Source organism: Oryza glaberrima, chromosome 12, assembly GCF_000147395.1.
Source record: "Oryza glaberrima chromosome 12, OglaRS2, whole genome shotgun sequence".
NCBI classification, from domain to species: Eukaryota; Viridiplantae; Streptophyta; class Magnoliopsida; order Poales; family Poaceae; genus Oryza; species Oryza glaberrima.
The window spans coordinates 13,517,417-13,589,505 of NC_068337.1; the positions used below are offsets into that span (position 1 = coordinate 13,517,417).

The following is a 72,089-nucleotide window of genomic DNA, read 5'->3' on the forward strand; positions in this document are numbered from 1 at the left end:
AAAAGAGAATATTCTAGGTATACCACTAAAATTTAAGTATAAACAAAATTGTGTCTACTTTTTATCACAAATAGACTCAATTTTTTTTAAAAAAAAACTATTTTGATCACCTCCATCTTCTTTCTTTCCTTCCCTAGAGGACGCCAAGAATGAACAAATAGAGATTGCTATGTTGTCGTAAGTATCACAGGGATATGCATATGGCTGAGTTGAGTTGTCCAAGTGGAAGTCTATCTTAGCAATATGGCTTAGCGGGTCTACTTATCTATGCAATACTCTATGAGTGTGTTAATTCTAAATTATCCTCTACGAGTGTGTTAAACGTCAAGTATTTGTGCTCCACATCAGTCATGAGGGGCACAACGACATTAATGCGGGACATATATTTAAAGACATCAGAGAAGAAAGCTCTGACTGCTATAGTCAGTTTCTCAATTAGAGGGGTATTGATGCATAATTTAACCGGTGTTATTCTATTAACGACTAAAAACAGTATTTTAGAATATTCATACATTATTTTAAACATAAGTGATACATGCACACTTATGTGTGAAGTGTGCATGATTTCTTTTCATTGTATTGATGATGTGTTAGGGGACGCCTAATGGGCGGGTGATCGCTGGGAGCGATCACCCGCCCCTCCCTAATACCTCCGTCTCTCCCTCCTCTCCCCCCTTCCTCCTCCGCTTTTCCTCTTCCTACTACACCATAAATATTTAAATTTAAATTCAGAATTGAAACGGGTATGTAAACTTTTGACTTATAAACTTTGGGTCTATAAACTAATATTTGAATTCAAATTCAAATTTGAATCGGGTATGTAAACTTTTGACTTATAAACTTTGGGTCTATAAACTTTAGGTGTACAAACTTTAGATGTATAGAAATACTATATATAAAAAAAATATTTGAATTCAAATTCAAATTTGAATCGGGTATGTAAACTTTTGACTTATAAACTTTGGATGTATAAACTTTAGGTGTATAAACTTTAGATGTATCTAAATACTATAATAAAAATATTTGAATTCAAATTCAAATTTGAATCGGATATATTTCAAATTCAAATTTGAATCGGGTATATAAACTTTTGATTTATAAACTTTGGGTCTATAAACTTGAGGTGTATAAACTTTAGATGTATAGAAATACTATATATAAAAAATATTTGAATTCAAATTTAAATTTGAATCGGATATATAAACTTTTGATTTATAAATTTTAGGTCTCTAAACTTTTTTAGGTGTATAAACTTTAGGTGTATAAATTTATTAAAATAGGAAAGTAATGCGGTGCTAAAAAAGAAACGTGGAGGGAGGGAGGGGGGAGGGGGGGCGACCGCTACCCGATCACCCATTAGAGTTTCCGGACGTGTTAGGCTTATTTTGACGGTACAAATACAATTCAATCTATTAAAAATTATTTAGCTTTCAGTATGATGATAATCGTATATGAGTTTATATATATTCTTCTTTTTCGAAGCTACAATTAAAAGGTAATCTACAGTCTGTTATAGTGAATATGGTGAGATAGTACTTTTAGCATTCTTTTATAATCAATAAGCAAAATGCACGCGCATCAGCGCGGGCATCTTTCCTAGTTATTTAAATAATAATATACTAGTAAATTTTCTATCCAACTTATAATTTAAAATAAGAAATTTGGAGAAAATTTAAATCCATATTAATGTTTATATGTATATATACACAAGAAAATTTAAATCCATATTAACTTATATAAGAAATTTAGAGAAAATTAAAAGATGCTCGTGCGTTGTAATGGGTAAAACCAATTTAATTTGTACGTATGTGTCGGTGGATAAATAATCACAACCCATTTGTTTCGTTTATTCATGTACTTATCCAAATCACTTATTACCAAATAAAGGACTATTTGTGTGCAAATCTTTCATATACATGTTCTTAACGACTCAAAAACAAATGCCGTAAAATAAAGTAAGATAAAAAAAATCAAAACGTTGAATTCGAAATTAAGTTCTAAAATTTAAAGTTTGGCCTATAGGAAGAAGTATCAGCCAAACACTGAGGCCTTCAAACACGATCTCGATTTGTTTGAAATGAAAACCGAAACACTAAATTAAAACCAAAACATAAAATCAAAATTAATTCAAACACGAGTGATATACCAAAATTCTAACGGAAGCATTTTCATTTTTTATAATTGTAGAGATATATTTGCTCTTGTTGCTATTATATTTATTGTGTTGGTTCTTTAGTCACTATACAGGGCTGTCCCATGCCACGTGCTAGATGAGACTGCCACTTGCTTTGAATTAGGCTACAACGAGATTTTGTTTTTCTTGACTCCCACATTAATTGTTCTATGATTATTGTCGAAACTAGATTTTGGCAATACTTAAAGGGAGCAACGAACAAGCAGGAAAAATAGATGGGTGTGAGACAAAGGGTTTATACAGGTTCAAACCTTCTGGATGAGAAGTAATACACTATTCTTGTTCGGGGAAATATTCCACCGATTGTGCTATTGATATGATGATCTCAGGTGTGGTTATGCCCCTGACGAGGAATCTAGCCCTCCTTATATAGCACGAGGAACTAGGATTATATGGTAGAGACCCTATTCCTTACTGTTCAGATCTCCTCATATATTTACAATTATAATCGACTAAGACCACGGGTTGTTTCCTTAATATACAATTAAACATAATACCCGAGTCCTTATCTAACACATTCTATTTACATAGTCAACCCCCCATATCCAGTTAGGTAGCCATGTCCTGTGGGTATACGGTAACTATAATCTCCGTAACCATAGTTACTTGAAGAACTGTACTTATTGACAGTCATGAATGTGCATCGAAAAATAATGATTTCTTTTTTCATTTAAATTAGTAAGAAAAAATGAGTTGGTGTGCCGATTCTTCTTATATCAAGCCATACCGCCACTACTTAAAGGTGGATGATCTTCGTTTTAGCTCTAGCTGTCATCATCAATATATATATGGACTCATTTTATATATGTTTTTCACAGATCATAATTTCTTAGGGACGGCCCTGTCATTATAGAAGAAATTAATGAAACAAACATACGATCTCGTTATCAACAGTGACTTGGATGGGGGTAGAGACGACATTTTTTGTTATATCAACAGTGACCTAATTGATTGGGAGGTGAGAGATACATTTTACAGTGACGTTGTCCATGTTAGAATTGTATAATCTCCAGTTAATTAAGGGCCTGACTCCCTAAATATGTAATGAAGCTGTTTGGACTGTTCTGATTCTAGTCTTTTCAATGACAATGAAAAGTTTGGCTGAGAGTACAGGAATCACTAGTGGAGAAACCATCTTTGCCCGGTCGACCAAAAACCACAATAGTCTCGGATGCAGTAAAAACCAGGACTAAAGATGGTTTTTAGTCCCGGTTTATAAGTAGAACGAGATCTTTAGTCCCGGTTCACATGCTGTCAGGTGTTGTCAGGCCCCTCCAGGATCTTTAGTCCCGGTTGGAGTTACGAACCAGGAGTAAAGATCGGATTTTTAATCCCGGTTCATAACACCAATCGGGACTAAAGATCACGTGATCTTTAGTCCCGGTTGATGTTATGAACCGAGATTAAAGATCAAAATGTACTATATAATCCCTATTACTTATCCTCTTTTCTCATCTACTCTTTTCTCATCCACACCAACTCCTCTCTCCCTCCATCTCTAATCCTTATCTCTTCCCTTCCTCCTTATCTCTTTTCCTGCCTATCCCTTCCCAACTCCCCTTCCCAACTCGATCCCGTGTGTGCAGTAGGAGGGGGTGGGCGGCCCGGCCGGCGGAGCGCAGCGCGGCGAAACGGAGGGCCGCACGGCGGCGCGGCGGCGGTCGGGGAGGAGGGGAGACGGCAGCCGGCTCAGCCGGCCGACGGCTTTGCTTCGTTTTTTTTCTTTTTTTTTCAAAGAATTTGTGATCCATGTATAGATTGAGATGAAGAATCTGTGGTTCATTGTATGGATTGAGATGTATAATTTCTTTTTTGGAATCTCATTGTATGGATCTGAGATGTACATGATTTGTGTATTTGGGATGTTTCTTTGATTTGGGTTTTGATTTGGGATGTATAATCTGTAGTGTATATGATTGATTGATTTGTGTATTTGGGATGGTACTTTGATTTTAGGGTTTGATTTAGGAATATGCATCCCACCTAATTTGGGAGAAAATAAATTAGAGATTAAATAGTAAGCAAATGAAAAAGGAAACTATTGCCCGCTCCCATCTTTAGTCCCGGTTGGTACTGAAGATTGATCTTTAGTCCCGGGTATTTTAACCGGGACTAAAGATCCCTATCTTTAGTCCCGGACTCGTAGTCCCGGTTTAAAAACCAGGACTATAGGGGGGTTACGAACCGGGACTAAAAACGATTTCTCCACCAGTGAATGAGCTACTTTTACTGGCTTTTTGCACCTTACTCCTCCTAAAAAAAGTTATTAGTACTTTCGCCTTAAAATATAGCAACCTAGATGGATATATAAGACATATCCTAATAGAAAAATTTTGCTCTAGGACATATCAAATTTGTGCAATTATTTACTGATACACATCACAACACGGCTAAAAGATAGCCTAGAAGATTGGAAATTTGCTAGAGAATATTTTTAGCTCAACTGAAAAGAGAAATTCGATGAATAGACAATAATACCCCTAGAGCCACATACTTCAAACATGATGTTGGGGTAGCATACATTATATTCCATCTTCAACTTCTCCTCAGTCAGAAGCTTTTTTCATTATGGGCATTAAGAAAATTATTAGTTTTTTAGTGTGTTTAACCGTGACACATTTTTATATCTTCCGTAAATTGCATAAACTTTAAGTGTGCTGTAATAAAATGTCATCCTAGTATTATTAATCTAGATGTACCTTAAAATTGAATTCTCAATTTAAAATGAAGGTAATGTATAAATAGACTAGGGAGGAAAGACACGTCTACTGAATTGACAGTAACGTACGACGTTCAATCTTGTCCTTTATCGAACCGAACATGGTGAGAATAGACAGTCTTTGTGCAGTGTTAGCAAAAGTGTTTTTGTCATCGACGTGTTGTCGCACATCGGCCGTGACCAAGACACCAAGTGCTAGCTCCTAGGGTTTATTCAGAAATAAACTTTGATTTGTTTATAAAATAAGCTTTCCGAAATGATTAAGGTGTAAAATTTGTGTTTGAATTTCTATTTGATAATGAGAGCCGTACATACGTCACTGTACTTGCTAATAAATGCTACTTTTTGACGAGGTGCCATCAACCTACCGTTCATCCATCAAGACATTATAAAAAACCTCGATAGCTGTCGGCCCCAAAGGTACCGGTTAGCTAAAAACCAGCACCTATAAGGTATTTCCTGCTGATATAGCAAAAAACCGACACCTGTAACGGTTAATTGGTGTCGGTTTTTGTGGGGAGGAAAATTGGTGCAGGTTTTGCCTAAAAACCGGCACTAAAAATCCTCCCGCAACAGCCCAAAAATCATATAGGTGGCGGCCTTGCACAAAAACTGGCACCTATATATAAAAGGTGTCAGTATTTTATCCAAACCGACACCTATATTTTGCATCATATAGACCGGGAAGGTTAATAGGTGTTGGTTTGTGACTCGAACCGGCACTTATTCTCCTCCGCCGACATCAGCAAAGTCTATAGGTGCCGGTTTGTGACCCGAACCGACACCTATTACCCCTGCAGCCTATATATAACACCCCCACCACTCTCGATCACGATTTAAGGTCTTCTTCTTGCTCAGCCAAAGGGGGGGAGGGGGAGGTTTTGCCCAAAAATTACAAAAACATCAGATCTATGTGTTTGCATGCTTAACGGTAAGTTTATATTGATTCTCTATGTAATTTTTCTTTATTTGTGTGATTCTCAATGTATTTTTTTCATAAAAAATATTAAGAGATTTATAATGTAGATGGTAGTGCTAGCTATTTTTGCAAATTTTCTTGTTGAATTGGATTGATATTTTGGATCTTAATTTGTTTTGAGATGTTGATTTGAGAAAGCATGATGACTTATCCTTGAGTAACTTACATATTATTATTATTTGAATTTCAATAGATATAGAGATTGGTAATTTATAGATATAGAGAATGTTAATTTTCAATTTGAGTAATGTTTATGGTATTAAATCATCGAGCATTTGAGATGTAAAAGATTAGTTCTAATGATTTTTGATTGATCTATGGATTTAATTGATAGATGAATGTTAGCGGTTAATTTAAAAATTTTCGTTGGGCCAAAGGATCAAGGAGGGATGAATGCTGCGAAGCGCAGTATGTTGGAGTATGCTAGGAGAGTAACCAACTTCGTGATCGGGGCAAGAAGTTCTAGATCATTGAGCATGATAGAACACTTGCTTTGTCCATGCGCTGATTGCATGAACGAGAGACAGTTTTCTGCAAATCAAGTTCACAAGCATCTCCTAACAAGGGGTTTTATGTGTAATTACACATATCAGGACAATCATGGTGAAGATGAGAATAACAATGTGGATAATCATGGTGATGGAATGGATGGAGAGAATACGGAGTTGCCTGCCGACGAATCAGGTGTCGGTTCTAAATGTATAACCGTATCACGCCCGGAATTTCTATCCAAAATTCCAAACGCTTACATGTGCATTAAACCCTCGTCCAGGAATCACCCGAGGCACACAATAACAAATTGATAATAGAGAACTATCAAACAGCTAATTAATATTTGCAAAATAAATTATTACAGAGGTGGATAGTTCCTCTCAAAGAATAAAATTCTACGCAGCGGAAAATAAAAACAAAGACTAAACAGCTATGGCGACTCCACTCCACAAGCAACTCGACTTGAACAAAGCCTAATCCTCCTGATCATCACCTTCACTGAAGTACTCCTCCTCTAATGAATGAATATTGCAAGAATGAGCATATGACATACTCAACAAGCCACACAGCAAATATGAAAGTGCACAGGATAACAAAGGATGGCATAATAACACTCATTTGCATAAACAGCATTTAATAAACCTTTGAGACAATAGTAAAACAGTTAAGTAATTTAAGCAATATTAAATAATCACCATACAACACACCCATGTTGCATAGGCCGAACCACATTTGAACAACTAACCCCGGTTGTACAAATCAAACCTCCATACCAGGAATATACCATTCCAAACCAGGAGTCAAATTAATTATCACAGTATTATCATTAATAATGAGTAATGTGAGACTAATCACGAAAAACATTGTTAGACCCACCCATAACCGCGGGCACGGCTATTCGAATAGTTTTACTCTGATCAGAGATGTACCACTGTACCCACAAGACACAATCCCACAACATGTCACCATGTGCCTCAGTACCACCACGGTACCTTGGAAAGGAACTGTGACAATACCTCTCACACAACACAACTCACCACAGTGTACCGTTCCTGGATCATAATCTCCCTCTCAAAACCAGAGGCAATGGACTCCCCAGCGACCCCCACGGACTTCTCGCCGCTTCACAGTCTGGCACCCCGTAATGAATCATGCTATACAAAAGATAAAGCCATTGCCCACGCTAGCTTGTGGTTGGCACGGTAAATGTTTCACAACAGTAGCTCGTGAACCGGTCCTTAATTGTCATGAGCACGACCTTCAAAACCATGTACTCACAACCCACCTTTAATCAGGTTTATGTGTAAATTAATTATCATAACACGATTAACCATCGTGAGCTACCATTAAATAACCATAAGTAATAATGTAATTTGATTAATCCCATTAATGAGCTAATGTGTCTAAGCATGGCTAAGCAATTATACCTATATATAGCATTTAGTTGAACCAAACCAATATATAAGGTCCAAGCTATTCAATTTATTACCCATAGGAAAATAAATTTATCTTTGGCCATAATTAATTTGGGAAAGGCTCACCACCCGATGACATTCTAAAATAATGCATAAGTTGAAATAAAACATTAGCTTTAAATAGGTTCAACATGCTCAAAGGGTTTCTTGGGGTCTGTGTGACTTGCCTTGAGCTTCTTCAAATGCTTCCGAACCTTCCTCAACGAAAACGCTCTCCTCCGGAACGTCGGAAACTAAAGCAAATAAATAAAATCAACAAAACAGTACAAAAACAAGCATAAACAGTATATGTGGATATTTTTAACATGTAGATCTTGATTTTAGAAGAATTTAGCAACTTGAACCACTCGAATCCGAGTTACGATGATTTAGTTATGAATTTCCGAAGTTTAATCGATTTTCAACTAACAAAGAAAACAAAATAAAAAGGATTATGACATCATCGCTGACGTCATCGCCGGCCATGGCACGGCTCCACGCGACCACCGGTGCTAGAGATCTCGGCCGGGCTATCCGAGGACACCTACGCGTAGAGGACGACGACGCGAACTCACCGGTACAAGAAAACACGACGGATAACGACGAACGACGGCCGGCGACGTGCTCCGATGGCGGCTTGGCTCGGGTTCCCGACGGCAACGGCTCTCCGGCGGCTTGCGACGGCTGCGAATGGGCGACACGGGTACCCCTCCTCCGCGCACACCCGATGGCAGCGACGGGAAACGGCGGCTACGGCTACAGCGGCGGCGCGGCTGGAAAGGCTCCGGCGACGGCGGCGGCTAGTGCAACGTGGCGGCGGCGCTACGGGCGACGATAGAGCTCAGAACTTGAGACAAACGGAAGAGGATGACTAGGGGATGCTATTTATAGGCTTGGATTAGAGAGATCGGACTCCAACCGAGAGGAATCGAGCCGGGAAAATCTAGAGTTGAGAGATAAACTCAAAACGAATTCGATTTGGTTTATCCGGACAAAATTGATCTCCGAAACATTAGGGGAAAGGAAGAAGATAAGGAGGAGATGACTTCCCCTCAAGCAATCAGACTCGGGGGCGACCGGTTGAGGCGGATTTGGCGGGGAACGACGGCGGCTCGGGCTCGGCTCGGCCGGCCGGAGGTTGAAGACAACCCCGACATGTGGGCCCCACATGTCGGCGGCTGAGGAGAGGAGGGGCGGCTCGGACTGGACTGCGCCGGCGTGGGCCGCTCGGCCACGCGCGAGGGAGAGAGATGTTGGGCCGAAAACGGCCCAACGGCTTAGGGGAGGATTTTAAAGAATTTTTCAATTAAAATAATTCGTGAAATGATGTTTCATTTATTAAAAATATTTCCCTTGCTCAAATAATTCCCAGAAAAATCTAGAAAATAGATAAACAAGCAAAGTATTTAATAAAATTTTATCTAGCTCAATTTTATGTTTAAATTTTTCCTAGATTATTAGAGTTTAACTTGTAGGCTTTTAAATTAATTTCTAAAAATGATTTAAAAGATGAATTATTAAATTAGGCGATTTCCAGGACGTGACAAACCGGCACCTATAATATTATAGATGCCGGTTCTAGGAACCAATGACTTTGATCATAGGTGCCGACCAAAAGGTGTCGGGCGTGAAACCGGCACCTATAAGGCCTTAAGAACCAGCACTAATGGGTGTTTTTGTTGTAGTGAGAGTCAGGATTAGATAGTAACCACACTCTCTTTCCTGCATACCAGCACTACCAGAAAACCAACTTCCCCTGATGGCGGAAGTTGATCCTAGCGGCCTTGAACTGTGCGTCAGAAAACATTGACGTACCCTCACGGAAGCAAACTCACGACACGAAAAAGTCACGCTATCCTCTCGGAGCCACGAACCCGTCAGGCACATTGCAGTGGGGACAAGAAAAACGGAGTACGCGCGAACGAAAAGCAAAGTTGGCGCCATCCAGTGCCGGAAAAAAATTCGTTGGCGGGAGTTCTCCCACGTGCGCCAGGACTAGAGGGACCAAAATGTAAAATCACATGGATAAGGATAAGGTATCGAACCTGTTGTGCCCATTGACCATTCACCACGAGCGCCGCCTGCTCGAGGGCTCGCGTGACCCTTGAGCTCCGCCGGCGTCCACCGGTGGGACCCCTCGAGCGCCACCGGCCACCACCCCTCGTCGACGGCCGTGGTCCTCGCAGCACCGCTCGGCCGCCGTTGTGTCCGTTCGAGCGCCGCGGCTACCGCCCCCCACATCGGCCCTTGTGCCGCCAACCACGTTGCCGGTGTTCAAGCGCCACCGACGATCGAGCAGCTTCAGGTTCTCCTCTCTTCCCCATCCTAGCCCTATCCCTTTTGCCTCCTCCGCCGTATCCACAGCTCCCGCTCCTCAGCCGACCTCTCATCCCTCCTCCACCGTCCCTAAATCCAATGCCCCCGCCAGCCTTCGCCTCCCCCCCGCCCAATCCACCATCTATTGCCCCCAATCCCCCATGTTAGTTGATTATTAACATATGATTACTTAATTTAGTTTTTTAATATCTTTATTGTCAGCTTATTTAGTTAATACAAGCATTTAGAGTGTCAACATTGCATGTTTTGCTACTTAATTTGGATCAATTATTTATTTATGATATGCAACTTTTGTAAATTTTACATTCTAGGAATTGGTTTATTTGCTTCAGAACTCATGACCTTGACATTTTAAAATTGCAGGCTGTCTATGATAAGCTTGGGATGGAAGTACCTTCTGACGTTGTTGAAATTCAAGCCTATCATGCGAACACAAGTGTGCAGTCTGGTGATCAGGTGTGGGACTTTGTGTACTTTGTGATATTGCTTTTAAGATTTAAGTGCCGGAACACTTTTGAGGCTACTGTTCTTGCGGCTTGGTGTGCGCCACAGAGCCCCTGGTGTATTTCCTTCGCCATTTCGTCGCCTTCAGCGAAAGAGATGCAGCGAAGCAAGGGCTGACGTACACCTTAGCGATATAGTTGGGCCGAGACCATCTTGTACTTTGCGGCTCTGAGTTGAAGGCATTTTGCTTCTGCTTCATCTTCCGGAAGCCAGCCACTTTCGAGGTACTTTACGAATGGTGTTCGCTAGTCTTTTGGATCTTTGCCCAGTTCCGCCTGGTCAATTGCCATGACCTCCAGGCTCTCTATGGGCACACTTGGTGCCTATAGGACTTCAAAAAAGATGCCCGGTGAATGCGGGCCCCCGCAGGCAGCAGACTTCGCCAAGGCGTCTGCTTCCTCGTTCTGGCCTCTAGGTAAATGTTCGACCGTTATGCCAGTGAAGCATTTTTCCATACACCGAACAGCCTCCAAATATATCTTCATTCCTTCTTCCTTTGCCTCAAAGGACTTGTCAACATGACCTGCTACCTGCTTGGAGTCAGTTCGGATTAGCAAGCGCCGAACCTTGACCTGGATTCCCCTTCGGCTGGGCCGAAGGGGTTGTACTTGAAATGTTGTGGGGTTGGTTGAATTGCTGAAGGAAAGCTTGAAGCTGTGTTTGCAGAGCCGAAGCCCCTTCCGCCATTGCTTGTGATACTTGGCCAGGCGGCTGAGAGTGCGCTTGGGCAGCGACCGGGTGAGCTTGCAGCTGCACGTGAGGGGCCGAATGTACTGCCGCGGTCGAAGGCTACCCGGTGAAGTACACTGGCACCAGCGTGGCTTGTGCCGGAAGGGGCTGGATCAATGCTTGTGGATAGACTTGGGGTGGGACGTAACACGCCGAATACTGGAGGATTGGGGCCGAAGCGGCCTTGGCCCACCTCGCTGCCTCGTACGCTTGTTGTTGTTCTTGCATCTGCCGAAGCATGTCCTGGAGGCGAGTCATGTTCTGCCGCATAGCTTCCATGTCGGCTTCGCCCTGTGTTTCGGGGTCGGGGTTGATTTGTACCGCGGCGAGTGCCGTCGAGGCCGCTGCCGGTTGCGACGGGGCGGTTTAGGGCACCAGCAGCTAGCTTGTCGAAAGGATCTCCGCCCTGGTCTGGAGTGCCCTTGCCGCCGCGGCTGCCTTCGCCACGTCAGCCGTGTTCGGCACCTGCCCAGAGGCGGCAGGGGCCGAAGGCGGTAGTGATGGCGCAGGTGCGGAGGCAGACGGTGCCCCTCCATCTTCGGCGACGGGCGCCGAAGGTTCCACTGCCTCATCGGCGGCCATCTCCCCCCTGGCTTCGCTTTCTTTTCGGCTTGTAACCTTCTCCTTCACGACCCTCTTCAGTGGCATTCGCTTTCAGTGGTTTCGCTCAGAGGTCCCCACGGTCGGCGGCAGCTGTTGTCGGAAGGACAACTACATGCGTCGAAAGACGCGGTTACTCAACAGTAGTTGGAAAAGAAGTAAAGTGTATTAAATTGAGAATTTTTCTTCGGATCCCCCTATTACATGACCGTAGGGGACTATTTATAGCCCCATTACAGGTTTTCACTACTAGGGTTTAGGTTATACAGGGGAATTTACATGGTTGCCCTTATGAAAGGGACATTTACATGGGTATACAGTGTAATTGAGATTCATGGGCTCCTAATGGGCCGTTAGGCGGTCATCGGCCCAATTGCCCCTAGGCTTGATGAGCCAGGATGGCTTCTTCGGTCCTCAGGGGGCGAACTTGCTGTGGCGAAGTCGTCTCCCTTCGGCATATACTCTTCGCCCTACATCCTTCGCCCAAGAGGCCTCTGGCTGTCGCTTGTTCCATAGTCTTCGCCATGGGGGGGCTTCGCCCTGACCGACCTTGATGTCTCGGGCTTGAATCCCCACTGGCGCTATGGTTTTGGCAGGTTTGGTCGAAGGGCCTCACGCCATACCACCAACAGTATCAAATGTTGACAGTCCACGCTATATATGTAGCTATGAACCAATATATATGATGCTCTTATAAGAATTTATTAGTTCTCTAGAACCAATTGGCAATGTTATTTGTACCAAATACCTTAAATCTTGATCCTTTGCAATCATTAGAAGGATATTTTCTTATATGGTGAGACTGGAAATTTCCTTGATCGCAGATAAGCATTGAAAATCAACATGACTAAAATATGCAACTCCTATTCCAAAGTCATCTTTTAAATAATGAAAATGGTTTGCATATCCGCCTTTCGCATATAGTCACACAGACAGATTCCATACTCATATCCTAATATGCTCATTTTGTCAATTTAGTAATCACCTCTCTACGCTTTGCTCGTTCATCTTAATTTCCTTTTTGGTCAATTCTGATTTCTGATAGGCCTTAGTACAGACGCCATGACCACTGAAGAGCACTCTAAGAAAATTAAATGCATATAGCATATTCTGATATAAGTCAAGCTAAATTTTGTAACTCTGGGTGTATCTTGCGCTAAAATGCTTCCTCCTGATCCCTCCAGAGCCTAGGAGTCTATTGAAATCTCTGAGGTTGAAATTACACCTACTCCATACACAAATTTATGTTGGTTTACCAAAAGCAGTACATTGTCCAAGCTCTCTCAAATTCTCAAGTTTCAACAATGCGTCCTTCGTACTGAATACTGCCAAGTTATCACATTCAACTATATTTATACAAGTTCAGTGCCCAGATAACATTGGAAGAAATTGTGAAAACGGGTCTGATGTTGGGTTTATTGCAAGCACCCATGTGCAAACGGCTGTGCGCGCCCTTGTGTGAGGATATCTTCGAGAACTTATTTAATTTCAAAATTTGTTTTTTTAGCTTTTACATTTTGTTGGCCAGACCATTTGGGAACAGGCTAAAAATGCACTTCTTTTTGGTTATTACGGAATATCTTCACTTAATGATCGATGCTTCATTGCCAGAGACTTCATTAATCATTTCTTTGATTCTCTGATGTTAATTTGTTTATTTTCTTGAATCCACAAGAATTTATGCATCATTTCATTCAGAAGGGAAAGAAAAACATAATCAAGAAAGGGAGCAGTGCGCACCCTCACCTGAACCACCAACAGCCTCACCCAAGTAGGGCTAACGACCTAGTAAGAAATTAGCTAACAAAATTTTAGGGCTCCCATTTTACATTTCGCACATGGGCCTATTAACAACCAAATTTGCTAAATCATAGATCGAATTTGGAGTCAAAGTCGAAGCAGATTTGGAGAGTTCGTTATTCTCGAAAACAGAGAACGCGTCGGCTGCAGTCTGCATCAGTTGATACCGAATCGGATAGGGAGAAGCCGATATAGCCGATTTCGGCAAAGTGATCTTAGAATCATTGTCGGAATGAATTGTGTCCGAAGATGGCAATTGTATATATTAATTAAGATATTTTAGTAGTTTCCTTATAGATATTTTCGGTAAGAGTCCGCCCAAGGGACTTGTTCGTATTTTAGAGTTGTAATAAGTGGAGTCGTGTCCGATGTGGACATATTATGTATTTTGGGTATAAATAGATGTCCGGGACCTTGTAAATAATTAACACCAGTTCAATACACCTTCGGCGCATCACCACCTTTTCTACTTTTCATTGTTTCGATGAGTTTTTACTTTCGAGTTGGACTGCATCGGTTACGATCTCCAACAAGAGGGAAAGCTTGTTATGGCGGCTTACATTATTGGGATTAGTGCTTACATCTTTATGACACTCTAATCTTGTTTATGTGAATCGCCAAGTTATTATATATGCTATATAATCTAGATTGTTGCTACTATCTAATCTTGTCGGCTAGCCTCTATCATAGAGATTGGTTGATAGAATTAGATAATATCATCGGTTTAGATTATATAGTATATCTATAATCTTGAAAAAGCTTTCATTGGCTTGTTTATTAGATCTTATGTTTCTCTTTATGCTTAATGCTGCATCAGTTAAGTTTGATCTATTAAGTAATATTTAGAACCATAATCTCTAGTTTGCTTCATGATTGTTAATAAAGATAGCATCGGAGTTTCAACCGGTCTTACCTGTTTAGCTATCTCGTCCTTCATTGATTTACTTGATATGCTAAACCTGCCCTTTATATTTAGATATAACTAAGGTGAAATATATTAAGCTTGATATCGGTCTATTTAGGTATTAGCCGATACACACTATATTTACCTACCGGCTATGACAAGAACTTATATAATCTTTACTTTGATGTACTTTTAGAAATAAGTGATTTATATTGTCTCGGTGGCTGTCCGATCAATCCCGATCACTTAGTTTAAACATATTTTGAAGTATAGATTATATACTGTTAATATCTATAGCCGATAAAGTACACTTAGCCTTTTATTTACTATAGACATCACTACCAATCCAAAACATACCGCATCGGCTTGTTCTCAGATGATATGTCATCGCCCATCGGTAAGAGCATCTCCAGCAGGGACCTCAAATCCAGCCCCTATTCAATTTTTGAGAGTTAAGATAAAAAAACTAGATCCAATAGGGACCCTACTACAGCCCCCAAAGTGTGGAGGCCCTCAAATCCTCCCCCGAAGGCCCCAGTCCTAGGGGCTCCGGAGCACGCCCCCATCGTCATTTTTTTTTGGCGCGGATATAATTTTGCTTCGCGCATTTTCTTGTTATTCCCGCACGGCTGCGACGACGGATCTTCTCCGGCGAGCACCGACGAATTCCCAGCACCTTCGTCAAGACTGCCCCAGAAAGGTAAGACTTTTCCATACCTTTCCTGCCCGTCGTTCTCAAGGCCTTCGGCGGCAGTCCATGCGCATGCCCGGCCGCCGATCTCCCGCCATCTGCCTGGCCACACGCCGGCCGTCGCGTGCCCTCCGAGGCTTCCCGCACACACGTCGCCCACCTGCACGCCGTCTGCCCCCACGCTGGCTTCCTGCCCCCATTGATTTTTCTGGAGAAACTCTAAGTAGGTCATGTGGTGCGGGGGTTCAGTGGTAGAGTACTAATCAATTTTCTGAATAACTCTGTTCTTGACACCTGTGGACATGTGGTGGTAGATGGTTCTGGTGGAGACTGACTTGTTTTTAATGTTTTTTTTGGAGAATTGTAGTGGACTTTGTCGGCAAGAAAAATCTAAATTCTCAGCTAGTAATGGTTGTGTTTAGTTCACACTAAAATTAGAAGTTTAGTTGAAATTGAAACGATGTGACGAAAAAGTTGGAAGTTTATGTGTGTAAGAAAGTTTTGATGTGATAGAAAAGTTGGAAGTTTGAAGAAAAACTTTGGATCTAAGCACGGTGAATATATCACTGTATTTAGGCCTTGTTTAGTTCCAAAGTTTTTTTCCAAACTTCCAACTTTCCATCACATCAAACCTTTCATACATACACAACTTTTCAGTCACATCGTCTCCAATTTCAACCAAATTCCAAACTTTGGTCTGAACTAAACACAGCCTTATACTTAGTAGCACTGTACAATTGTTGCAATGGATCGATTAGAACCATATATATATATACAGGAGTAAGTGGTACTGTACTAGTACGATTCCACTGCTTTTCATAGATTGAATGTTGCATACTGTATATGGGGTATACTCTGTACCGTGTATGTGTAGTTGGATGTGTGCATATGCTCTAAATTTTCTTATTAATTTTATGATCCTGTGATGGCAGTGTTTTTTACATGGACTTCTACGACGACGATGATCTCATTACCGATTGGTGGGATCAGGAGGAGTTGTCTGACGATGATGACTACTACATTGTAGCTGCTCTTCTTACAGACATAGAGCATAAGAGGACCAAAAGAAAGCGTCGTGGTTCAGTCCCAGGTCGTGAGACAATTCATAGGGACAGGTTTGCTAGTAATTTACGCATAGTGGCTGATTATTTTGCAGATCCTCCTATATATAGTGCAAAATTATTTAGGAGGAGGTTCAGAATGTCAAGGGAGCTCTTCTTGCGCATCGTGGCTAGTGTGGAGGCTCATGATGACTACTTCAGGCAGAGTCCAAATGCAGTGGGTCTTCTTGGTGCCACTGCATTGCAGAAGGTGTATGATGCAATTCGCATGCTTGCATACGATATTCCAGCCGATAGTCTTGATGAAGTCGTGAGGATTTCAGAGAGCACCATGATAGAAGCTTTCAAGCACTTTGTCAAGGCTGTGGTGGATGTGTTTGCTGATCAATACTTGAGGGCACCAACTGCTGAGGACACTGCAAGGTTGATGGCTATAAACACTCCAAGGAGGTTCCCAGGGATGCTATGTTGTATTGATTGTATGCATTGGAGGTGGAAGAATTGCCCAACAGGCTGGAAAGGACAATACTCAGGGCATGTGGATGGGCCAACCATGATTCTTGAAGCTGTTGCATCTAAAGATTTGTGGATTTAGCATTCCTTCTTTGGACTACCAGGTTCTCTTAATGATATCAATGTACTACAGAGATCACCACTCTTTCAAAGGCTTACATCAGGGACAGCTCCAGAGTTGGAGTTTATGGTGAATGGAAATAAATACACCATGGGTTACTATCTTGCTGATGGCATATACCCTTCTTGGGCCACTTTTGTGAAGACCATTTCTAATCCACAAGGTAACAAGAGAATACATTATGCAAAAGTTCAAGGAGTGAGAAAGGATGTTGAAAGAGCATTTGGTGTTCTACAAGCCCGCTTTGCAATGGTGAGGGGTCATGCTAGATTTTGGGATACAGAGACCCTATGGTACATAATGATAGCTTGTGTAATCATGCACAACATGATCATTGACAATGAGCGAGATGAAGATGTAGATTTTGACTATGATCAGGAGGACAGTGAGGTGTTGAGGAAGGAGGAATACCAACGACGTAATAAACCTGTGTTAGAGAAATTTCTACAGATACATAAAGAAATTGAAGACCGACGGGTACATGAGCAACTTCGAGATGATCTTGTGGAACATTTGTGGACGCTTCATGGTGCTCGGTAGTTTGTTTGATTGCATTTTCTATCATGTGTGGGTTATGTTCAATATTTGCTTCTAGGATATATCATTTTCATGTTTGAAAATTTTGAATTCAATTTTGAATCATGGTGTTTGAAATTGCAAATTTGAATATGGTTGAATTCCATGCGCTAGAATTATTTATGTTTAAATTACTATGTGTTAAACTAGATATAAATATAAAGTCTATACTAAAATAAAAGAGAAAAAGAAATAGGGGCTAAGATATGGAGGCTACTGCTAGACATAAAGATATATTTAGGGTCCTAAAACATTGAGGGCAGCCCCCATTTAACTTTTAGGGACTCGAAAGTAGGGGCTACTGCTGGAGATGCTCTAATCCAGCCGATCAGCTATCGTTTATAGATTTAACTTTGGTTTCTTTGTTTCTTGTTGGTTGCAGGATCAAATTAACTGACACGCTCTAAACCCCAGATTAAACTGATCTTGCAGCCCTCCACACTCGATGGATATGTTCTATATAATCATGATTTAATTAAGTGCAAAAAAATAACAGAAAGAGGAAACGTAGAGGACACCGAATAATGACGAGAAGTTAACCATTGCAATATACCAGGAAGAGAACATGACAATTAGTTGCATGGAGATAGACATCAACATTGATCTAGAGGCATGCTGCCAATATTATGTCAACCGGCAGATGATGAAGTGGGACATATGGCCAAAGTGTACCACAACAACATTACTGTGGTTATGCTAGATCGGCAGGTCAAACAGTGTGCAGGTGACAAGCTAGACTCTGCTACAACTGATGACCAAGCGGCAGTCTGGGGAATATCGATTGGGACAGAAGATACAATGAAGATGAGTAAAATTGACGTTTCGAAATTCTTCTCCTTCCAGAGAACTCAATGTCTAGAGCTCGATCCCGATGGCTCCTATGCCTATCTTTATGTTATGAAAGGAGAACTTCTCATATGGGACTATCCTGTGGCAAATCCAAAATACTTCATTCTCAATGGAATGCCCAGAAATAATAGTGGTTGTGTGGTGAGGTACTTGGGGTATGAAATGTTGACGGTACGCCCTATATATGTGCCTATGTGGCTATGCCCCAATGCTGCACTTATCAGAACTTAGTTCTGTAGAACAATTGACATAATTATCTGTATCAAAGGCCGTAAATCTTGATCCTTCGCAATCATTAGAAATAACTTATCTTATATGGTGACACTGGCAATTTCCTTGATCACAAATATGCATTAAAAATAAATTTGACTAAAATATCCATCTCCTATACCAATCTCATTTTTTTTAATAATGGAAATGGTTTACAACTTTGGCTTTTCCCGATAGTTTACATAGACAAATTCAAAACTCATGACCTAATATGCTCATTTCGTCAGTGTACTATTCACCATTCCACAATTTCCTGTTCTTCTTCCCTTTCATTCAGACAGACTGCTCAATTCAGACAGGCCTTATTTCAGATATAAGTCAATCTAAATTTTGCAACTTTCCAGGTATTTTCCGCTACACTGCTTCCTCCTGATTCCTCCCGAGCCAAAGAGTCTGTTCAAATCTTTGAGGTTGAAATTACCCCAAGGCCATGGGCAAATTTATGTTGGTTCACCATAATAAGCAGCACTACAGGCCAGTCTTCTGTATTGCCTAACATCTGAAATTCTCAAGTTTGAACAATGTTTCCTTCCTACTGAATACCGTCAAGTGTATCACACTCATGTATATTTATGCTGGTTCGAAACTAGCTAGAATTGGAATTTCGGAAGAACTTGTGTAAATTGGTCTCATGCTGGGTTTATTGCAACCACCCATGTGCAAATGGCAGTGTGGGCACCTTTGTGCTGAAGATATCTTCAAAAAAAAAAAATTCTAAATTTGTTTCTTCAGTGATTTCCACCCCTTACATTTTCTTGCTTAGACCATTTGAGATGCGGCCAATGGATGCACTTTTTTGCCATTATGGAATACCATATCAACAGTAAATTTTCGAACGGTTGATTTTGATCACCATCCTGTTTCCATTGAGTTAAGAATCTTTTTTTTTTTTTGCACTCATTGGTCAGACAGCTTCAGGCTAAACTTGAAGTCATCTCTAGTTAGCCTTTGCTCTTGTTTTTGTGAAGAGATTAGAGATATCCTTGCTCTGGTTCGCAACGCAGCTTTCTTTTTATCCCTCTTTATCTCCTTGTATCACTGGCCCTTTTTTGGCGTGTGCTTATCAGGGAATGATCTACTTTAGCAGCGATGGGTTCAAGCAACATTCCCGATGACTTTTGGCAACCTAATGGTAAACTATTTATGTTGGAGCTCACTTGAAAATTAATTCTTTAGAAAATCACAAAAGCCCACCTCATAGGATGTATGCATGGGGAGTTTAGTACCACCTTACTTATTCTAGGAGAGGGGGAGGATGCGCGCTCCTAGCCACTTGAAGCATGAGGTGGAGAGAAGAAGGGAACACGCGCGCTCGCTCGCCTCGCCTCGTAGGGCAGGCGGCAATAAGGTTTTTGTATATTTGTTCATGTTATACTGTCTAGTTTTTGTATATTTGTTCATGTTATACTGTCTAGTTTTGCATATTTGTTCATATTATAGTGTCTAGTTTACATGTGTAGATCTTATGATGCGTTCATGCTAGTTTACATGTGCAATGTAATGATTTATTTATTGAATAAATTAAATCATTATGTCATTATATGCTTATAATTTTAACAATTTATACGTGAACACACCATAGTTTAAGCTTGATCAACACGTTCTGACGTCCACTGTCTCAATTTCATGGATGTCTACCGTGTGCTATCGGTTTTTAATAGATTAAAATTTTACTTCAGCCGACGACCTTCCGTAGTTCCCTCTAGAGATATCCGAACGATCATTATGCACAATGTGGAGTCATAAAAATTATATGATACTTCCTCCGATAAGATCCGTTTCCGTTTCACTGGATTCCTAGGCCTCCGCTTCCCCTAGGACCGCCACCTGTGCTGGAGTCCTCTTCCGCCCGGACTCTCAAGCCTCTGCCGCCATTGACGGTATCCGTTTCCTCCTCACCGAGAACCTTGCACCAGCGCTCAAGCCACCGCCGATCCTAGGGCCACAGCCGCCACCGCCGAGGAAGTCTTCTCCCCAGACTACCAGGCTACCGCCACCAGTCGCCGATGCGTACGGGGCCCACCTCTGTCGGATCTGCCATCTCCTAGCCGAGGATTGGCTGTCGACGCTCAATTAGGCCGTCATTGTCTAGAGACGATGGTTATGCAACTTTTTGCTAATTATGGATGGAGGTTTATAAATAGACTTGAATAAATGTGTTCTCAATAAATGTGTTCTCCTTATTTTGGCTTGGTTTCCTTTGCTTTTTGTTTGGTGTGTTGTATTTTATCTGAATTACACTCTTTTCTGGAGTGCTACTTTGAAATAGTTGGTTGTAGCTCTCTTTGAGCAAAGGCCGGGATGTTATATTCCATTATCTAAAAATATTTACCTTTTTTTTTGCTAATTTTCTCATAAATTAATCGATTGATTCTGTGAAAGTGAATTAATTTGGAAATCAGCTCCTCAAGCCATTTTTAATTGTTCGATTTTGGCCACTCCGTTGATTACACCGTAAACCGTGAGGTGATCTTATGTTGACCACAGAAAAGTATCAATAATTACTAATAGAACTAAACCATGGAGACAGAAAGTAATACGAAGACAACAAATTCTATCGAATACCATCGACCTAGTCCAGATTTCATTGCAAACATAGGATTTGGCTGGTGCTTCTCGGCAAACATATCGGCAGCGCCTTCTACATCATATTTCTTGTCGCCGGTTTCCTGGAGATGGCCGTGGAGCTAGAGGTACTCTGCGTAGTGAGGCTGCAGGCTGCGTGTATGTGGCTATGGTGACTTGAACAAATGCTTGTTGATTGAAGGGGATAGAATATAGGGAAAACATTGACATCTTCAAATTCTTCACCTTCAAAGCTTGGGACTAATGGCTGGCTTATGTAAAACTGACTGCTGAACCAAAATTTCCCAATGACTCCAAAACCTATCTTTATCTTGTAAAACCAACTTGCTCATGTGCGACTATCTTGTGGCAAAGCCAAGATACTTTATCCTACATATATAGTCGGAATGCAAAAATAGTGACTTTGGATTGGCAGTGACCTGTGAGGTGGTGGGGGATAACAAATACTGACAGCACACAATATGTATGTTTCGCTCAAGACCGGCTTGGTGCATGCAGTAGCCCAGCATCGCTATGCAGAGACATAGTGAGACTGAGAAGAAATAGGTAGTCTATGACATGTGGCCCTACATAAGCTAGCATTTGATATAAAGAAACTGAGCGAGATGGAAAACGAAGACGTCGACAATGACATGTGGCTCAACACGAGAATAGGTTGGTCAGTTTACCGAAATTCTTACAAATTCCTATCGTGCTAATGGCAATGGCACTGTTAATAGAGATATCAATCACGGTGGCATAAAATGAGACCAATTTAAATCGAGTGGTATATGAGTTAACTCACATTCTGAATGGCAAATAAGCGATCGGAGTAACTTCCAGAGTTTCAGTGGCATTACAGTGGCTTATAAGGAATTAAAGTTTTCTCGTGAAAAAAAAAGAAGAAATATACGACAATTTATTCTACTTTCAGTACCACATTATATATACTCGTTTTGACTTACTAAAACAACGTCCCACCTCATATGCCAGATTTCCACGTTCGTATGAATCGATTAAAGAGTATCATACTACAGCTATAGCTAAGTGTTCTACCATATGACCGATCAATTGGTCTGATCCAGTTCAACTAATGCAATTAGTACTTTCGGTTCCTTTTTTTTTCACTGAGGTAAATACGACATTTTTAGTTAGGTACAATACGGTATTTTCCAAGAACAATGACTATTAATTTATTGAACTTTAATGAATAGGACATGGCTATGCTCAGAGTTCACTGTTCATAAATCACAAAACAAACCAAGTAAGCAAATCTTAAGCAATTTCAGCACACCTGATCCATATATATCTTTTCCAGGGAGCTAGTGAAGTATTACTAGTAGAACATAACCATGTAACCTCTCGTATACAGTAGCTGCAAGCGATTGAAGAGAACACCTACAGTTTGATTTTTTTTTCGTGAAACCAAATTTTCCTTATTTTTTTACCACCAAAACAGAATATGAAACGTAGTTTTTTTAAGAAAACATCCCAAATACCAAACCTGACAGACCATGTGGGACTGTTCACTTTCTTGCCAAAATTACCCCTACTAAGTTTTGGTAATTGTTAACATTGCAAAATCTTACCTCCAATTTTGATAATCCTGGATTTTTCCTACTATTATTTACTTCTACATGCTAACTAGAAAAAATACATATGCGTTGCAACGGGAATTCTAGATTGGTGGAGAATGATTTTATTCTTTCACCCATATTTGATGTGTATCGATACTTAATACCCAGTAGAAGCCGATTCATTTAAAACCGGTACCTATACCTTTGTACATTTTCTCTATCTTCATCACGAGATAAAAAAATATAGAACTTGCATCTTTCATAACAATATGTGCCTGTTAAAAAATATAGATATAGGCTTTCTAAAGAACGGATACTTAATTTAAAAACTGACACATATAATATACTATAGCTACCGACACATCTAAATCGTGGCACATACAAATAATACTATATATTGTAACTATGGAAACCGACGATTGTTGACGAAAAAATCGAACACACCGGCCTGGGAGATCTGCTTAGCTCCTGTGCAGGTCCAAAGATTGGTGGGATGCGGGCGTGCTAGTCAGTTTGATCCTGCAACTGACAAAATATGCAAATAGTAGATCAAAACAGCCGATAGGCTGACAAGCCGATGGAGTAGTTCCAGCCGATAGCCGATAATAGCCGATGACGATACCAGCCGGTAGCGATAGGGTTTAAGCAATCGGCTATATGTCCAATGTAGATAATGATATAAAGGCAATCGGCTGATGATGATGTAATAAAATAGCAATATAATCCAGTAGAAACCAATCGGCTAACAATATGATATAGTAAGTACTGATCCGAAGGTTAAAGCATATATTGGCTGGAAGTTCGATGTCATTAAATCCACAAGATTAGATTAAACAGTGAAACCTTTGTTGCGATCGGCTAAATCCAATATGTATGTATATGCAATCCTTACAAGCCAATGCAACGTCCAGATAACTCATCGGCTGAAACCCCGATGAAACCCTTATTGGCAGTCAAAAAGCAGGCTAGAGATTATGGTTCTAAGCATGACTTAGTAGATCAAACTCAACTGATGCAGCACTAAGTATGAAAAGAAACATAATATCTAGACAATCAAGCCGTTGACTGAGTTTTCAAGGTGGTAGATGTCTAGGCTAATCTAATCTAGCAAGGCGATTTTGCCGATACCGGCAGAAACCCTAAAACGAGAAGCAGCCGATAGAGCTAAATTGATATGCTAAGACTAGATTAATAGAGACATATGATAAATAGGTAGGCAAATATATCATCCAAACCAGTGCAATCCAAGAGATCGAATTTACTGATGCAGCCTTGAACAACGCCGATGTAGATGAGACAATTGCCTGGGCCGACGGAACATTGGACTTACCCCTTCGCCGGAGATCGAACACTGATGCAGCCCCGCGTCAGGTGCCAAGTCCCGCCGGACGATAAAATAAAGTAGAAAAGGTAAAAGGGTGGCGATGCGCCGAATTGTGTTGATCGTGAAGATGATTACATAGACCCCGGGTGTACATATTTATACCCATGAGTTGATACAAGTCCTTGTCAGACAAGAAAGAAACTAACATAAAGATAAAAGGAAAACATAAAGTCCTTATCGGACACTAAACACACTTTCCTAAAGATAAAAGGAAACTAACAAACTATTCCTAATTAATAGATAAACTGCCATGCCGCATCCTCTTTAAACTCGGTCATTTAGGGATAAGCTTCCTTTAGTAGATTGATTTCCTTAACCGAATATAGCAGGAATCCGACTATTGGCGACTTGATAACTCCCATCGGCTGATTCCGAGATGCTACAGCCGATAATGATTCTAAGCCGATGACGTCTTTGCCGATTACCAAATTTCACTGTTAACAACGATACATCAGAATCATGAAAATGAAAAGTGATGTTATTGTTTTATTCTGAGATTGTATCGTTTTATAAATCATATTTGAGGTAAAAAGCGGATGCAAAAAAAAGGCGAAGAGAAAAGGACGGTAAAAGAGACGAAAAAACAGGGAAAAATTTGATGGACAGAAAAAATAGAAAAAAGAAAAAGGGAGAGAAAAGGACGGAAAAAGAAAAAAAAGACGGGTAAATAAATGGGAAAAAGAAGCGGATCCTCAAGAAAGGAAAAAATGGAGGAGGAAAAAAAAGGTAAATTGGAAAAAAAAGGGGAAAAAAGAAAAAGTCAGATGAAATTCTTTTACGAAAACCTTGCGTATTTTTTAATTAGGTATAGATATGCTCCTATGGAATCTTTTGATCCTACTATGAACAGTGTTGTTGTCTCAAAGTCTAACTGCTCAGCGACCAAACAATTAACGCTACTCTTTCCTCTGAGTCGCATAGCATCATTCTTATTGGTATACCTCTACCGAGTGTCTGCCGGCACAGGAGTAGAAATTGGTGTCCTTCCATTGCTCCCCACTGCCCTCTGCGGCGCGTTGTCTGCTGACATTTTCCCATTCTCACAGGAAGAAGCACTTGTGTTACAGGGAAACCATATATGTTTCACTGCGTCAGGATTTTGAGAACGAAATGTTGCTACATGTGTAAGCTTGGATGGTTGGCCAACGTTCTCAAAGTATGCTCCTGTGGTTTCCGATACTCCCAATCATATGTGCGTAGTTGTGGTATGTAGTACAGCTATCTGCTTGTGAAGCATGCACTAACCCTTTTGTGAGCGAAAATTTGACGAAGAAGTTCTCAGATGCCCTGTCCACCCATGTTTTTATCTATTGTTGAAGCTAGAGATGTAATTATGCGCGAAAGGGCTTTTAGCCTTGAGGTTACAAGAGCCTCACTAACACCTACTTCGTCAATCATCAGGATTTGCCGGCCCAGTCTTTGAAGATGCTTATAAGGATAGGGTACTGTGTAATTCTTAAAAAAAAGTGATGCAATTATGCGAAATTAATGTACCATTGTACACCTTTTTCATAAAGTCCATAAATTTGATGTTATTCATATGGGCGCCCAGACAAAGCTTGTTGTTGGAAGCAATTGGATGGAAGTACAAGAGGAATAGCTCAAGTCCAAGGAACTAATTCTAAAATTTCATTGCAAATGTTAACTAATTCTTTCCACTAGACTTTACTTTGCTTTGGACAGTAACAATAGAATTTACTTCCTGAGTAATTTAATCTTGTTGTCACCTTGTTACTGGTTATGCAGATAGATATATGAGGACGACATAAGCGTTGGAAACTCATGAAATATATCTAAAAATTTTGTAAATTCGTTAAAAATATTACTAAAGATAGGTGAACATATACAATACATTCTCACCAAATCTCAACTTCAAACTAAACTTTATTTTGGAGTAACAAAAATGGCAAATTTTCTAGATGAATAGTAAGAGGATACTATTCACCTATAAAATTTATTATGTTTGTTGAGTTTGGACTTAAGATTTGATGAGAATGTTCTTCATATCTATATTTCTCTATATTAACTTTTTTATGAATTTAGAAAATTTTTAGGTATGATTTTTCACGAGTATCTAAATCTTAGTTTGTTTTCACAGGATATTTTCCCTAGATATACTTACAATCTGGTGTATCCTCTCTTGAAGAGAAGACCGGCGGGGTTTTTCCATTGTCACAAAAAATAAGAATGAAAGTTGTAGTTTGCATGGTTCTAATTATATTGCTGATTTCCATTCATTTTTCTTCCGACAGTGCAAGTTTCATTCGGAAGCTGCCAAAATTACTCGAAGGAAGAAGACAAAAAATGTTAGGGATAATTGCTTATTTGACCTTATTTTTAAACCCAACTACTAATTTGACCTTACTTTTTCAGGTTTATTTATTTGACTCTACTTTTCAAAATTGAAGTTTCCGTCTAACCTTGTTTTTTACTTCATCGGTAGAAACTTCATTTAGAAAAAACAAAAAAATAAATTTACTACCCCAAAGTGACCAAAATACCCCCAGAGTACTAATAAACCATATCCCCATCCCAATCCCCATCTCTCCCTAGTTTTTGTCGCCAGCGACGGAGAGAGCCATGGTCGGCAAAGCTAGAGTGGCGGCGGCAGTGGCCACGCGCCGTGGGAGTAGTAGCGGCGGCCGTGAGGACGGAGGGAGCAGCGGTGTCGACGCTCGGAGGAAATAGTGGCGTCAACACGCGGAGGAAATGCGGCGATCGAGGGTTGCTGTCGCGTGGAGGAGTGGCAACAGCTGTTGCCGCGTGGAGGGGCGGCAGCGCCGGCTGCAGCCGCGAGGAGATCTACAAATTTGTAGTTAACAACTTTTTCATTTAAGATGTTTAGATATCCAAATATTCGTTACAAAATATAAACCTATTTTAAAAAATCTCAGATCTAAATTTCAAACGGCCCCTCTTGTGCTGCTGCCCGCGGCCTCCCCTCCCGCCAGATCTGGCGGAGGGGAGGGTGCCGCCGCCACCAGTCGCCCGCCGCCTCCCATCTCACCATCGCTGACGCCTCTGTGGGTACGCCGCCCGACCGCCACCGCGCACGACACAGGGAGGTGAGAGAGAGAGAGACGAGAAGCAAGAGAGAAAGAGGTGAGAGAGAACGAGAGAGATCCAGAGAGAAGACGAGAGAGGAGAGAGAGAGACAGATAGAGACGAGAGAGGCGATAAGGTTGACTGATTTAGGATAAGGCCGGCATTGGCCTAGATCGGCTCGGCTCGGCAGCTCGGCTCGGTTTGGATAGGTGTCTATTTTTTTAAAAAAAACTGACACCTATAAGTTATTATTGGTGCCGGGTATTTGTAGGTGCCGGTTCTTCTTTAGATCTGGCACCTATAGTTACTTAAAGGTGTCGGTTTTATGGCTTTTCAGCCCACGGAGAAGGGAAAAGCATCATAGGTGCCGGTTTTAGCTGTTCCGGCACCAATAGTGCCGATGTCTATGAGTTTTTTTTGTTTACACTAGTGTGATGTTTGAAGAAGCCACATCATCTCTTTCTTTTCTGGCCGTAGGATTAATTTTTGATGGCACAGATTGTCATCTCATCTACGATGATAGCGGGCCGATTGATGGTTGTTTGACTATCATGATGTGGACTGACCACGCAATGCAAGCTGCCCCCTTTCTGCTGCCGCACGCGGAAACAGTGGACAAATCGATCGATACTTCGATCCATCTGCCCACTCTCCACACAGTTCACCTCAGCTCCCTAGCTAACGAGTAATGACCACCTGGCACCTATCTCTTTTTAACTCCTGTCATTCATGGTCGAGGTGTACTGGAAGAACTTCATGTATATAAAAACTCAATTAAGAATGGGGCAACGCTCCAGTGCAATTTACTTGTAGTATTATACTACAAGTAGAATTAATCTTGACCGTTTATTTTGAAGGGTAGATTAGTAATCTCCTAATACATATTAGGGGTAATTTTGGCAGGGACTGATTAGGGATAATTTTGGCTTGATCGCATCACGCACAACGCAGCCACCACATCTCAGGCGATCTATTATCCCGTTTCCATCTATTATCATGTTTTCACGAGATTTCTTTTTTTCAACGCGTCCCACTGCAGTTTTTTTTCCATCTATTAATCATTTTTCGATCTATATCTTATGTGTTGACGCGATTTCTTTTTCTCCGATCCATATTCCTTTGTATTTCCGCCGGTAGCCCAGAGCCCCCGACTGGCACTAATTAACGTCTCTCTCCGAGCCCTCAGTAAAATAATAGGGTGTCAGATTTATTGGCGGTGGTCTTATTATTTATGATGGCTTCAGCTGTGTTGCTGTTCATCGTGAACTGTCGATGCTGCTGGTGCCCCTTGACTTACCAATTGTTATGGTAGAACTAAATTAAAGTATAATTTGCAATTTATGTGAAAAATATTTAGTATGGAAAATTGTGTTTGTTTGATTCCCGCTCTATGGTTATCTGTCTCTGCCCAGCCGGATGCCCCTTGAGTCCTTGACTTATAAAGTACAACTTTATCCCAATTTTGATCCAAACATCAAAGAAGGCATGAGCAAGCATGTAAAGCACGGTTGAAGTCAGATAAAATCATGACTTCTAAAATTTCACAATATAATTCAAGGTCCCAACTTATGTACAAAGATTACAACTTTATCCCAGATTTCAAGCCAACATCAAAGAACGCACAAAGGTAATATGGGACAGCATTCCTTTGGACCTTGCTTTGCACTCCTTGGACCTCGCTTTGCATCTGGTTTGCCTCTAATTTCTGATAATTGAGAACAAAACAAGGACATAAAAGATCAGAAACAGATTCGAGCCTCGCTCATGAAACTAACCAAATAAAAGTACTTGATAGCATCCCGGTCAAAAAAAAAAGTACCTGATAGCAGCAATTGTAAAATAAGATACCACATATCATGAGCAACTAATGTTAGGCAGACAACATATCAGATATCAATTTCAGAATGTCTAGAACTACTTGCACTATAATAAATTTTGCAGTACAGTTCACAATTTTCAGTTGTGGGATAGTATTCTCCAGAATTTGAAGACATTAAACTTTTGTAGGTTATTTACCTTTACAATTACAAAATCGTTCTGGTTCAAGCACAATTCAAGCAGAACTCAATTTATGCTTGAAGTATTTTGCTATAATGTGATTGCTTCTTCTGATTGTGAGCAATCCAACTGATCATTTAACTCACATAGTTGAGGAACTCAGATACTATTTGCTTGAAGTTGACACCAAGTACTTCATACGCCTATATAATAAGTACCCTAGTTCACTACATACAGCATGCTTCTAGCTTATTTACAACGAACATTCCTACTATAGTTTCAAAACTGAACCGGATTAATTCAAGACTGCCCAGAATCCACAAAAAGGGGAAATTTTCCAAGAGTTTTTTTTTACCTTAAGCCATATAAAATCGCTCTTTAAAATTAACGGGGGGCTACTTCATTACCAATGATGGTAATATCGATATGCTATGATTTTTTTTCACAAGGTAGCATACACACATGTACAGTTGTTACATCCTCCTTTATGCATTGTACTAACTAATATATGTCATGCGTTATCCAAATATATGTACAAAGCCAACTACTAATAGCCTGCACGAATTATTTTCATTTTCCAAGCAGTTGATCAGCCATGCAAAACACAACCACATAATTCAGTTTTCTCATTCAATCACACCATTCAACACGGAATGGGGCAAAAACTGATCTGCATGAGAGTAGATGAAAGAACAGGACGTTACGTCGTTACCTCCTGTGTGATGGGATGAAAGAAGACTGATCCGCAACCTCCTCACCGGCATCTAGTCGCGGATCTGCCGCCATTTTGCCCATCCACCGCCTCTCGGCAACGGCAGGGATGACCTGAGGCAGCGATGGCGGGGACGAAAGGACGAACGGCGCAGGAGACTGAGAGGACGAAGCTTGGGCACCGGTGGGTCGTGCAGGTCATGCACGCGGAGTCGGCGCCGCCCTCGAGCTCCTTCCGATTGACGCCTCTGGGGACTGGGATCGGGGACGAGAGGAGGCAGCAGGGACGGGGAACGATGGGGACGCGTGGGAACGAGGAGTTTGTCCAGAGGAGAAGCGAGCGGCGGCGGCTGCGATTGGGGGAGGAGGCCGGCGCTTGTCCAGACGAGAAGTGAAGTGGCAGAGGGAGTGGCGGTGGCGACGGAAGCGAGGCGGCGGCGCGACGCCGGTTGATTGAGGGGAGGGCGAGCGGCCGGCAACGTAGAGCGGTTAGGGTTAAAAGAAAAAGACGAAAGTCCTATTTTACCCATGAGCGCTTATTTTTCTTTGGACAATAATGCCCCTCCACATTTCTACTTCTATAATTTGAGGTGGAGTATAAAAAGATCTGAGCCCTTGGATATAACTAGATCTACGGATCAGATTGATTTCTACTGCAAGTAGAGAGTACCAGAGCGGCACTCTTAAAAATGACATCTTCCACTTAATTAACTGTCGTGACTTAAATTTTCCTTAGAAGTTTGCCAGAAAAAGGTTCGATATGCATATGCATGTGATGTGAACCCTGTGATTCAAACACCGCTCAAAACTCCAATATATACAGCCGCAGCCCTTTCCTCGTTAATTTGCAGCGCTTATGTTTACGTGCTTAGTTTGTTTACCCTGTCCGATTTGATCATTTGTTTGTTTAAAGTTTATTGTATATTCACGGATTTTGTAGATCAGATCTGCCCAGGATGGTGATTCAATGTTGTACGTTTGCTCGATATATGGAAATATTTTCAGATGTGCATGCATGTCGCATATATATATATATGTTCGGCAAGATGGTGAACGAGAATGATATTATAGTGTACCCGGCCCCCATGGATTTTAGTTAGTATAACCTAATTGCACCAGTATAGTTAATTTTTACCTACATGGAACATGTGCACACTATCATAGTATCATCTCAATATGTCGATCAATTTGTCTCATCTTATCCTAACATTTGATTCTATAAGAGGTCACCTAGTCATTAGTAGACATATTGTTTTGTACTTTGCAACGCATATATATATATATATATGTATATGTATATATATATATATATGTATATGTATATATGTATATGTATATATGTATATATGTATATATATATATATGTATATATATATATATGTATATATATATATATATACATATATATATATATATGTGTATATATATATAGGGCGTTCCACCAGCCCGAACAATATATTCATGTTATAGCATAGTAGTTCTCTTTTATTCCATACGACTACAAATCAGATTTGAGTGTCGGGTTTACCATAGTTTATTTTATTTTACCTCTATTCTTTAATTTCAGTGTTATAAATATTAGCGAAAATTGCTTCTATACCCCTGAAAGTTTAGCCAATCCCTTTTACGCCTCCGAGTTTTGTCCACTTTCTTGTACACCCCTGAATTTTGGTTTTCATCTCTTTCATACTCATTCCGTTAGTTGACCGTTAGTTGAATGTTTAATTCTAATGAAACGGATGTTTTTGCCCTTAGACATGAAGGAAATCTGGAAATTGTAGACTAGCTATATTGTTGGGTGTATAGTTTTGTTATATAAGACTATTATATATATTCATGACTTTATTGTACAAGGTATTATTCGTGGCAAAGTTTATTTTTACATAATGACATAAAACTAATATTTATTTACTTATTAAAAGGGTATAAATAGCGTCTTTTCATGGTAGTTCAACATATTTTCTCCTGTTGTACATATTATATAGGAATGCTTTCCAAAACTATATATATCATTTAAAGAAATGCTACACATACTTTTTTAATATATATATTAATCACACAACAAATTTTATACTTCCAACAATATAGTTTACAGATTTCTACATATTCCTCACATATTGAAGGGTAAAACTGACTTTTTTATACCTATTAAACAGTCAACTAACGGTCAATTGACGGCAAGGGTATGGAAGTGATCCAAATCAAAATTCAGAGGTATACAAGGGAGTGAAGAAAATTCAGGGGCGAGATCGGCTAAAATTTTAAGGGTATGGAAGGAATTTTCTCTAAATATTATCCACAATGGATTCCACATGAAAAGAAAACTAGCTACTAAAATTACATCCTTGCAGATAGCACCATGACAAGGATATGTTTCGTTTTTGTAGATTTAAAGGTAACTGTATGATCCATCCTTGAATATTTAGAAGACGACAAGCATATGCCTCAAATAGCTATATATTTGATGGGAACAAAGTGCATAATGCATTCTGTCAAAGATCATACATATCAGATATGTTGTATTACAAAACATTCTCTAACCTTCTATAGCTCATATTTTATTTCACATATTATTATTGTCTTTGCTCACAAATTATTCAATGCGCTGGGTATCAGCTAGTTTGCTATCGATGTTCTGGTCGCATGCAGTACCAGTCGCTCTAAATTCAATCACACACTTTGTGTTCCTCTTTGGCTTGGATGACATAGCTTTCATTCTTAACCGAGATCTCTACGGTCCCCTGAAAATGTCTCCGAAGCATTTTGGGTTGTAGTATTAGTTTTCCTGACGCCTCCCACTTCTATTTTGAAATTCCTTGTGTCTGGAAAAAAAACTTTATTTGAGATGCCCAAAAATACTACAACCCAATATGTGCTCTTTCTCAGGCATGCATCACTTCACATTTATGCTCACCTTTGAGATATATATATATATATATATATATATATATATATATATATATATATATATATATATATATATATATATATATATATATATGTGTGTGTGTGTGTGTGTGTGCAATTTATTATTTTATCACTAAATGCATCATAAAAAGAAATATATCGATTTGGATATAAGAGGGAGCAAGCTAGCATGTCTAGCTGTCTACCCCAGTGGCAGGTGGGGTGTTACACTAGTGCAAAAAGGGTTTTTTCGTGCGGGCCTAGAGACGTTTCCCCGTACGGAAGGGCTAACCGCACACACCAAAATGTCTGGAAAAATCGCTATTTTTTGCGTGCGGGTGGCGCCACACATGAAAATTAGATTTTCGCGTGCGGGTGCTTATGTGGCCTGCACGCAAAAATAAAAAACCGAAAAAAATAAAATCAGAACCCTAACCCTTGCCGCCTCCCGCCACCACCCTCCTCATGGTCGCTGTTGCTGTCACCTTGGTCGTCGTCATTGTCGCCCGCTGCTGCCCTCCTCGTGGTCGCCTTCGCCGTCGTCGTAGCTGCCATCGACGCACGCACGCCAGCTGCCGCCGCTCCTGAGCCCGCCACCGCCAGTGGCGTATCCACTGTTGGGGCTTGTTGGTGCGCAAGCTCCACCTCCAATCGTTGTACTTATTAGCCATTAATGATTTTAATTAAGTCATAACTAGTAATTAGTGTAAAACATGGAATCCCATAATGCTAGCTGAAATGCTTAGTGCCTAGAATTGTAAATATGTGATGCAGTCTGAATAGATCATACCAATTTATTCATAGATTTTTTAGACATATGATAATAATATGGCTACAAATTAAAATGGAGAAGATAATGAGTTTTCTTTTTGTCATATGCTTATTTGGGTTTTCTTGAAAAATACCAAGTTGATATAACTTTTATTTTGCTTTAGCCCCACCTTAATTTATATCCTGGATTCGCCACTGGCCGCCGCTCCCGGTCGCTCCCTCGCTGCCGCTCCTGATCTCGCCGCCACTCCAGCGCTTGCCTCCGCCGCGACCGAGCCCACCGCCGCTCCCGGCCATGTCACCGCCGCTGGGAAGTGCTAGGCCGCTCCTGCCGCTCCAAGTCGGTAGCCGCCCCACGTGCCATGAGGTGTAAGGATGGATAGGGAAAAGAGATGGAGAGAGAGGGAAATGAGGATAAATATGAGGAGAGAGGGAAATGATGATAAGGATGATGAGGTGAGAGAAATGGAGAAGGAGGAGAAGAATGAAAATTTTGAAGTGGTTGAGAGGGAAAAGATGTCTGAGGACGGAGGGTATTTGCACGTGCAGTCCTCTTAGGAGGCCTGGATGCGAAAATCGAAAATGCGGCCCCTTAAGAGGTCTGCCTACAAAAATATGCTATTTTTACGTGCGGACCCTTAATAGGCCCGCTTGGGAAAATCAATTTTCGCGTGCGGTCCTCTTAAGTATTCGCACACAAAAATAGGAGGACGATTTCCGGATATATCTGTCCAAAACTATCCGAATCCGAAAAAAGGTCTGGTCGGACGAAAATTATCCGAATTACTTTCAACCCTAATTGTGACAGTGAGTTCTCAACACTACGGTCAGTTCTTGAACCTATGAGGTTAAAAGCGAGACATGGATGATCTGATAGTAGTTTCGACAGTCTGCTTGAGCTTCTGAAGAAAATTCTTCTGAGGACTAACTCATTACCATCCAACACATATCAAGCGAAGAAGCTCATATGTCCTCTTTCACTTGTGGAAAAGATTCATGTGTGCGTTAATCACTGCATACTGTACAGAAAAAGAGTACGCTTCTTTGGATGAAAGTCCAACATGTGGTGCCAGCCGGGACAAATCGAATAGCAATACTTGCCTATAAGCGTCTGACACATTCGAGGGAACTAAGAGTAAAATCCCGCAGCTCGTGATATTGTACCTTCCTGTCAAAGAACGCATCAAACGGATATACTCAAATCCACAAGATGCGGAACTAATGTGCTAGCATCAAGAAGAGCGCAAGAAAATGGGATGCTTCGACACCCGGCAGATGCTCGTCAGTGGATAAACTTTGATGCTCAGTACAGAGAGTTTGCTAAAGACCCACGGAATATTAGGTTTGCTTTGGGTACTGATGGAGTTAATCCTTTTGGAGATATCAATATTGACGTATTTCTTAAACCATTGTTGGAATATTAGGTTTGCCTTGGGACCCCGACATCCTGGTATTAATATTGACGTATTTCTTAACCCATTGTTGGAAGATACGACAGATTTATAGGAAGAGGGGTTGAAAGTGTGGGATGAGTACTTAAGAAAATACTTCATAGTGAAAGCCATCATCTTTGTAACCATTAACGATTATTCTGCCATGTTTTCAGTTTCAAGGCAAAATAAAGGTAAAACAGGATATGTGATCAGCTTGAATGGAACGTACTATATGTATTTCCCGGGTTCCAACCAGCTTGTGTACATGCGGCACCAGCGGTTGCTACGCAAGATGAAGTCGGAATTCGATGGTTTTCACCCTACAGCCCCACTGTAGGAGATAGGACGGCACGACAACGCCCTCAAGAGGGAAGAGACACTCAAAAATGCCGTCGTTGCCGGCCCGGACTAAGGCCGAGCTAAGTTTTCACTCGCCGCCCGCTGCCTGCAAAACCACAGTTGTCGCACCCATACTCCACCACCGTCAACCTCCGCCGGCGCGTGGGCATCGTTGCACCCGTGTCCCCCGCCGGTCAGCCTCCGCGTGTCGCCACGCAACATCGACCTCCGCCGCTGCTGACCGCATCTCACCCATAATTTACTTTTCGCTTTTCCGATGCCTTCCATTTCTATTGTGTTATGTCCAAAGAGCACTATGCCTTGAGTGGTCTCATTTCTAAGACATCACTTGTTATATACGCTCATCCAGTCATCCCTAGTCTCCATTTTCTTAGTTGTCCATTGAAAGCATACTCAAATCACTTGATTCTAGAGTAGGTACTCATTTTTTACTCTCTCCGTACGTGTCATAATGCTGGTATACTTAGGCCATTCCCTGTGGAAAAAATATTGTTTTTTATGTTTCCAATAGTGCCACTTAAGCAACAAGGTATTTAATTGATGATTCAAATAGCTTATACAATGCACGGTTTTATTTTTGTTGTTTCATATAAGTAGAACTCCCTCTATAAAAAAATCTGAGGCATATTTGTTTTGTCAAGACCAAGGATGTATTAACTCATTAATCATATAACAAAACCAAAGAATTATGTGTATGCATGTAAGCAATGTGTGTTAAGATGGCTTTGTAATTCTGATGAATAATTTAATTTAGCACATAGAGACTACAAATATACCTTAAACTTTTAGAAAACCAGAAAATAAAATATGCACTACACTTTTCGATGGAGTGAGTACAAGAAAATACATATTGGAAACAATGTAGACATGATTTCATATCTCACTTCATTAGTTTCTTGTCAGATTATAAAAAATGCTGACATGATATCCTATTTAAATGAAACTCCCAATGGAGTGGCCTTATAGCAAGTTTTTTAGAAGAGGTATTTTTCACATATAATTTTATCCATGTATGATAAGAGGTGGTATATACAATACATCATATCTACACTATATGTAGCGTACTATAACCCTAATGATTTTATTTTATTTGTTTGTCCAATTCACTCTTTGTTTCATCTTTTTTTCTGAGTTTGTGTAGAGGTTGCCATTGCATATCTTTCCTCACTATATCATTATCCAATCCTATATGATATTTTTTAGGGCAACACATCAAGTACTATAGTACTTGCTTTTACTGAATGAAAGCAAAAACGAAAGAGAAATTAAATGTTGCACAGAATAGTTGAATCTCAAAGAAAAGGTTAGAATTTAATTTTAATGAAGCAGGCAAAAAAGGAGATGAAATTGTGAAGTTTGCTGCTGTATCATTCTACCTTGCAAAAAAAAAAGTAACAAAATTAGATAATCTGCGTGTATAAAGACAAAGATAAAAACTGCAAACACTGTTAGCCGTCCCATATACATTTCAAATTATCAAATTTCACATAATATTTCAGTGTGAACTATAAGTTGATAAAACCCACTCTACACAGATTTGAAAGGTGCCAGTTTGCTAGATCATCTATGTTGGTGAAAGGCGTGGAGCTGAAAAATGAATAACAAGTGTACAAGCTTGATCCAAATTCCAAGCCCCGTTAACGAGGAGGTCGGCAGCACAGCAACAGAGGCATTGTCGTGGATCGTGTGCATATCAGCGAGCTCAATATTTTACATCTGCCATAGCTAGCCCATATGAACTGAAATGCAGAGCTTAATTAAGCATTATCCATATTAATTAGATGTATATCATTTACCGAGAAAGAAAAAGTTTTTTTTTGGGAAACCGATAAATAAAAAGTTAGATCCTGTCATGTGAGGTGAAATTCTTATTACCAATGAAATCTATCTATTATATACTAAAAATACATTAAAATTCCAACAAACAATCCTATGCCGCCACATAGCACCCCTACAAAACGCTTTTAGGCTGCATTCGTTCTACCTTGTTACCAACCCTTCTCCCTCGTTTTCCGCGCCCACGTTTTTCAAATTGCTAAACGGTGTGTTTTTTGCAAAAAGTTTATATATGAAAGTTTCTTAAAAAATCATATTGATCTATTTTTGAAAAAAAAATAGCAAATACTTAATTAGTCACACACTAATGGACCTCTTCGTTTTCCGTGCCGGAGGGTAGAGTTCCCAACCACAGGAAACGAACGCAGCCTTAGATGGCCACACATAGTGCTATAATAATTTTTAAAAATTCTAAAAAAAAATGATCGTCGATTTTCATTTAATTTGGTGAACTCTGAATTAGAACTATCTTAAAAAACTCTCAATTAAATTATCTCCAACAATCACAGTACACGTGCACATAAGCGCATAGCTGATATGCTAGCATTACTAATTAAAAGGGCTAAAGATAATGGTTCTCTAAATGGGGTAGTTCCTCATCTTGTGGACGATGGTTTGTCGATATTGCAAAATGCAGACGATACTATCAATTTTTTTTTGAACATTACCTACAACAAGCAAAGAACTTGAAATTGATTTTATCTGTGTTTGAAAAATTATCTGGCCTGAAAATAAATTTTCACAAAAGTGAGCTATTCTGTTTTGGGCAGGCAAAAGAGTACTCGATCAATATTCTTCTATATTTGGTTGTAAGCTAGGCTCTTTTCCTGTTAAATATCTTAGAATTCCAATGCATTTTAGGAAGTTGAGTAATAATGATTGGAAGGTTATTGAACAAAGAATAGAGAGAAAACTTAGTAGTTGGAAAGGTAAACATATGTCTGTTGGAGGTAGATTGATTTTGATTAATTATGTCCTTTCAAGTTTAGCTATGTTCATGATTTCTTTCTTTGAGATTCCGAAAGAGGTTCTTCATAAGATTGATTATTATATATCACGTTTCTTTTGGCAAGGGGATGACCATAAGAAAAAATATAGACTAACTAGATGGGATATAATTTGTCAACCCAAAGACCAGGGTGGATTGGGTGTTCATAATTTATAGATCCAAAATAAATGTGTATTGAGTAAGTGGTTATATAAGTTAATTAATGAGGATGGTGTTTGGCAAGATTTATTGAAGAGGAAGTATCTTTATAATAAATCTATAACCCAAGTGGATAGGAAACAAGGTGATTCTCATTTTTGGTCAGGGCTTATGAAGGTAAAAAACACTTTCTTAAGTATGGGCTCTTGGATTGTGAATGATGGTCAACAGATAAGATTCTGGGAGGATAAATGGCTAGGTAATTTAGCCTTTAAAGATAAGTATCCATCTTTATATGATATTGTCAGAAGGAAGAGTGCCTCTATTGCTAGTGTTATGGGTCCTGTTCCGCTAAATGTTTCTTTAGGAGAGCTTTAGTTAGGCAGAATCTAACACTTTGGTATAATTTGTGTGATTCCATTGCTCATATCCAGTTAGATGATTCTGCTGATTGTTTTAGATGGAATTATCATCAAAATGGCCATTTTTAGGTAAAGCCAATGTTCTTAGCCTTAATTAGCAATGGATACATTGATAGAAATAAATTCATTTGGAAGCTTAAGATGCCGCTTAAGATCAAGATCTTTATGTGGTATTTGCTCAAGGGAGTCATCTTAACAAAGGATAATCTTGCACGACGGAATTGGAATGGGGGTTTAACATGTTGTTTTTGCATGAAAAATGAGACGATCCAACACTTGTTTATGGATTGTCATTATGCAAAGTTTATTTGGAGGGCTGTTCAATTTTCTTTTGGATTACATCTTCCTAGAAGCATACCTCATATGTTTGATGGTTGGCTTCAGGGTGTGGACAAGGACAAGAGAAAATTGATACTTGTTGGTGCCTCTGTTTTATGTTTGGCTCTATGGTTGTGTAGAAATGATACGGTTTTTGACAAATCACCATCTGTTTCCTATATGCAGGTAATTTTCAAGGCAACATATTGGCTTCGGCGGTGGGCTCAACTACAAAAGTGTGAGGAAGATAGAGTTTTCCTGAATGTTGTATGTCGTACTCTTGAGTCAACGGTTATGCAACTTTTTGCCAACCATGGTTGGAGATTCTCTAATAGGCTGGAATAATGTTTTCCTTAGGCTGGAATAATGTTTTCCTTGGAATAATGTTTTCCTTGTCATGTTAGGTCTTTCTTTTAATTTTGGTTGGTTTGATAGTTTTATCTTGGATTAAGACTTTATAAGTGTGCTACTTTTCTAATAATTGGCTGTAGCTCTTCGGAATAAAGGCCGGGATGTTTCATTCCATTATCTAAAAATAAGCGCACCGTACGTGCGTACACATGCACGCTGGCCTCGTGTCCTTCTCTTTCTTTCTTTTTTTTTAAATAAAAAGAGAAATGCACCGTTAAAAACAATTATATAAAAAACTACTAATTAAGTTTATCTTTAAAAATCCCTAAATACACGTGCACATAAGCACTGTATATAAGTATGTAAGCACGTTGGCTTCACATCCCTCTATTTTTTCTGTCTTTCTAAAATCTAAAACAAATTAAACACACCATTAAAAAATTGAATTCAGCTCAAAGCTATATATAGGATTTAAAATTAAAATTCAAGGCTCCTTTGGATTATAGGATATAAAAAACAATATGCAATTTGGATTTCTATTGATTCATCGCTATATTATTCTTTGGTTTCCATGAATAAGTCGTAGGAATTCCCCGAATATGTCATAGCAAATCTGAAGGAATAATTCATTTTCTACCGATACCATGCAAGAAACACAAAAAAAAATTAAGTCCATTAAACATCATTCAAAACACTCCTAAATTATTATGTGACATCCTACAAACACTTCTAAACCGCTACATGGAACTCTAATAAATTAGAAAAAATCATATAGAAAAATTATAGAAAAAAATAAAAATACTTAGATATCCGTTTTAACTTAAATAGGTGGACTCATTATTTCCAACCATTAGGTCAATCCTTAAAAACACAAATTCCTTCCACCACCACCTCTCTCCCGTGCATAATCACTCCTCCCTCCCCAACATCCATATGTATAGAGCATATATCTTATATACAACAGAATTTTAAAAAATTCAACTAGATTAAAAGTAAAAAAAATGACACTTGAACTGTTTTGTAGTAAGTAGATTTTCAAGGAATAAGTTTATATTAATCACTGCCTTTTTTATAAATAATGGAGGTATAGTTCCATCCTTTTCATAAAAGGTTGTGTTGCTCAAATGTGCTTTCTTGCGCGCTCATTTTAAAATATACAACTAATAAGTCTGAAATATATATTTTTATAAATAACAAAATACTCACAAGTGACGAGTTATAATACATGCATAATGTTATGATGCCGGAGTCGTCATATAGAATATAATTATGATTTTAATCTTTTACTGCCTAAATATGTCAATGATTGTTAGGATAACTAGCGCTCAATATTTAATTTTTAAAATATCAAACACCCATATTCAAGAGAAAAATATATTGTTGTACAATTTTATACGATATTAGCAAGGTTCCCATAGTGTGGGCTACAAATATTAATCTTAGTGATTTACTCTTATAAATATATACAATCTGGCAAATATAACTACAAAAAGAATTTTCGGACAAGGAGCATATATTTAAACTATTATCAAATAACATCTTAAGTAAAACTCCTTCAACTATAGTTGGTACCATGTCTGTTCCTCGTGGCAGTATCTTTTCCATGTCTCAAACTCTCAAATTGGTGGCATCTTAATCAACAGGTCCAAGTGTAGGCTACCACTGATATACTTTCATTATGTATTCCCGCACTAGATGTGTTATACTTCCATGACGGAGGCTATATATATATCATCAGGTTCTCATATACATACTGTGGATACTTTTTGTAGGTTCGATTGTTGCCCAACTAGCTATGCCATCCTTTGCTTCACGATGCTTCCTAGTCCTACATATGAGTCTGCACTACACTATTCTCCTTTTCCCGCTTCACTCTTTTAGCTCTTCTTTTATATCCAGAGGACATTGTACACATACGTTTGTATTAGTACAAACAGGTAGGTTACAAGTAGTTGGCATAATCCCCATTCAATTTCAGCTTGCTATAAATATAAAAGAGTAAAATAAAATTTGAGCCTTTGCAGTGACCTGAGTAGCACCCCAAGGTCCTGAGTTCAAATCTCTATAGGAGCGAATTTAGATTGGGTTATTTGAGGGCTAAGTTCACTGTTTTATAGACTAAGTTACTAATTTAAAAATGGCTGAATATATCATGTTGGATATAGAGGCTGGGTAAAAAAATTTCCTTCTATAAAAAAAATAAAAGTTGAGCCAACAAAGAGTATATCTTAAATCCCACCCTAAAAAAAAGTTTATCTTAAGATATATCGATGGTGCCTATATAGCATATACACAAGATACCCTCTCTAAAAAACCATAACCTTTATACACGAATATGAACATAGGATATCTATGTCCATATTCATTTATGAAAGCAGGTTTTTTTCCTCAGCACGGGAGTAGACTGTAATAGATTAAAACATGCATCTATTGGATGAATGAGAATGGGACTGCAACATTCGGCAGCCTACACTATGGGTCTGTTTGGGGAGCTTAAAATTCTGAGAAGCTGCTGCTGAGAAGCTAGCTGGTGAGAATCTGGAGAAGCTGAGAAACCCAGCTTCTGGCTTCTAGATCATTTTTCCAGATTCTACAACTACAGATTCTCATAATCTGGGTAAAAAGCTGGACTGTTTAGGGGAGCTTCTGGCAACTGGGGATTCTAGGAGAAGCTGCAGCTGTTAGAAGCTCCCCAAACAGGCCCTACATCGTCCTGAGCGTGATCCAAATTAGGATGTGCAGCCCATATAGTTGGCCCGTCAGATGTCAAGCTTCGTCCATGCATCGCCTCCTCCAATCCTGGTCACCGTCTTGCATCTCCGACAATGCTATCCTCTGAGTCCTCCCCATTGGGCTCACTCTGCCCCTATCACAAACTCGCGATCCTCCCCTTGGCATGTACGGCCATCTCCTGCAAGTGAGATGGTTTAAAAATACTTACTTCCTCCGTCCCACAGTACCTGTCTCTTTGGCATTCAAAATTTGTCCCAAAATAGTTGTCACTTGCAAGTAGTACTTGTCACATCAACCACTTCCAATTCAAATTTCTCCCCATCATACCCCCAACCACCGTTCCACATCTAACTATATAATATTTTATTAAGGGTATTATAGTATTTTTCTTTTAATCTTAGCACATGCTAAACAACTTAGAATGACAAGTACCATGGGACGGAGGTAGTACTATGTGCAGTAACAAAACTAAATCGAAACACCATGATGTTACTTGACTAACAGTATCGCGTGTAATTTTGATTAGAATAGTACTGCTCCTTCATAACAGAGTTTGGAAGGCGGATCTCTCACAGATTAGAGGATGACCGAATAACTTGTTTTTGTCTGTTGTGGTACTAGAATGTGGGAACGGCTCAAAATCTCTTCAAGGAATGCACTCATGTAGGCCGATCTCGCCGGTCGGCCAAGACAACCTGTGGCATCCTAGTAGCAGGCATCATCCTAATCTGATACAGCTTCACCAAGCTAGTTTGTCAGGTTTGGTGATTCCTCTACTTGATGGACTGGGAGTTGCTCTCAATTGCCCTCCGTAATGCATGATCATCTTGTTCAATGTGCATAGAATGTTGTACCTGTAAAACTTTTTACAAACGAGAGATGTTTTACTGTATTCTGAGTTCGGAATCTCAACGCTGCAACCTATTTATGCTTGGATGGTCTCCGAACTCATAGTCCGCTCCGTTGCTTCTTGGTGCCTCTAAATCCCATATGTATTTAGCTAAGGCACATGCTAGCGAAGCAGCGAACCTCTAATTGTCATGACAATCTCATAGAGAGAGTTCTCAGTTGCCTTATTCTTTCTTTCTTTTTTTTCTCTCCACCCTCGTTTTATATACTGCTGAAGTAGCAATGCACTAATACAAAGTACATTGTACTTTTCTACAGCCAGGTTATAAATTCCATAGCTTTAATGTTTTTGAAGCTGGAACTTGCTGATAAATCATGTGTGGTTGGATATGGAGCGAGACGGTAGACGAATAGCTCATTTACAACAGACTATTTACGAAAGTTTGGGTTAATAGCATTTAATTTGTATTTTATCGCAAATGGTTATTGATTCATTAAACTTCGTTTAATTTTGTGAGTAGCAATAAAAGCTACAGCTTGCTTCTGCTCATGAGTCATGACCTTCTCAATCTCTCCTCTCGCGCTCTACCCGCCGAGGCCCGTCGTCCTCATCAACTCTCTCTGCTTGGCCGAGGGCCGCGGGTCGTTGTTTCGGGCGCCGCCCGCGCCTGGACGCCTATGTTGAAGACGCCTATCTTGAAATCTGTGTTACAGCTGGCTACAAATATGTATCCCGCTGCTCTTATCTCTTCTCTTTTATCTCTTTAAAATATGTTTATAGCAGGCTTATATTTTGCTATTGTACCTACTCTAATACTGTCTCCGATCTTTGGTGATATGATTTTTTACGTTATATCATGTATATTTCGGTATAGGGATGAAATATACCAGAAGTGAACTTATTCCTCAGCACTGACCGTGCATCTGGCCCAACATGAATGGTTTGCACAAAAAAGAAGTGAACTACATACGGCCCATCTGAGTCGGGCCTTAATGAGATCATGGGGCCATACGGCCCATTTAAGAAATTGTATGATGCATTGGCCCGTACCAACGTGTGGCCCACATGGCCACATTATACTGGCCGGATTAGGATTTTAGCGGAGTGAGAGCTGATCAGGTCAAGCCACCCGTTTCACTGCAGCATGCGTTTTCATCCTCTCCCCACTACACATCACGTATAGTCCTTAAAGCACTGTGGATAACAATTGAGTTGCCTCTTTGCAGAGAAATGGGCTGCAACAAGCTAATATAACTTTCAATTGAGAGCTAGCAACAACAATTTTGTTTTTGTATCCATGATTACCACTTCAAGAGAAAACCATATGACTTATGCCCAACCTGCCTTGACTTGCTGTATTGGATTAACAGGTAGTAAATATTTTTATTCTTTTTCATTTCCTTGGCAGTACAAACCACAAGCGACGTACATTGTGAGGGAGTTCATGGGATCGTTATCTCTCTGCTGTCAACGACGTACATTGTGAGGGAGCTGATGGTAGAGCGCAGGTTTTGATCTATTGTAATTGCTGGCTGCTGTGAATAATAATGAAAATTTTATTAAATTTATAACTGCAAGGTCTGAAAATTAAGTTGATTTGCCACTTTTTATCAACTTCTAGCTATTTGGTGTGTGTACAACATGAACTAGATCTTCATGAAGTTTAATATTTGCTAAAAATCTGTATAGCTCTACTGGCTATTGTTGGAAGACAGCACGGACTACTTACTAATTTGTGTCATTATATCAGCACCCGCAAAAGCATATAGAAATATAGCAAATATTTTTCTTTGGTTTATACCCGCAGATGGATGAAATTCGAGCAAATGTGGGCAGCTCTAAGTTCTATTCAGTGTGTTGGAATTAGGTTGGCCAAAAACCAATATACTGAAGAATATTTTCTAAGAAAATCAGCAAGACCGACCTCACAGAAGATATGTGAACTGTAACATCAACATATCAATTCAGCCAAAGGGACTTTAAAAAGGTGTGAAGCTCTCCTTACGCTAAACCCTACAAGACAGTATCGACGCATCTCTAGCATGAGATTGGGGACTCCTTTATTTAGAATTCAACAGCGAAAGGGAAGTAGTCCGCTTCGGTGGCATATGCTCTGTTCTTCCATGGCGGTGATGTCCTCTTGTTGTGACGAAATGACCTTAGGCTACTAGTTTTGGATGTGGCAATGATCTTACGCTATAGTCATCTAAATCCGTATTTTTTTTTGATCATGTTTTTTGTTAGGTAATTGTAGATATGTGTAGCTGTAAAAAGGTATAGATGATGATCTCGAATTGTCACTCGGCCTTTAACAATATTGACGTTGAAGTCGTTACAAGTCATTTTATTATTTTATAGAATTCAGCCAACACTTCTTTGCTGCGGCCGACAACTTACACAATACGAGCTCGAGCCAGATCAAGCTATGGAGCCAATCTCAAGCTTGTCTAGAAGCTTAATTTGGACATTATAATATCTTCAGTTGATGGTGTGTGCTGAGCTCTTATCTGCACAGAGGTTTGCAGGAGCTCGGCAAGCCCGTCGATTACCCTATTTGCTAGTAGTGATTTTCTCCTATGCCTTCCATCCGATTGGCTAGTGGTGATTTTCCCATATGCCTTCCATTTCTAGTACCAGAAAATTAAGCCCCAATTCTTAACTGGTGTGACATCCTAGCCCAACTAGGTTAAGGCTTGTGTGGCCCATGTAAGCTGTGTGTGCATTTTTAATACCACCTTACTAATTTAGTAAGGGTGGAACTGACTTATAAGGTCTTGTCCCTCCAACCATGCTACTTTCGGTTTCAGTCAAAAAAAAAACATGCTACTTTCGGGTTAACCCTTTTACACGAAACGAAGACGAAAGTATACGCAGGGTGGTATATATAAGTGGGCCCGCCCGTCGGATGGGCTGTCTACGCGGTTCTGGAGAGAGGGCTGTGTTACAAATGGTGCTAGCAGTAATAAAAGGATGATAGGACCCAACCGCTAATTTAAGCTTTTTTTACACGGACTTATGTATGTTTTTAGAAAGTAATTTAAGCATTTTGGTGATAGTGTTTTGTTCAGTATAGCAGGAAAATAAGAAATAATTGTTTTGAGCTAGCTCATGGTAGACCAATATTAGTATTAGACCATCATGGATTTTATTGGCAAACTAAAATATTACTATTGCATAGGAATCAATGAACTAGATCTACATAACGTTCAATAGTCTTATGAAAGCATATGTATATTTTGTGCGCGTCAAAATATCAGTGCAGAGTATTACGCAACCCTCCTGCTACACGGAATAGTCCAAGAGGGTCTTGTAATTCTACAAAAGTGGAGACACAAGATATAGGGGCGAGTCACTCTTCTCATTCATCGTTTCATTCTTCTCAACCACAAGTGTACACAACTTAGCAGACCCCCTCCTCTTTATATAGCCACATTGCATATATGGTAGGTTTAGGTGTGGGCCCAATTAGTGTATACATGGCAACTTTCCATATTTGGCACTCACCCTCGTGATGTCTATGGAAGGTTTCCTAACACACCCCCTTGGCACTCACCGCGTGATGTCTATGCCTCATCAAAACTCCATAAAAACCCAGTGGGAAAAATTTGGAGAAAGAGTACATAGCATACGCTTGCAATGTCGCACGGATTGCCTCGTTAAAAACCTTGATAAGAAACTGCTGGGAAAACTTATCCAAGGGAAAAAGAGTACAATCCACCCAATTCTTCGTTCAATCTTTCCAGATTAATTTTGGGTACTTGATTTTCTATGTCAAGATTCTGGAATGAGTCGGCGAAATTCTCCCCCTGAATTTTGCATTTCTCTAAGTCTCATTATCCCGATTTCTCGGGCACACCTATTTAAGAGAAGATGTGAATAATGAGTTAGTGGGTGAATCTGCAAGACTTCCACATGACTTAGTTCGTTGCTTCTATGCAATTCATGTACACAGAAGAGCTTGGGGGTTCATATGCTTAGTGAGTTTGCTTCTCACATAACTTATTTGCATATGTGCGACATATGCTGCTTTAATTTCATATATGGTGGGGGTTGAGATAGTTTTCAAATCACGATTGCTGTCGTGGGTAACCATCTCTCAAAACCATAGCGAGGCTCTGAATAGTTCAGTGATACTTAGTTTGGTTTAGTTCAATTAGCCAAGTATTCGTATGCTGCTATGACACACTTGTGTTTAGAATTTCCATCCCATTTTGGCGGTAATTGACTATTCCAAAGCTATGCACCATGAACATTTCTAAGTGCAGTTGGACTGATGTAATAGACTTCCATCTGTCGCAGGCCTTTAGCTGCAAGCGTAAGCATGATTTGGATTCGGCCAAATATTTTAAATCAAACTCAAATTCAAAACGAACAAGTTTGTTTTCTTCAATTCTTTTCTGGTTTATTCTATTCTTTCTATGTTAGTTCCGGACCTAGTACTTCTTCATGTACTAGTATGCAAGTGTCTGATCCAAATTCCTGAAATGCATTCATTGATTTTATTTTCAATGCTTATCTATATTCAGGTTGATTTCTTCTTTTTAACTTCTAGTTCATTAATTCCATTCAATTCCTGGTTGACTGCCAATGAGTTTTGTTGTCTAAAAGAGACATTGCCCATGATAGGTCTCATTGCCAATTTCTATTGGTTGTATGAGACTTTACGCGAGTATCCATGGATATACGAGGAGATGCATTTTTTATATGCTTCTTCTTCTTCTTATTTCTTAATACTTCTTGATGTGGGCATCTACCAGCGTTAGTGTGCACTCCAACAGCTAGTTTTCTTCCTTGATGGGAAGGTGCGGTACGCCTATTCAGAGGCTACGTACCGTTTGCCAGATCTCAACTGGCTCCCCTTCTATTCGGTGGGGTACCTTTTGTAACTTTGAGTATGATAGTCCCTCTTGCCCTGTTTTCACCAGACGTCTCCGGTTACTTTAGGGGCATGAGGAGCCGAAGTTTCTTGTCCAATTCTTTTTATTCGAGGCCTCTGGACAAGACGAGGGGTACCTTTACTTTCTTGGGTATCACCCTCCTCCGGTGCATTTCATTCATGCAACTTAGTCAAACTCTTCGAAATCACAAAAGTATTTACAAAGTGATTTGGCAGTTTTAATTATTTATGCAAACTGCATTCACTAGTGTGGTGTAACATGCATTAGTCCCTTTCTACTATCATATTTCCTGATATTTCCTATCTAGGGGTTCATTCTCTCCCCCTAAATGACTGGAAATAATTGTTATTTGTGAAGAAATTTAGGCTTCATAACTATCTCCGTAAAAGTTTTCCGACTTTCGAAGAGAGCCTTTTGCATCGCATTATGATAGTGGGATATGCACATAAACCAAACAGATGCAATAGTACTAGTTGCAGGATGGAAGCTCATGCCGATGGTCTGAATTTTCTTTCAGAGTCCGCTGTTTTCAGGACTACATGTCCTTTTCTACTACGGGTATTACAACAATGATATAGCAAATATTGCAATTCATAGCTTATACTTAGTTCGCTTATACGGATATTTGATACTTCGTGCTGCCAATTCACCAATCATCAAAGGCAATGCTAGCATTGTCCTCGCGGACTTCTGAAGATGATTTAGTGAGTTCTATTGGAGTTCACGTGATCTTGCTGGATCAGTCTTGGCAAAGACACAGTGTCTAAGAGACACTGGATGTTTGCTGCTTCGGAAGCGCATATATCCATACAGTACCAAATGGGAGCCACATATGTTCTTCGCAATCCAGTTCAGGGATGCTAGAACTATATGTGGTTTATGCATTAATCTCCTATCGGTGCATACTGGCACACAAGTCTTCATGATTTAAGAAAATTATGCATATATGTGCTATGACCATACAAGTTGTAATATTTATTCTTATAATTCTAAGACCGGAAATGGCTGAAAATCCAATGCTAAAAGGATGTAGCCCAAATTATCACACTTTTTAGAGAGTTCAACGGGGTTGACGGACAATAGATGCTTCTATAAAGTGCATCATTTGTTCCATAGGTAATATGACCATGGCACTTTCCAGGCTGACAAATTCAGTTGTTACTGCTAGCAACGGTCATAATTTTTCCAGTTCTATGGTTCTAGAAATACTTCTTTCTCTTAAAGTGTTATTTGTGGTCATGCGGGCCACAATTCATTTTTCTTTTATGTTTGGGAGCTACACAAAATTCAAAGTATTATAACTATGTGCTAAAAAAACAACAAGATAGTAAATGCCTCAAATATGCTATTTTATACTGGAAATAATTCTTTATTGCAGGGAAAACGTGTGCTCTACTTGAGCAAAGACCATTTCTTCGATGCAATGTTCTATTCAAAAAATTGCAACATGTGATGGCGAAGTTTATTGATTCAACGAAATATTCCGGTACATCGGATTCAATTAACTTCATAGAGAGCTTCTTGCTCAAGAGCTATGGCAATGATTTACAATTCCAACATAAATTTTAGGACCGATCCGATATAGCATAGGGGATTCTACGTCCATGGCCATGCGAATAGGCTAGGAGTTCTCCTCCTCAATTCATGATGAGTGTGCTATTAAGATTGTCCTTTTTCTTTTCATGTTCATAGTTATGGATTGTTCACCTTGACCTGTGATCTACCTCCCTTGTCCTCTTCTTTCATTGAGGTAAGTACACCAGGCTAGCTCCCCGTGTTGAATTCATTATCAACTGTGCTAGGTGGTTAGGGGAGAAAATATTCTTCTAACGAACACTATCCCAAACGTTATGCAATTCTGTTATCAACTAGTTAAGCATACTTCTTGTATGTGCACCAGTGATGCTTGCGTGCGACTTTCGTCACGTTCGGCTAAAACATCAAGAGTTTCACAGTATTCGGAGCAAATTCGGTGCACCGTATTACCGTACTCTCTGGGTCATTTGCTCAGTGAACCATAGTCGAAAAATACCTATTCTTGTGCATAGACCTTGCTCTACGAGATATAGAATTTGCACCATAATCATCTAACGCGCTCATTCGTACTCATTTATGAGAGTAGCTTGGAGGCACTGGCGAGAGATTGAAATGCTAGATCAAACTTATCGAGTTAATGCACATGGCGCGATTGGATTAATGGTACTGTAGAGCTTCTTGCTCTATCATAATTTCGTCATTGAAAGAAAAAAAAATGTTAGAGATATTCAGCGAATTTTCTAATTCGTGATGCCGGTCATCTTTCGTTATTCAAAAATATGCGCAAATTAAATGCTGATAAAATGCACAAGTGCTGCAATATAATGGTACACAAAATTCCCGCAAATAGTTCCAATATATTATATGCTATTCTATACATTTTATCGCAACGATATTAATTAAAAGTAATAAAAGCATCACAAATAATTAATAATCGTAAATGCGATAAATAAATTTCATAATCACATATATCTACAATTAAAGTACCTGAAATACAAAGTCGGGGTCGAAATTCAATATCCCGTAGCCCTTTTATGCGATAATATGATTGTCGGTGATATTTGCAAATCCCGGATGCCATTCAAACAAATAACCCAATACTGAGGGCTAATTGTGTATTTTCTAGAAAATTCAGGGTTTAAAACGAAAAGTTTCCTATTCAGTGGAATATGCAGTTAATTTCCAGAAATTACGAGGGCATTTTTGCAAAATCACGTGAGCATCTTTCCTTTTTTTTTCTTTCCTTCTTTTTTTTTTCTTTCCTTTCCTCCTCCTTTCCTTCCTTTCTCCCCCTCGATGGGGTGCCTGCCATATGCGGCCGGCGGAGGGGCTGGCGTAACCGACGCCGCGGCCGGCGGCAGGCACGGCGGCCACCCTGGGCAGCGCCGCGGCGGCCAGGCGGCCAAGAAGGCGCGCGGCGCGGCGGCCTCAGTGCGGGCATGGGTCGCGGCCGGCGTGGCCCTCCCCCCTCCTTTGGTGGCTCCTTGCCTTTTGCGGTGGCCGAGCAACAGGGAACGTTCGGATGGCGTGGGCGTTGTCGTGCAGTGGCAGGGCCCGAGACATGGCGCGGGCAACGGCGATGCTCGTCAGGGCGCGCATGCGGGCGCGGTGGTCCCGGCGGCGGTAGCGCAGCTCGGCGAGATCAGACGGCGGCGACCTGGCGCAGCGCCACGGCGGTGCTGAGCCGAGTGGCGCGGCGGACAGGACACACGGCGGTCAGTCGGCGCTACAGAAGGGTCGGCCATCCGATGCTGCTGGCTGCCCCTGTTCTTCTTTTCTTCTTCTTCCTTTGTACTCTGTTATCACCGGACCGGAGTTGCCCGTACGACGCGGACGCATGATGGCCAGGCGGTGCGATGCGGTGACGCAACGGGTGCAGGCGCAGCCATGGAAGGCGCAGTGGCCGTCATGCATCCTGTCGTCAAGGTGTCTGTGTGCGGCATGGCGCGGTGAGACGCGCACATAGCCGGCTAGCGTTTCCAGGTAATCCCTAATCGACTTTCGCCGGCGACTTTAGGTCTGCGGTAGTAGATTTCTCCAGGAAGAGCAAAAACGGAATGGCGATTGGGAGAGGGATTTGTTTTTGCGATGAGATCGGCGAGATGCAAAACGGATTTACAAATTCTTACCATTCTTCTTCCTCGGTCTCCACTAGAACGTCGTGCTAATAACGTATTACGCAACCCTCTTGCTACACGAAGTAGTCTAAGAGGGTTCCGTAATTCTACAAAAGTGAAGACACAAGATATAGGGGCGAGTCACTCTTCTCATTCATCGTTTCATTCTTCTCAATCACAAGTGTACACAAATTAGCAGCTCCCCTCCTCTTTATATAGCCACATTGCATATATGATAGGTTTAGGTGTGGGCCCAATTAGTGCATACATGGCAACTTTCCGTATTTCGTATATGGAAGTTTCCTAACACAGAGCACACCACAAAGCATATGGAAATATAGTAAATATTTTCCATTTGTTTTATAGCTATGAGTAAAATATGAGCAAATGTGGCCTGAGCGAGCTATGAAGTTATATAAGTGCCAGCTGCATACACTATGGCTCTTTGCCTCGACACTATTTTTTCATTGTTGTTTAGACCTTAGCGGTATTAGTCACCTTAAATTTGATGACAGACTCCTTGTGTTTCTTTTACGTTTATGTGGCATGCATGGTGGTGTTGAACTGTTGATGATCCTCGTAATTAAACCATCTCCAACACATTTTTGGGTTGGAGTTTTAGTACAATTCCCAAGTCCCAACGCCTTCCACTCTTATTTCCAAATTGCTTTTGTCTAGAAAAAAATTGTTATAGGTGCTATCATGCATTTGTTGCAGTAATATTACAACGATTTTGTTTCAGCGGCATGCATTACTTCACATAGATGCTCAACCTTGATATGCAATTTATTAGCAAGCAACACTGAACGCAAAATGCGAAAGACTATTGTGTCTCCACGGTACCTAAGTACCTAGTAGCTAAAGGGAAAAATTTTACAGAAGGGTTGTACCAAAAAGTGAAACTCAAATAAACAACTTTGAATCAGACAACACTACTGAAGCAATCTAATCAAGCGAGTGCACATAAGAAATGTATAAAGCAACATAAGAATCTAAATTGCAATTAATTGACACTTAATTACCTAACGATATTGTACAATAAAATAATGATATCATGGAGAATTAATCATTTTTCGTCACTTTGCATTTACACATGAGAATCCAAATGATCTTATTCACTGCTGAGACTCCAAAATATTATACAGGTATTGGTTTTCCTTCGCTCATTTGTACCTTGCTAGTACCGCTCTTATTCAACTACGGTCAATATCCTAGAGAAATGGTTAATATAGGCTTTCCCAATACCTTCTATACCTACAATTAATGCCCATGTCTTAAGATCACGAAATCTCATGATCGAGTTCTATGCTTTTCGGTTTACTAGCCAACCATTGAATGCACACTAGAAAAAAGAATCACTTGATATCAAAGTGTGGCTGCATTTTCTTGCACATGGCATAGTTCTACTGTTGTACATACTGAAAATTAATAAGAAAAGAAATGTTGTGCGAATTGAGAACCAGGTGAATCTCGACAGGAAAAATAGCATCTCAACAAACTAGCGTATCACCAACTATATAGCACTGACTTCTTAATCGACTTGAGGGTTGGCACTTTAAACTTCTGCTCAGGTCACAAGTCAAATAATTGAATTAGCATAATAACTTGTGACAAAAAAAAATACACATTCATAATTCATATCCTCTACACAAAACCATCATGAATTCATCATTTTACATAATACTTTGTGCCAAAATGATCAATAGCAGAAGCGAACACCAGGAACTCCAGGACTGTCCACTATAATCCATGTATTGCAACAAGCTACATGTCATCTGGTTTCTTCTACTGATGCTGTTGGTATGATTGACCACTTGCTAAATTCCTATCCAATTATTAGTTGCAACATTTAGCATATCTGCTAGAAACCACAAAAGATGGCTTCGTAATGCCCCGAACATTGAAGAGGCTCTTAAACGGCCTTTTTCACCTGAGCTACCAATGGTTTTCCCAATGTATTCAATTCCTATAGTTTTTTTTTTACAGAGGAGAACATCTGACCATGCTACCGTACATGTAGGATGGACCGATACACTTTTACACAAGAGCATTGTATGTACCTGATATATATGGCCTTGCCCTAAAGGGCACCAGATTGACCTAATTCGTACCCGACATGATTTATTCTTGGCGTACCCGTTTTTATGTGAACTGATATGTATTCTACAATTATCTAAAATGTATAACATATATCGTCTGGGTAGAGAAACCATTATACTCGATAAGAAATCAATACATGTAACAAAATTGTGTTTTAAACCAATTGGCTTGAATATTGGTTAACTCAATTGTTTTGTCCATAACAAGATTTTCATTATATGAACATTTGTTCAACAGATTATCATCGCACATGCATTTTTCTTCTGTTTTTTTTCATTGCCATCGGTTTTCCATCGGCTACACCACATAACGCATCAATTTTGCTCATAGAATCTATGAAGCGTCACCTAATCTCAGATACGCCTCTAGCCTCTAGATGAACTATTGTGGACATTAACGGAATGCACAATTTTGGCAGATGGCTGTGGTGGAAATGAATGAAAGAAAAATTCTTGTGTCGTATATTTCATAGAACATGTGCATTTGTCAATGGTAATTCATATAAAATCGTCTGCTTTTGAATAGCGCAACTTAGAATTTAGTTATGTTTATTGGATGTGATGCTGACTTTAGAGCTAGAGCTACCCACAATTCAGTCATTCTTTGCAAATTATACATATGCATAACTACTCCATGCATATACATGTCAAGCATACTATCCAAGACCATTACTTTAAAGCAGAAGGATAAATAAATTCCAACATGCATGTTTACCTCTTTTCATCCATACCTCAAATGCATATGCGGCCCAAAATGTAGAGAGAGAAAATTAAACAAGATGCACACTCCTGTTTGTGTGCCAGATCTAGCCTCGTTAAGATTGTTTGCCTCAACATTTGCTTGTGGAAAAATCTAATTTGTTGTATTCTGATTTATTACATCGACCTTCTCATGGGGTATATATAGGAGTACATATGGGAATAGAGACTTGAAGTACAATACAAGTAAGAGTAGATTTATCTCTAAGATTATATCTTATCTCTATAATTTGTATTTGACTCTTACTTCTAACATTGTTGTCACTGCATCTGGGCCACAGGAGCTGCGAGCAAAGCATTTTGATGATAGATGGAAGCACCAAAGAGTCAGAGATCCTTTCACACTGTCTTTACTTAGTTTTCCCGGTGCCTTCCATTTCTATTTCTTCACGGGTGCAGGCTTGCAATATTGCTTGACTCAGCCTGAAGAAGACTCATCCACCTATTTATGGGTTACGATTTCAATTCAATATTTCACCCATATATATTTGTGGATATGCATTGGTATATGGTGCATGAAGTTACGCGTGATTGTACAGTTGGAGGCGGTACATAACTACTCCCTCCGTTTCATACTATATAAGTCATTTGACTTTTTCTTAGTCAAACTTCTTCAAGTTTAATTAAATTTGTAGAAAAATATGCTACACTACTACAAAATCGATTTTTCAGGACATCAACCTATTTTTTTCTCTGACGGTAAACCGCCAATAAAATTGTTATGAGCGGTATGGGGCTAAGTACTGCCAGCGAAAATCAATTTTCACTGGCAGCTAAAGAGCACCGCTTGTGTAATTGACCGCTGCCCATCACCCACCCGCGGGGCGGCTTTTTTTAATGAACTAGTTGCATGCCCGTGTGTTGCAACGGGAAATAAAAAAAATTAGAATGATTAATGAAATTAAAATCAGAAAAGTGAATGTCGAAAGCTAGATAATGCAGAGAATATAATGTTCACATATTATTTAGCTCATAAGTAGTCACAAAATATTTAGGATGATTCAAGTCCACTAAATGTACTACTACATTTAAAAAAAATCCAATTTGCATGCCTTCATGATCTTACTGCATTATCTTTGTTGCATTGGAAAATGTCTTAGACTACCTTCAAATCACAAGGATGATTGGCCATACCATGAGGCTTGATGCAGCAGCTAGCTGCGGCACACAAGCATCCAAGAAGCCCTTTAAAAGCCAAAATTCTGACACTCAAGTTCACCTTTACTTTATGTGTTATGATATTGATAACTGCTTTGCAACGACAATTCCAGATACCATTTCATATATTTCTAATTCTCAATGAAATTCAACATCTTATGAAATGTGTCCCACATCATAACACAGTATATGCTATGGGCATTGAGGCCTACAGTAAAAACAGAGAAGCTGCAAGCGCGGAATGTGAACAAATGGCAGGCTAGCTGAACCACCCAGTGATGAACAATTACTAAAACACTTGAAATTCTTCAGCACTATAATTAAGTAGCAATAAGAAGTACATCTTTTTTAGTTTCCTGACACTTAAAACTATGTCTTAAAGTTAATATAAAAAAACATGTTCAGATCGGCTTCCTGAAATCTAATTTGCTTATATCCATGTCAATACTGGCTATTCTCAATCCCATGTGAACACATATGAATATCAGCCAGCAGGATAAATTTAAAACAAAAAACGGTATTGCTAAAAATATGTCGCCACAAATTACGATAGATTTCAGTCGGTTGTTTCAACCGTCAGATGCGGATGCAGAAATCGCGCATGTGTACGCATATCCCTCCGATTCTGTTCTCTTCTGATCTCTTCTGTTGTTTTAACGTTAGTATTTGCTAAGTAGGATTACTAATTAATCTTAAAAACTAAATATCTGTGTCATCACAAATTTATTGTTTTGGGAATTACATCAACTTGCACATGTAATTTTGAGAATTACATATGTAATTTTAGGACTTACATATGTAATTTTGGAATTTACATTGTAAATACACTAAATTACATATGTAATTTAGGGACTTACAATGTAAATACATAGCGACTATTTTTTGGTGAAAAATATGGCGCCACAAATATAGCTACAAAGATGGCGACAGTTTTTTTCACTAATCTCAGTCGGTTTTCATGTCCGTTGGATTCGTTCACATGCAAACGCTGTGGCAACCGTATCCACCCAATCTTCCGGTTGGTTTTATATACGGAATTGCCATATCTTAATCGACAGTTTTCTTGTAACGAATATGTCACTTTTCATATTTTATACAAATTTACACGGTAGTTACACACCACTTAGATATGTAATTAGTATGTAATTTTAGGATTTACATACGACATATGTAATTTTAAGACTTACATTGTAAATACACTAAAATTACATATATAATTTAAGGACTTACAACGTAAAAACATACCGACTATTTTTTGGTGAAAAATATGGCGCCATAAATATAGCTACTCCCTACTTATAAAAAGCAAAAAGGTTTGTGCTTGCTGCCTTCATCCCATACAAACCGTTTAAGAACTTGATAGCCTGATGTATGCATCACATAATAGCTAAAAAGTTAGTATTATAAGTCAGCTGGTTTATCCAAAAGAAAGTTCACTGCTGCACATCGGTTATGATTCTTTTCTAGGTTTCCTAAAAATAGCTCCATTGCTTTTGTATGGTCAATACTCAATCCTCTCAGGATCGCTCCAATAAATGAAGAACATGCGACATTGTTATGCATGCGACATTGTTATGCGACATGGTGTCCCTCTGTGGCGATGGCTCCGTGCGCAGCTCAGTGACGGCGGCCGGCTCAGCTCGGCTCGATGATGAGGTACGATGAACACGGCGCCGGCCCTCTCCTGCTTCGTGGATTTGTGAATTTGGGACCGGGATTTGGGATTTGGGATAGTGATTTGGGGATCTTGATTTTAATTTTTTTCTCCTAAACACATTTTCGTTGGTAGGTCTCTTTAGGTGCCGTCTATTTTCCCCTTGTTTTTTTTTTTTTTTTGACACGGTGGTCAGTTGCCAGAGAGATGACTCACTGTGTCTCACAGGAGTCATGTTCGTTCGTCAGCTTAGCGATGCAAATCGTTGGATGTTCTCCTCCAAGATTGGACAGGAGAACATCGTTTGGAGATAAGATATTCTCGGACAGCGCCAAATTGTTGGATATTTTTTTAAACCATCTATGACATTCATTGGCTATTAGGAGTGTTAGTTTGCCTGATGCCTTCCACTTCTATATTCAAATTGTCTATACCTATGTAAAACAGTACATTGCTATGAGCCAGCTTGCAACAACACTACAATGGCATCCTCTCTGTTGGGCGTATGCATCATTTTACTTACGCTCACCCTTGATATCCAATTTGTTAGGCAAGCACTGGATGGTCATATTGGTAAGTATATGGACATATTGGATGTTCGGCGGATATAAATTTTGCACAAGGTGTAAGTAATTAGAAAGAGTACCATTGTACTCGCTCAAAAGAAAAATAAAGAGAGCTGTACCAAAAAGGTGAATCTCAAATAAAAAACATTCAGTTTTCAATCAAAAGTGCCGCTACAACTAATTAATTAATCTGGCACCTGAAGCAGAGACTGAAATCTGAAGTAATCATCTAGTACGTACTAACTAATGTAATTTTAATAGAACAGTAATAATATCACCTAGAATAATTTTATGACTTTGCATTTAAACAAGGGCCTCTACCACTATCCCATCGCTGGCCAGGCTAAATCCAGGGACTTAAGTTTAGTCCCTGTACTTAGACACTAATTTAGAGTGTTAAATATAGACTACCTATAAAACTAATTATATAAATGAAAGCTAATTCGTGAGACAAACTTTTTAAGCCTAATTAATCCATAATTAGAGAATGTTTACTGTAGCATCACATAGGCTAATCATGGATTAATTAGGCTCAATAGATTCGTCTCGCGAATTAGTCCAAGATTATGAATGGGTTTTATTAATAGTCTACATTTAATATTTATAATTAGTGTCCAAACATCCGATGTGATAGGGACTTAAAAATTTTAGTCTCTTCCCATCTCTTGTGCAGACATGGATCTATTTAATTGGTAGGTGACTAAGGCCAAGTTTAGTTCCAAACTTTTTCTTCAAACTTCCAACTTTTCCATCACATCAAAACTTTCCTACATACACAAACTTCCAACTTTTCCGTCACATCGTTTCAATTTCAACCAAACTTCCAATTTTGGCGTGAACTAAACACACCCTAAGAAATGTGCATAACAAAAACTCATGCCTAAAGAAGCTGAGCCTGTTTGCTAATCATGTCCTGGAGCGCTCCCTGGACGTCAGGCCTTTTTTTTGGGTCACCTGATCCAGGCTAATGAAGGTGCCTGCTCACTCGTGTCAGGGAGAAGTTAAATAGTGCGCGTAGCAACCAAACAACCATTAATTTTTCTCCGGCATCTCTCAGGCCAGGCAGGTTCACCTCAGGGCAGCAACCAAACAGCCTACGGACTTTGGAGATATTTGCTTGGCCTGGTAGCCTGAGAGATGAGTTGTCTAGCTTCAGACATGTGCCTGAGTAGCATAATATAGTGTCATAATAATTACCCTCAAGAGACTATTTTATGAACTGATATTAACGCAACAAATCTGGACGATTGATCCACCAAGAAAATAAAACGAGAGAAAGCAAGGAAATAGTATAGAAACCCAATTAGCTAATTAATAGTTGGAACCACAGCTCCCATATTAGAATTAACTCTAGTATAGCTTTACACTTCATGATGTTATGCTAACCCAACATGTACCATCGGATGCCCCAGGGCAAAGAGGACAAGTGCAGTTCGTTCGTCATGGTGCGCTAGGTCAAGGAGGTAGGCAAGATCTTATGGCATTGTCGCGCCTACTGGTAGCCGGCCATGACGAAGTAATTATCATGGGCATTGGGTCAATTGGCGGAGGCCCATAAGCAGCCCAAACCAAGCGAGTTAGAGATAAAATTATCTTTCAAGTTAGATATAAGATTAAATGAGTACACCCACCGTCCCATAAAAAATCAACTTCTGAAGAAGAACATGGACAAACATGTGTCCAAGTACATCCCCAGAAGTTGTCTTTTTTTTTTGACGGAGGGAGTACTTAAGTAGCGGTCAAGTTATTCCATTTATATAAGAATGGGATTATGCCTATACTATCGTTAAGCAATAAATATCAATTAGTCCAATCTCTCCTCTTAATGTTATTCTCCCCGACACTGCTATCTTCCCCCCGGTGGTTATTGTTAGAGTATATGGTACTTAGAGTCATATTAGGATAAGATTGATTTGTGTGGACTCCTTCCATATATGTAATCATTCCTTATCTCCTTCCCATGTACTCCTATATATACCGGCCCCCTGAGGCTCAATACAATCAATCCACGTTACGCAGTATTCCTCTCCCTATACTATCCAACAGTTATCCCGTCATTGCCTTAGGTCGTGACAATAATATTGTATCTTTATTTTTAAGGTGCCAACATAAATATGCCAGTCAGAGCCAGTTCACTGCTGCCATAGCAAAATTCAGAGTTTACTGTGAGCTGTAATCTTTCAGTACACCAAGGAGCAAAAACTACCTACCAGAGATGCCTGGAGTAGCTTAAGAGATTTCTACCGTCCTACTACTTGTTATCATTGCTAAGGAACAGCTGGTCTTTCACAGAGAATAGCCTGGTAGAGTAGCGTCTAGATTAGATTAATTGTATCCTTTGTTCAGTTGTTGTAACAGTGACAAAGCAAGTTGTGTAAAAATATTTTGTAAGGACGGTTTGTCATAGTTAGTTTGTATCTTCTGTCTATAAATTATTAGCAACCAACAGCAACTTATGTAAATGTCTGTCATATACAAGAGATAAATGTGATCACTAGTATCTCCTACCCTCCTCTGTTTTGCTTCACATATGGTCCTCTGTTTTACATCTCTACGCTGCGTTGTTTTTCCTCTATTTATTGCAAATTCAACATTCAATAGTGTAAGTTTGTCTGTTTGTGTCCTGTGAATCAGCTGAGATCAGGGACTTGTTTAGATCATTACCCAAATAAACCTTACCATTTGGTAATGCTAAAATGTTGGCAAGGTCAAGATGCGGAGGCGATGCTTGGTTTGGCACTTACTAATTTTGGTATAGTTCTGTGAGCAGAAGTTTCTAGAATTACCAAATGGTTGTATGGAATGGTAAGATTATGATGATAAAATCTTGTTTAGTTTGTCGTCCTATCAAAATTTAGTGGTAGGTATTGGCAACACATACTAAATAAGCCTTGTTCTAACTTCTAAGTCAACACCCCTCTCAGCCGCCTCCCCATCCCGTACTCCCCTTGGACAACACCTCCGCACCCCGAGCTTCCCCTCAAATGGCGGCCCTGACCAGTCTAGAGCAGTGGACTTTATCTAAGAAAAAGTATATGGTGGTGGAGGTCCCCACCACCGCCGACTCTGCCTTACGCAGAGCTTGACCTCGCTGCCAACTTGAGCTTACCTGCCTTGCTGACTGCTTCACAAGTATGGTGAAATATTTATATGCAGGTAATTATGTATGAAAACACAACCACCATACGAAGAAACAATCCTCCGGCCTATTATATGTGAGCACACGGATTGAAGGCCCCACAAATTAGAGCAAATTAAACCAACATAATTGAAGCCAATTCACTGTGCACCGTCATGAGGGCACATATGTCATAATCAAATTGAAAGTTGGCGGCCTGAGACGGTTAGCCTGGTTTGACCGAACTATGGGTCGATCGAACCAGGTCTGGCTTCTCTCCTCCCTGGTCGCTGCGTGGAGCTTCCTCATTGATCCCCTACGATGGTTATGGGCAAAACCGGTTTAACACTTAAAACACACAATTCAAGTGATCAATGAGAACAAACATAGATCTCTAGGTACTTTGTCCTCTAACACTTAAAACTCATTCCTCATTGATCCTCATATTATCCTGGGAATACTCATAGACCTCTAGGTACTTTGTAGTGTACCAACATCTTTCTTAAGACGTGATTTTTGGATAGTACAGAACTAATTTTCTAAATTAGTTTTCCCAATGCCTTCCATTTCTGCAATCCTGCTTGTAAGTTGTAAATGGCAGAAGCACAGCATCGATCATCCAGTCTCACCGTGCTACCTATAAGGCTATAACAGAAAAACACGACATTAACTTCTTATCCCAAGGAGAACAAACATGGCTGCCACTATACTATGCTTCACAAGCAATCAGTGCATCACTTCGCACACGTATGCTCACCCCTTCATCTCTAATATATTTGTTGATAATCAAATTTGGCACTAGGGTCAAGTTATAGCAAGTTTGAGAAAAATTTGAAAATGACCGAGTCTTTCCCACATAGGCCAATCTGACCGCCATTGTGTGGCCGATCAGACCAGACAATGAACTGCGGTCAGACGTCAGGTGTCTAGGCGGTTAGACCTTCAGCACAGAGTCCGAGTCTAATTTAAGTATTTCTCGTGTTTCCTTGCTTGAGTCCTAATTGATTTCTAAGTAATAGGAAAGACTATAGGAAGCAAATCCATCCTCCTATAAATATGAGGCTAAAGCCGATTGAAACAACAACCAATCAATCGTCAAATTCAATTTAGTATCCAAACCCTATATATTCTACATCTCCCTCCTTGTTACTACCTATCCTGAGTCTATTATACTCAAATCCCCAATTGCTTATCGTCTTTCATCTCTATGGCGTTAGAGGACGTCCTAGCTGGCCTGCCGAGTATAGAACAAACCGGCGTATGTTCACCCTGACATAGTCCCTCCCTGGTGTTCGTTCGGTGGCATCTACAACTTTCTACCGGTTTGCATATCAGCAGTGACACGAAACTATTCCTCCTGGATGTATCGCTGCTGGTTTGCTCCACCAATCGGCTGTGATCTGTATTTCCTAACAAAAAAATAACACAGCATCCGGACTGTTCTACCATGTGTAAGAATGGTCTGGATAATTTTAAGATCAGTCACGATTGTTTACACCCAAATTTGGCATCTATGGACAAAATAGGGGAAAATTGCCAAAGTTTGGAAAGTGACGGGTTTCCTTACTCGGGAAGGCAGGTTTCGTGTTTCCTTTGGTTCCTATCCCAAGTTGGATGTGGAGAACGGCCAAGTTGGATGTGGAGAACGGCCTGTAGAGGGCAAGACCTACCCCTATTTAAGGGACAAGGCCGATTCATTGTAAAACCTCCGAATACAATCTACTTGAATCGTTCTTTTAATATGTTTTCTATTTTACCCTAGTTTAGTCCATCTTTGTCGGTTTGCGCCGTAAACCGTCCGCCGCCGCTGCGAGAGTGCGACACCTCTTTATAGGTTTGTCTTGAAAACCTTCCGTTTTGCCCACGAGACGGGTAGTTATCCTCGTATCAATCTAAATCGGCCTAAAGACTGATTTTGATCTCTAAATAGGCTCCGCTAGCTGGTTTAGTTGTTTTTCTACAAAAGCCATCTTGATTTGGCCCTTTGGCTAGATCGAGGTGGTTGGCGACTCCATATCACCGCAAGGCGTTTAGGTGTTGCGATTGTGCTTGTCGACTTGTCAAAAAAATTGCCAACACGATTTTTGACGACTCCGCTGGGGAACGATCTAATCGGCCGAATTTCGTTTAATCTACTAGCTACCGTTTCGTCAAATCAAGTTTCGGCTAAACGGCCGAAATTAATCTATTATCACCGGATTAATCTAATCGGCGGCGAGGTTATTTGGTCGTCACCGAATTCATCTGAACACTTGCCGTGTGTACTGAAGATCATCGTCAGGGAGCAGCAGCCGGCTCTGCAACGTCGTTTCCTTTTGCTTCAACACTGCAACAAAAAAAAATATATCTCGATCAAAGATCGATTTGCCGAGAGACAAGGAGCAGGAGCTTTGTTTCCTTTTTATTGTTGTAGACGTGTTAAAAAAGAAATCAGGCTATCAAAGCCGATTCCTACTGTATCAATCGGATTTGATCGATTAGAGCTAGTACTGCATATGTCCGAAAAAAAAAATCAAAGCCGATTCAATTTGTATCGGTTGTTACTGTGAAGCATCAATTTTCAAAATTTATTAGGTGCACACATTTGTTATACCGACGGAAATCAAAGACCGTATATTAATCTATTCGGTCAGCAATTTCGGCTATGAGCTATATGGCCAAAATTAATCAAGGAATTTCTTCATCAACCATGATGAGCGGGAACGAGATCATGCCAGTCACATTGGATGATTTCGAAGGAGAAGACCGCAAGTCCATGGAGGAGTACATCAAGGAGATCACACAGGAGGCGTTGATGAGGGCGTGCACTAGGACTCATCAAGGCGTGATCATCAAGCCCGGGCCACTTCCTAAGCTCGCTCCCGATTTGGTAAGCAATGACGAGGTAATACAATCTATCCAACAACAAGTAGCATCTACAATAGATTTATCTATGATTGCTTTTAAAAATAAGTTAGATGTAATGTTTAAGGATAAATTTGATGGGTTTTTAAGGATTAAATTCGGCCCTCTTATGGACGATTACACGTTAAAGGATAAAGCCTCTATCACTGCTAACCAACCTCCTATAGATCAAACAAATAGTGGAACCGATGGAGCGGCGCATCTAGCCGGTCCGACCGGGCCTGATGGCCGGTCAGACCGCGACATCGCCGTCGGTTTGACCGGCCAAACGGCCGGTCCGACCGGGTATTACCCCGGCGGTCAGACCGAGACTCAGGCCGATCTGACCGCACCTCTGGATGTCGGTCAGACCGGGCCCTGGGCCGGTCAGACCGGTGCAATTATTCCGATACATGGTATAGATCCAATGACTAATGCTAGTTATTTGTATCACTTTAAAACATTTGATCCTCCTGTATCTACTGCTACAAGTAATCCCCAAGTTCCCCCACATGTTCCTAATGCTTATAATGATGTTTCTAGCGGGTATCCTCCCGATACTAGACAAGGCCAATATAATCATATTGCGCCACAAACACAACCTATTAGGCCACCAAACCCACCGCCAAATCAACAAGGGCCTAATAACATGGAGGATATAATTAGTAATATTATGAGGAATAGATTCGGGATTGAAACTAGGAATCGTGCTAGAACTTACAAAAAGCCATATCCTGATTATTATGATAATGTGCCGTTTCCTCGGAATTATAGAGTTCCCGAATTTGCCAAGTTTGGTGGTGAGGATGGTAAGACCACATGGGAGCATGTAGGTCAATTTTTGGCGCAATGTGGTGAGGCTAATAGTGATACTTTTAAATTGCGCTTGTTTTCTTTATCTTTGTCCGGTACTGCTTTTACATGGTTTACTTCTTTACCGGCAAATTCTATTTATACTTGGGCTCAATTAGAACATAAATTTCATGATCATTTTTGCACTGGTAAAACTGAGCATAGGTTGTCTGATTTAACATCGGTCAGGCAAAAATACAATGAATCTGTCGTTGATTATATTGAAAGGTTTAGAGATATTAAAAGCCGATGTTTTAGTGTGAAAATAACTGATAAAGATTTGGCCAACATTGCATATGATGGATTACTTGATTCTATTAAAGAGAAATTGAATGGCCAGATATTTCTTGATATTGATCATGTGTTGCATGAAGCTCTGGCTCAGGAAAGCCGAGTGGATGACAATAGCTTACAAGCTAGTTTAGATGAAAATGCAATATCATGTATAGCCGAACCAAGCGATGGTTCAGATTGTGTTAATAATTTGTGCAATGATGCCATAGCGATTATAGCCGAACCAAATGTTGGTTCGGATTGTCTTACTAGCTTGGATGATAATGCAATAACCATTATAGCCGAACCAAATGACGGTTCGGATTGTGTTACTAGTTTAGATAATTATGGAATAGCCGAACCAAGTGGTGGTTCGGATTGTGTTGATAGCTTAGAGAATAGCATCATTGAAGATATAGCCGAACTAGATGACGGTTCGGATTGTATCACAAGTGAAAGTGAAATAGCATTATCACCTAAGACCGAATCACAAATCGGTCATGTGGATGTTGGAAAAGATAATGGCAATGTCTTGCAGGATAGTGGTGAAATAGAATCCAAAGTAGCTATACATACATATCAAAGGCCGTATCCTGAACATGTAGATTCGATCCCATACCCGCAAGGATTTGAAGTGCCCAACTTCACGAAATTCACAGGTGAGGATGCTAGAACAACAATGGAGCATATCGGCCAATTTATTGAACAATGTGGTAAGGTCGGTAGTAATGATTTGCTTAAGTTAAAATTGTTTCCTCTTTCTTTGTCAAACTTTGCATCTACATGGTATAGTTTACTTGCTCCTAATTCAATTTCTACATGGTCACAAATGGAGCATGAGTTTCATGATTATTTTAAAGATGCAAGCTTGATGGAGCAAAAACCGATTGATACTTCATCGGTCACTTGTGAAACTATTTCGGTTACATCTATGCCTAAGACCGGAATTTTTAGTGATCTTCTCCCTCTTAGTCCTATTGATGTTGACAAAAAGAAAGGGAAAAGTGTTGTTATTGGGGACCCTCGGCCTAAGAATAGGATCAAAAATGCGAAGGCCAAAGATCATAAAGTTGCAAAGGGTGAGTCATCTAGTTCCCAAAGGACCAAAAAGCCGAAGCTTACTTTTGAGATGCTTATGGCTAAGTACAAGAAAGGATTAGCCGGTCAATGATTTGATAACCAAATTAGTGATTCGAAAAGACCAAGATCATCTCGTAGGAAGAGATTTGGTCAAACATCAAAGCAATCGGAGCCATCAACCATACCAACTCCATATAAACATCCGGTTGTGATGCCATGGTATCCATATCCAATGTCACTTTATGGTTATCCTTTTATGTATTATATGCCATGGATGCCTCAACCACCTATGCCGTGTCATCAGGAATGGAAGCAATCACCTAGGACAGTACCAAGTCATTCTAGCCCAAGACAAGACCGTTTTCCACAAAAGAATCGGTCCGGTGGATCAAAGGTGAAAAAGGTGAAGAAGATGTGGGTGAGGAAAGAAGTCAAAGCTCTGGAGGTCGTTGCTGCCAAAGAGGAGTCTCAAGATGTTCATGTACCTACTAGAGATGCGGTGGAAACCACGCAGGCAAAGGAGATTGAAGCCGACGCCGTGACTGCCAACATTGAGGGTCTAACCGAGACAGCTGGCCGGTTTAACCGCCAGTCTACGGCCGGTCTGACCGACCTTACTGGCTGGTCTGACCGACGGCTTGCAGCCGGTCTGACCGGGCCTAGAGGCTGGTCTGACCGGGGGGCAATGGAGAAGAGTGGGAAAATTGAGAGCAACATAGGACCTTCCACTTCGACCAAAAATATGAAGAATCATTGCTTAGCTCCTAGGAAACAACCACAGCCGAAGTGGATACCTTCTGGCTTATCTTGCTCTCAAAAGAGGAGGCTACAGCGTCTTCGAGCCATAGGTCAAAAAGAAAAGGAGGCCGAAGATGTAGAGAACAAAACATGTAATAATTTAGAGCCTCGAACGACACCTAAGCGAGTGTGGAGACCTAAAGAAGTAAAAGTTAAGAGACCGGTGATTCCCCATAGTAGAGATAAATCCAATTTGATGAGAGAAGAATCATCGGTCAATAGAGATAAGTCTCCTTCACATGATGCTGTGGATGTTGGTGTGGTGTTTGTCTTGCCTTCGAAATTGTGCAGTCAAGAAAGCCGATTTTGCTCGGGGGGCAAGACATTAATATGCTCATGAGGGAACCAAGAGAAGATGAATGGCGATGGATACAACATCACATCTTTGAGCCGCCGTTTGTTGGATGCTAAGGCAAGGTATGGGTTTATTGTGTTCAACGTTATATTATATGTCTATGCCATGTTAGAACATTGCTTGATATCTAGCACATGTGTGTTTTTGCTTATCAAATTGATATTATGTATACATGTTGCAAATGCCAGTTCTAGGTAGTGGAATTGGTAGGTTGGCATATAATTTGTTTGAAGTATGATTTGCCTCATGAGTCTTTGATATTTATTTAAAGCCAAATCATATGTGTTTTTATGGATCACCATATAATATATAGATTTCATATTTATTGCACCATGAAAGTTTTGCTTATTAGTAATTCGGCTAATGTCAATGGTCAATGTGATGATTTGTTCTAGAGTTATTGTATTTAGGAGCATTGACATTGTTAATATTTTGCATACATTCTCAAGCCGATTACTTACATTTTTAGTTTATTGGAATCTATGCATGTGACACATATGACTTTGGTGATTCATTATTGATCATACTTCAATTGGCTAAGTGTTTTGATGCCATGATGATTATTGTCTCAAAAGCCACTTGAATTCTAGACCTATTAGTTGGATGTGATAATTTTTCATATGTCTAGGAAGAAGAAAGTTTGGTTCAATAATTTGATACACCAAGCATCTGGCTATTATGTGAAGAAAAATTATATACTAAAGGCCGATGCTTGATTTCAAAGGTTTGGACAAAATTGGCAAAGTCATAGACCAGGGGCGGTCTGACCGGCATTGCACGGCCGGTCTGACAGGTGATACCGGCGGTCTGACCGGCTCTGCATGGCCGGTCCGACCGGGTAGACAGGGCGGTCTGACCAGCATTACACGGCCGGTCTGACCGATCTCGGGCAGGGAGCTGGGGGGCACGTTACAATTGATTAAAAGGCCAAATTAATTATGAATTCGGACATTTGTGCCCATGAGTTAGAAATAGCTTGGAGAATTCCTTTGAATAGAATATTTGAAAGATCCTAGTCTTGGGGTTGATCAGAAGATTCGGTGGCGAGCGTTCAAATATTATATCGCCGAAATATAGATGGAGTGCTATTGATGTGTTTAGATCAATCTAAAGTTGCTAGGGGAGATGTGCATGAAGGGATTTGTGGAATTCATCAATCGGCCCATAAGATGAATTGGTTGCTTAGAAGAGTGGAGTTTCATTGGCCGAAAATAATTGATGATTGTTTCAAATGCTATAGAGGGAGTGAAGCTTGTTAACGGATCGGCAATGTTCAAATTAGCGCCTATCGCTATATTGAATATTATCATCAAACCATGGCCGTTCCAAGGTTAGGCTTTGGATTTCATTGGTCAAATTTATCCTTCGTCATCAAAAGGGCATTGGTTCGTGCTAGTTGCAATGGATTACTTCACTAAGTAAGCCGAAGCCGTGCCGCTCGAGAATATTACTTGTACGGAGGTAATTGACTTTATTTTGAAGCATATTGTTCATAGATTCGGTATTCCTCAAACGTTAAAGGAGCTTCTTTTATGTCCAAAGAAGTGAGAAGTTTTGCCGAATCTTATGATATTAAGTTGTTGAGTTCTTCTCTTTACTACGCTCAGGCTAATGGATAAGCCGAGTCGAGTAATAAAACATTGTTGAAATTGCCGTTTTGCCAGTTGAGGTAAATCTTGGCTCTCTTCGGTATTTCAAGCAAGGCGACTTGTCGGTTGAAGATTACAAGACCTTGATGGGAAGTAATTTTTGAAGATGTCATCGATGAGCGTTTGAAGACTTTGAGGGAGATGAAGACACTTCAAGACGGTTTTTTCAGAGATCAATTAATGGGGAAATACTTGAAGAAATACTTCCCGAGCATTTGGCAAGATGCTTAGGAAGTCCTATGACCGGTAATTGGATTATCGCCCTGAGATAACATGTTCTATGTTTTTAGGTTCACGTCTGTTCACCAAAAAGGCAGGGGGGCATGTGTTTACACCCAAATTTAGCACCTATGGACGAAATAGGGGAAAATTGCCAAAGTTTGGAAAGTGTCAGATTTCCTTACTCGGGAAGGCAGGTTTCGTGTTTTCTTTGGTTTCTATCCCGAGTTGGATGTGGAGAAGGGCCTGTAGAGGACAAGACCAACCCCTATTTAAGGGACAAGGCCGGTTCATTGTAAAACCCCCCAATACAATCTAATTGAATCGTTCTTTTACTATGTTTTCTATTTTGCCCTAGTTTAGTCCATTTTTGTCGGTTTGCGCCATAAACCGTCCGCCGCCGCTGCGAGAGTGCGACACCTCTTTGTAGGTTTGTCCTGAAAACCTTCCGTTTTGCCCACGAGACGGGTAGTTATCCTCATATCGATCTAAATCGGCCTAGAGGCTGATTTTGATCTCTAAATCGGCTCCGCTAGCCGGTTTAGTTGTTTTTTACAAAACCCATCTTGATTTGGCCCTTTGGCTAGATCGAGGTGGTTGGCGACTCCATATCATCACAAGGCGTTTAGGTGTTGCGATCGTGCTTGTCGACTTGTCAAAAAAGTTGCCAACAGCGATAACATTGCAGGGGCAATAAAAAATAATTATACCAACCGTCTGGGTGTGTGGAACGGATAGTCCAGACATAATATGAAACTGGACGGTCCATATACAACGGGAACAGACGGTCCTACTAGACTAAAGGATGGTCCCGGAATTTGCGGCAAACCACATGGTCCGTAATGCATCATACCATTTGTGTCGAAGTTCGTGCGACAGGGTACATGGCAATCCTGATATTCCTAACTTTGCATGCAAAGTCTGGAAGTTTTGTGCTGAAGTTTCTCATCAGTGATGCATCAGCTTGGTGTTTGAGCATTCCATCTCATTAGATCAATCTTAGGTGTAGATCTGGATCCATTCAAAAATATTCGACCTTCCCCCTCTCCGATCTGGCTCGTCGGCGACTGCTCTCAACCTACGCTCCGGTTGCTCCTTCAAAGGTGGTGCTTGTGCTCTGCGCCTTGGCCCCTGCAGCTGCATAGCAGCCTCGTGCTTGCCGCGGGTACGGTGTTGGCTACTTTTGGAGGCCAACGCCGAGCACTTCATCCATCCATCCATCAGGTTGCAACTCTAGTGAGCTTGTGGCTTGGCACTTTGTATCGGGTGTTTACAGGAAACCAACAACCATTTTCTTTCACCATTAATTTCATTTTCACCTCATAGGGAATGGTTGAATCTTTTGGTTGCTTACAAGCTTTGTGTGTAATTAAACTGGTTATTCAATCATGCGAGAAGAGCTGTTGCTTTGTGCCTATACTGGATTCTGTTTGGCCTTTGTGGCGACCAACCAGTAACTCAACCAGGGGCGGATGTACTGTTGGGGTTTGTTGGGGCTGGAGCCCCAGCTCCACCCGCCACCCCCCCCCCCCCCCCCCCCCCCCCCCAAAGCGCACGCTAGGCCTGGCCCATTGGGTTGGCGACCGAGAAAGCGAACCGTCACAGCGCCACGCAGAAGAAACGCGATAGTTAGGGTGCGATACAGAAGGAGTCGAGGCGTCACTGCGTCAGGCGACAATGCCGGCGGCAGCAACGACCGCGGAGGTCCTGCAGGACGGATCACGGGACGACAAGTCGACGAGCTATTATCTAGATACGGAGATACGGATACGAATACGCGATACGTCGATACGGGGATACGGTATTTTTTGAAAAACATGGATATGGGGATACGTCTATATATATATAATAAAAATATAAATACTTACTTAAACTCTTGTAAATTTAGAAATATATACCCATATACAAATACAGACACACCCACACATGTCAATGAAATGAGTTTGCTGCCTGCACCGTTACCAGCCTGCAACTACTGCACTAAAAAAAAGAATGCACATGTACTCTATGGAAATAAAAGAAACAACAGCAAAAAGTGTCCAGCAGTATGCTGTGTCCAGCTGACAACGGAGACGGAGGCGCTGGGAGCTGCGTCCATCAGCTGTGGACGAGCGGCGGCGGCACCATACCCGACGGTGGAGGTGCTATGTCCACTGACGGCCGCACAACTGACGACGGAGGGGGAAGAGTCATGTCCGGCGGCGGCGCTAGCGCCGGCGCCAGCAGCGCCACGCTCGACGGCGGAGGAGCCGCAGCGTCCGGCATCGGCTGCTTTTGAGGAGGTATGGTGAATAAGATTGAGAAGCTCATACGGTGGTTGGCTTGGATCTGTACTTCTCTTGTGATTTCAACCGATCGAACTGACATACGTGGGATTATGGGGATGCATCGAGGCGTATCCAGGAAGTATCGGATTTATTTTGATTATTTGAAAATCGCAGAAATTATGGATACGTACGGGATATGTATCGGTCCGTATCCGATACCGTATCTGACACGGATACGTTGGATTTTTGCCGTATCCAGGTAACGCTGTCGACGAGTTGCTTGCAGTTGCAGCCTTCAGCCCTTCAACGATCTCATTATCTGCTGCCCGGCCGGCCAGCACAACGCCACAACCAATCAGTACAGGTAAATCAATCTATTTGCTCTCTACTCTAACACTAGTCTCTTTGGTTTCAGTTTATTTTATCATCACTGCAACAAATTTCAGTAAATCAATGTGGAGATTATGGATATCCCATATCTACACGGCGGTTATATTTAGACTGGATATAGGATACCGAATATAGATAGAATATCTTTATTTGTATCTCGGGTTTGTTTCTTAACTTGTACGTCAAGGAAATACCCTGAGGTTTAGTCGGTTACGAT

At 40.3% G+C, this 72,089-nt stretch overlaps 1 protein-coding gene and 1 pseudogene across 3 annotated transcripts; one reads left to right on the forward strand and one right to left on the reverse strand.

The window, feature by feature from the left end:
- The first annotated feature begins 9,879 nt into the window (after positions 1-9,879).
- On the forward strand, positions 9,880-19,416 carry LOC127757179 (uncharacterized). 3 transcript variants are annotated; one of them, XR_008013384.1, is made up of 5 exons: positions 9,880-10,143; positions 10,539-10,631; positions 16,336-17,634; positions 18,057-18,694; positions 19,138-19,416. XR_008013384.1 is itself a non-coding variant. In XM_052282627.1 (3 exons), the coding sequence occupies exons 2-3, from the start codon at positions 10,546-10,548 to the stop codon at positions 17,057-17,059; spliced, it is 810 nt and encodes a 269-aa protein (XP_052138587.1). In that variant the 5' UTR covers positions 9,883-10,143; positions 10,539-10,545; the 3' UTR covers positions 17,060-17,737. The 3 variants fall into 3 exon arrangements, 1 of the variants encoding a protein (XP_052138587.1); XR_008013383.1 differs by lacking the exon at positions 19,138-19,416 and having other exon boundaries at positions 9,883-10,143; positions 18,057-18,815; XM_052282627.1 differs by lacking the exons at positions 18,057-18,694; positions 19,138-19,416 and having other exon boundaries at positions 9,883-10,143; positions 16,336-17,737.
- A 10,654-nt stretch (positions 19,417-30,070) lies between these two features.
- Positions 30,071-30,603, reverse strand: LOC127756934 (predicted GPI-anchored protein 58; annotated as a pseudogene).
- Between the last annotated feature and the right edge of the window lie 41,486 nt (positions 30,604-72,089).

Coding starts and splice junctions, on each gene's coding strand:
- LOC127757179 (XM_052282627.1), top strand. CDS start 10,546: ATGATAAGCTTGGGATGGAAGTACCTTCTGACGTTGTTGAAATTCAAG. Junction 10,632..16,335: donor GTGTGCAGTCTGGTGATCAG/GTGTGGGACTTT, acceptor CTGTGATGGCAG/TGTTTTTTACATGGACTTCT.